Source organism: Dendrobates tinctorius, unplaced genomic scaffold (genome assembly GCF_039654945.1).
Source record: "Dendrobates tinctorius isolate UK_male_01 unplaced genomic scaffold, ASM3965494v1 ptg000162l, whole genome shotgun sequence".
Taxonomy (NCBI): domain Eukaryota; kingdom Metazoa; phylum Chordata; class Amphibia; order Anura; family Dendrobatidae; genus Dendrobates; species Dendrobates tinctorius.
In genome coordinates this window covers 10,114,286-10,186,374 of record NW_027361829.1, presented here as the reverse complement: position 1 = coordinate 10,186,374, position 72,089 = coordinate 10,114,286, and positions in this window count along the sequence as shown.

Genomic DNA, 72,089 nt, shown 5'->3' with positions numbered 1-72,089 from the left:
TTTATTGTTTTATTTTGATTGGGGCGAAAGGGAGGAGATTTGAACTTTTAGGTTTTTTTATTTTTGAACATTTTTTTTTTTTTTACTTTTGGCATGCTTAAATAGCCTCCATAGGAGGCTAGAAGCATGCACAACCCGATCGGCTCTGCTACATATGGGGGATGAGCAGGTCGCCCATGTGTAGCAGATTTACTGCTGTGCTTTGAGCACCGACTACCGGGCGGCGCTCAAAGCCATCTGCCTGGAACAGCCATAGAGGTCTCTATTAGACCTGTGGTTGTCCATGCAACGCGTCGCCGACCCCCGATCACGTGGCGGGGGTTGGCGATAAGTTCATTTCCGGCCCGGCAGCTGGAAGTGCTATTTAAATGCCCGCTGTCAGCTTTGACAGCGGGATTTAACTAGTTAATAGGCGCGGGTGGACGGCGATTTTGCTTGCGCCTATTCATAACAGCTGACATGTCACGGCTTTGAGGTTGGCTCACCACCAGAGCCCACCTCAAGGCAGGGGATCCTTACCGATGACTTACTATTCCATCATCGGTAAGGAAGGGGTTAAACAAGTTATTCAACATTTAGCCTCCCTTGACATACCAGTTGAACCATAATCATGCTGTATCAGAATACTAGAGCAAGGGGAAAACGGAAATTCTTGATGCAATAGCGCAACTGCCCCACAAGAAGATAAACTGTACTACAATGCTAGGAACAGGATTGATTGTCCAATGTCTGATGCCAAACTCCTTCAAGCATCAACTACCTGGTGATTATCTGCACAAAACCCAAGAAGCAAAATGAATGATTCTTTTTTAAGGAGTCTCTGGGCCCATATGTTAATTGGGAATCTCTCTTATTACAGTCTCCAATTTGTGTTGGTGTCATCAGAGCTTAATCTTAAATGCAGTTGGTTGGCTGACTGCTGATGACCCTGAGGATTTAAAGAGTGCTTTCAAGATAGTATCAGGATCAAGTTCAGCGTGAGGATTTGAAGCAACACTGGAGGAAGAGGTTATGTTTCTTGTAGATTCACCTTCCTTCTTTGATGGAGTGTCACTTAGTCTTAGAGGGAATGGTGTTTTTGATGCCCTTTAAAAAAAAATTACACAGTATGTTGATGTGTACCCCCGGGGTAAATGTTTGTCAGCCCATACACTTACTGCATCGGCTTTACAAGTTTAGGAGACCCACTCCTTTAATTTGGGAAAAGAGTTTTAGGAGGCCCTCCTCCTCGTCTCTTCCAAGGGGTATTGGGGTGAATCCAAATTTGCAGCAGGCCTTGCATTCAATGCATAGGCAAACTGTATGGAAGTAAAAAAAAAACAGAATAATAGGAACTTTGGTTTCATGTGGCCATCCATGATGTCTGTTACAAGTGTTATTGGGGTGCGTGTAACTTTGGGGCAGGCCAGGCCTTGCATTTGATGCATAGGCAAACTGTTTGGGAGTTAAAAAAAGAATAATAGGAACTTTGGTTTCCTGTGGCCATCCAGGTCGTCTGTTACAAGTGTTATTGGGGTGCGTGTAACTTTGAGGCGGGTCAGGCCTTGCATTCAATGCATAGGCTAAGAGTACGACAGTACCTAATAAAGAAGAATGTTTCATGTGACCATCCAGTACGTTGGTTCAAAGGGTTATTGGGGTTCGTGTTACTGTGGTTCATTGCAGGCATTGCATTCAATGCATAGGCTAACATTATTGGAGTAGCAAATTAATAAAAATGGGAACTTTGGTTTCATGTGGTCATCCAGGATGTCTGTTTAATGGGTTATTGGGGTGCATCCAAATTTGGGGCAGGCCTTGCATTCAATGCATAGGCAATAACAGTATAGGAGACCCACTGTTTAATAATGGGAACAACAAAGCAAAGCTAGCTGATGGCTCTCTAAGAATAGTGAGGACAAACTGCTGTGCCTTTAAGAAACATTTAAGTCGGCCTGATGGTCCTCCTCCTATAACAGGCCCTACTTCATAAATGAAACAAGATGTGTCTGATGGTCTGTCACACACAAACATGGCCAGCTAAGGATGTAAAATGTTAAAATGACATTTCCCAGTGAATTCATTTGTCTTGGTTGAAAGCAATGCTAAAGTTGAAAAGCTCATCCGCTAAATGTCAACATAGCCCAAGTGGTGGAGGAACATTTTTGTTTTGGGTTATTTATTTTGCCCTACATACAAATCATTACCCTGGAAAGGATGCTCCTTAACCCCGTCACCCCCAAGGGTGGTTTGCACGTTCATGACCGGGACAATTTTTACAATGCTGCCACTGTCCCTTTATGAGGTAATAACTCTGAAATGCTTCCATGGATCCCAGTGATTCTGACACTGTTTTCTTGAGACATATAGTACTTCATGTTAGTGGTAAAATTTCATTCATATAACTTACGTTTATTTGTGAAAAAAAAAAGGAAATTTGGATAAAATTTTGAAAATTTCGCAATTTTCCAAATTTGAATTTTTATGCCCTTAAATCACAGAGATACGGCACACAAAAAACTTAATAAGTAACATTTACCACATGTTTACTTTACATCAGCACAATTTTGGAACCAAAATTTTTTTTTGTTAGGAAGTTATAAGGGTTAAAAGTTGACCAGCGACTTCTCATTTTTACAACACCATTTTATTTTTACGGACCACATCACATTTGAAGCCACTTTGAGGGGTCTATATGATAGAAAATACCCAAAAGTGACACCATTCTAAAAACTGCACCCCTTAAGGTGCTCAAAACCACATTCAAGGACTTTAATAACCCTTCAGGTGCTTCACAGGAATTTTTTGAATATTTAAAAAAAATGAACATTTAACTTTTTTTCACAAAAAAAAAATTCAGGTTCAATTTTTTTTTTAATTTACCAAGGGTAAAAAGAGAATATGGACAGCAAAAGTTATTGTGCAATTTGTCCTGATTACGCTGATACCTGATATGTGGGGGGGAATCACTGTTTCGGCGCATGGCAGAGCTCAGAAGGGAAGGAGCGCCGTTTGACTTTTTCTATGCAAAATTGACTGGAATTCTGATCGGACGCCATGTCACGTTTGGAGAGCCCCTGATGTACCTAAACAGTGGAAACCCGCCACAGGTGACCCCATTTTGGAAACTAGACCCCCATGGAACTTATCTAGATATGTGGTGAGAACTTTGAACCCACAAGGGCTTCACAGAAGTTTATAACGTACTTCGGTACAATTAAAAAAAACCTTTTTTTTTCCACAAAAATGATCTTTTCACCCCCAATTTTTATTTTCCCAAGGGTAACAGGACCCTAAAAGTTATTGTGCAATTTGTCCTGAGTACGCTGATACCCCATATGGGGGTGTAAATGACTATTTGGGCGCATGGCAGAGCTCGGAAGGGAAGCAGCGCCATTTGACTTTTTTGGCTGGAATTGAGATCGGACACCATGTCGCGTTTGGAAAGCCCCTGATGTACCAAAACAGTGGAAACCCCCCACAAATGACACCATTTTGTAAACTAGACCCCCCAAGGAACTTAGCTAGATGTGTGGTGAGCACTTTGAACTCCCCCAGTGCTTCACAGAAGTTTATAATGCCCGTGCATGAAAATAAAAAAATCGTATCTTTTCCATCAATATGATCATTTAGTCCCCATTTTTTTTTATTTTCCCAAGGGTACCAGGAGAAATGGACCCCAAAAGTTGTTGTCCAATTTGTCCTGAGAACACTGATACCCCGTATGTGGGAGAAAACTACTGTATGGGCCCACGTCGGGGCTCGGAAGGAAAGTAGTGACTGTTATGAACGGGTAGCCGAGGAGGAAATAAAAAAACAATACAAGCTAAGTCTCAGAAAACCAGAGGTTGGTAACTATGCAGACTGCAGACCCCTGATCCGAACATGCAACTAACAGCAGTCATGGAGCGCTCCTACGGTGGTCTTAGACGCCTAGTCACAACCGGAGAACTAAATAAGCCTAAAGCAGGAAAAGAGGAAAACTAACTGCCCCAGTGCAGACCCCAAAGGAGAGACAGCCCCCCACATGTATTGACGGTGAAAAAGATGAAAACACAAACAAAGGCAGGAAAATAGGCTGAGCAAACGATGGGGCCAACTAACTTGAAAGGACAGGAAAGGAAAGACACTGTCTGCAGTCTGCCAAAAAACCCTACAAAATGTCCAACACAACTGATAGCAAAATTAACCCTGAAGTCACTAGACTTCTCCCACTATATCAGCACTCTGAAATATTCTGAGACAGAGCAAAAAGAGGCCAATCTAATAAGGGACAAAAAAAGGCAATTTGGCAAATAAGAGTGGAAATTCAGCACAGCCCAGCCGGGCTGGCTGACCACACAAAAAACTGAAAAGACCAACAAGAGCAAGTGTGAACATTAGCAAAAAACGAACTTATCTTGAGAAGACTGGAACAGAGCTGAGTCCTAGACCTGAGAAGCAGACTGAATCACCAACACCTGGATAGGGCGTCGGCAGTCTTATATCCAGTCTGATACTCCAGAGATCCAATCATTATCTTCCTCACCAGGTGGCAGATAACTACCACTTAAACCAACCTCACTACCTCCTGTCACCACCAGAGGGAGAACGGAAGGGGAACTCTCAACTGGTGGAGCAGAAAATGAGCTCATAATAAGTGACGTTTTGGAATGCAGACTTTGATGGAATGGTCTGCGGGTGTCATGTTGCCTTTGGAGAGCCCCTGATGTACCTAAACAGTGGAAACCCCCACAAATGACACCATTTTGGAAACTAGACCCCCTAAGGAACTTATCTAGATGTGTGGTGAGCACTTTGAACCCCCAAGGGCTTCACAGAAGTTTATAATGCCCAGGCGTGAAAATAAAAAAATCGTATTTTTTTCACAAACAAGATCATTTAGTCCCCAATTTTTGTTATTTTCCCAAGGGTTCCAGGAGAAAATGGACCCCAAAAGTTGTTGTCCAATTTGTCCTGAGTACCCTGATACCCCATATGTGGGGGTAAAACACTGTTTAGGCGCATGGCAGAGCTTGGAAGGGAAGGAGCACTATTTGACTTTTTCAACGCAGAATTGGCTGGAATTGAGATCAGACGCCATGTTGCGTTTGGAGAGCACCTGATGTGCCCAAACAGTGGAAACCCCCCAATTCTAACTCCAACCCTAACCCTAATCTCAGCCCTAACCCTAATCTCAGCCCTAACCCTAGCCCTAACCCTAGCCCTAACCCTAGCCCTAGCCCTAACCCTAATGGGAAAATGGAAATAAATACATTTTTTTATTTCATTATTTTTCCCTAACTAAGGGGGTGATAACGGGGGGTTTGATTTACTATTTATGGCGGTTTTTATGTTTGGCAGATGTCACACGCTAAAAGACGTTTTTTATTGTAAAAATAGTTTTTGCATCACCACATATTGAGAGCTATAATTTTTCCGTATTTTGACCCACCGAGTCACGTGAGGTCTTATTTTTTGCGGGACGAGTTGTCGCTTTTATTGGTATCATGTTCGAGCATGTGACATCTTTTGATCACTTTTTATTCTGATTTTTGGGACGTAGAATGAACAAAAACCAGCGTTTCATGAATTTCTTTTGGGGGGTGCGTTTACACCGTTCTGCGTGCGGTAAAATTGATAAAGCGGTTTTATTCTTCGGGTCAGTATGGTTACAGCGATACCTCTTATGTTATTTTGTATGTTTTGGTGCTTTTATGCAATAAAAACAATTTTATATAAAAAATAATTGTTTTCGCATCGCTTTATTCTGCGAGCTATAACTTTTTTATTTTTTCTCTGATGATGCTGTCTCATGGCTTGTTTTTTGCGGGACAAGATGATGTTTTCAGCGGTATCATGGATATTTATATGCGTCTTTTTGATCGCGCGTTATTGCACTTTTTGTTCGGCGGTATGATAAAAAATCATTATTTTTTGCTTCGTTTTTTATTTTTATTTAAGGGGTTCTCTAAAGGGGTTAACTAGTGGGACAGTTTTATAGGGCAGGTCGTTACGGACGCGGCAATACCAAATATGTGTACTTTTATTGTTTTTTTTTTTTTTTCCAAAAAATGAATTTATTAGGGAATGTATATATATATTTTTAATTTATTTAGCGATTTTTTTTTTTTTTTTTTTTTTTTTTTTTTAAATTATTTTTACCCTTTTTTTTTTTTAAACTTTATTAGGTTGTCCCAGGTGGGACATCACTGTCCTGGAACAGATCGTAGGGAAAGAGATCGTAGGGAAAGAGACCCCCGCAGCAGCGCTGCACATTGCGCTGCTATGGGGGGCTCAGGGAAGCACGGAGGGAGCCCCCTCCCTGCCGATGCTTCCCTTTAACCCCCGGTACACCGCGATCATGTTTGATCGCGGTGTGCAAGGGGTTAACACGTCGGGGGCGGTCCGTGACGGCCCCTGACACATAGTGCCGGGTGTTAGCTGTGATAATCAGCTGACACCCGGCAGCGATCAGCGGCGCTCACCACGTGGGTGCCGCTGATCGCGCTAGACGTACTATCCCGTCCATGGGCATAGGGGCCTGGGTCCCATGGACGGGATAGTACGTCTGATGTCAGAAAGGAGTTAACATATTTCCCAGGAAAATCAATTTTGGCTTTGTTTTTGTATATTTTGTTGTGCGCCAGTAATAGTGGCGTAAGACTCTGACAACATTCTTCACAGCAGTGACCTGGGAGTCAGAAAATCTTCCTCATGATGTTCCCGTGTCATTTCAGCACTATTCCCATCAATTTCAGAATTTTTTAGACCCTAAGAAGACCCCGGGTGGGGGTCACGGCAAAAATGCTTGGGTTTCCCATAGACTTACATTGGGCTCGTTGCTCTGGTTGAGCACTCGAGCATTCCAATTTGCTCGACCCGAGCAGCGTGCAGTCAAGCATTTTAGTGCTCGCCCATCGCTAATCAGGTTGCCGCTCTGGCATAGAAACCTGATTCTCTGGTACACATGTGTACTCTGCAACCTTACCTGTAGATGCTTTGAGATTGGATTTGTGAAAGTGCCTCCATTTTCTTCCCTTTATGTTCCATTGGGTCCCCTGTTAATCATGGCCCCAGTTAGAACAAATAATCAAATAGAAACTGAGTACAATTCCATTATCCCTGGCTGAAGTATTCATGTGTGGTTGCTTTCTTTGAACAGTAATTTTTTTTTAAGGGAAACACTTTAGCCCCCTGGGACCCTAAGGCAACAGCATTGGAAAAGCGTGTCAAGGCAAGGTGGCTGGGAGTGTCGGTAGCAATCCTGGTAGAGGACCGCGTCTGTATACAAAATCAAATTTTGAGCTTTTTATCTGTCGTTGCTCTACTGTATGCTACTGAAGTTAAAAGTTTGGCCCTGGTGAAATATGTATGCTGCTAATGTAGGGGTACTGTGCCCCATGCACTGTGGGTAAAATTTGTAAGCTTCTAATATAGGGTTACTGTGCCCCATGCTTTGTGGGAGAAATTTGTAAGCTTCTTCTGGGGAGTACTCTTCCCCATGCTCTGTGGGTGAAATTTTTAACTACACTGGAAGTAGCAAGCCTCAGTCTCTGTGAGGACACTGTTAAAGTTTTAATGTTTTTCATTTACTTCCAATTTTACCTTTAAGTCATTTTCCTCACCACAATTGCTTGCAAGGAAATTGTCAGTCTCTTGTCCCAATTCAGCTTCCATTTGCAGCCCCCTAGCCCTGACAATGACTATTTTACAGCGATGTTAAATCACCGAAAGTGGAAGTGCTGATGATGGTGTACGCAGATGGCAAGCAACAAGCCCATCCACAACTAGTGATGGGCGAACCCCAGGATTTTCAGGTCCGGCGGGTTCATCCTTACACTTAGAAAAAAGTTTGGTTCGGCTGCTGAAACATTACCCCAACCCCTTTCAGATGAATGTGTGCCCAAACATCCAGTGCTTGCCATGCTTTAGTTTGCATGATAGTGTGGCACCCTGCATCATTACCGCCACAAAAGGGTTAAATATGTACTGTTTTGTATATGTTTTGTGAGCAATTGGAGTTATGCGTTCTCTGCTAGAGACCACAACACACACACAATTCACCTCACTCTCTTACTTGTCTGAAGCTTAGAGCTTTGCAGACATGCCCTAACTGGGAGGGGGAGGAGTTGGGAGTTGTTGTTTCAGTAAACAAGAAGTAGGAAGAACCTCTTGGAGGCCATGTTTAGACATGTGCTCGATCCAGGAGAGAGAGCTAAGAAGCATCATGGACCAGCCCCTAGACCATCCATGCTTTCAGAGCAGGGTGGTAAGCTGAGACACTGTGTGGATTTATACAACCAACAGCATTGTGTTTTCCCTGGGAAAGACTGCAACAACCTAGGATCAGTGAAGGATAGTGCAAACTGGTGAGAGTTGCAATATCTCCTCTGAACTGCACCTGAACTACAGTAAATGATAAAGTGACTTTCCTTGCCACCTGCTTTATTACTCCGTGCCTTCTACTTTCATCACAATCTCTGGGGGTCTGCCCTGGATGGAGAGGGTTTAACATCTGCATTGCCATCACCATCTACTCCCCCAGGGATCATCTGCAGTGCTGGCTACACTACAGTCGAACACTCCAACTGGCGTCACTAATCACTAGAGTTGAGCGAAACGGGTTGAAAAATTTCAAAAGTCGCCGACTTTTGGTAAAGTCGGGTTTCATGAAACGAAACCCGACCCTAGGGTGAGGTCGGCCACGAGCTCGGCGACTTTAGCGCCAAAGTCCCGTTTCAAAAGTTTGTTTTCCACCCTTTTTCAGCCAATCAGGATCCACGGACACTGTGGGCAACGTGATGACATAGGCAGGGGTCACCACCATCTTTGAGAAGGGCATGCAAGTGATTGGCTTGCTTTGGGGGCGTCACAGGGGGTATAAAAGGGCGTGCAAGCCGACCGACATGTTACTCATGCTGATCTCAGAATAGGGAGAGCTGCTGCTGCTGATTCTATAGGGAGAGCGTTAGGCAGGGAAGAAGACACCAAAAACTGCTTCTGCTGCTAGCGATTTTGCCTGTACAACACACCAGTCACTGTGTGTGCAGTGCAAGCGGAGGCTATATTTTGCTGGATCAGCTGTGTTGGTTGTTAGGCTGCCTTATAAGGCTTCCTGATAGCTGCATTGCTGTTTTCCCACTGCTCTGCAAACTGCTTTTTTAAAAGCAATCCAATTTTTTTTTCTTTTTGTGCTGGTGAGGTACTGAGCATGTATTTTTTCACACCATACAGCGGTGTATGCTCCTCACACAGTACCGTGTAACAGCTGTTATCACGGCCACAGTGAAGCTATCTGTGTGTGACTCTGTAAGGATAAGTCGAGGACATGTTCCGTTCTTACAGACCTCCACCTTCTAGTTTTGTATGGTTTTCAAACAGTTAAGTATATTTGCTGTTTGATCACATTCAAAACTATAGAGAGACAGCGTGTGTCAGTCCGTATACTTAAAAAACACGGAGCTTGACAATTTTACGGACACCGGACAGCGGTGTACGTGCACGCTCCTCTCTCAGTACCGTGTAACGGCTGTTATCACGGCCACAGTGAAGCTATCTGTGTGTGACTCTGTAAGGATAAGTCGAGGACTTGTTCCGTTCTTACAGACCTACACTCTAGGGAGATTCCTATTCTGCCCAATTCTATATACACCTTGTAGTTTGTCATACACTAGCCAATTTCTGCCTGTGACATAGCGGTGTGATATTCACTGGGCCTCACACAATCCAACAGTGTCCACAAGTGTGTTCAGAAATTCTACATCTCCCCTGTCCTATAGTGACATTTTTCACACCTGCGACATTGAGACTGTGACATAGCGGTGTGATTTTTCACTGGACCTCACACAATCCAACAGTGTCCACAAGTGTGTTAAGAAATTCTACATTTCCCCTGTCCTATAGTGACATTTTTCACACCTGTGACATTGAGCCTGTGACATAGCGGTGTAATATTCACTGAGCCTCACACAATCCAACAGTGTCCACAAGTGTGTTCAGAAATTCTACATCTCCCCTGTCCTATATACACCTTGTACCTTGTTTTACATTACTATATAGTTTGTGGGATTTTGTGTACATTTTTACCAAAAATGAGGAAGGCTGGTGGAAGAGGCCGTGCAATTGGGCGGGGGTTGCCAGCTGGTAATGATGGTGTTGGTGGTGGATCTGATGGTAGTGGCAAAAGCAAAATATGACCGAATGCAGGAGGTGTTGAGCCTGTGTCATCGTCTGGCTCCACAAGGCCTTAAAGGCTTAGTTTTCTAGGAGTTGGCAAACCGCTTTTAAAGCCAGAGCTTCAGGAAAAAGTTTTGGCTTACATTGCTGACTCAGCCTCCAGCTCTATCGCCTCCTCTTCTGAAGTTGTAAAAAATAAAAGCACTGAGACGTCATTGGAGGCTCATGTTCATGAACCACACCTTTCCTTGTGTCCTTCACCCCAACCTAGATTGAAGGATGATGCAGGCCATACAACTGATTACTCCATGGAGCTGTTTTCACATACCATGCCTGGGTTGTCAAGTGAAATGGTGAATTACCCAGGCCAAGATGAATCTGACATGTAGTGGACTGATGCACAGCCACTGATAGATGATTCTGCTGGTACATTCACTCAGAGCACTACATTGTCCTCGCAGTGTAATGAGCTAGATTCTGACCCTGATGAGACTCAGGTGCCCCTTTCCGCATACTATACCACCATACATGGTGACACAGAGGAAGGTGCACATGACATTGAAGAGGAGGTGATGGATGACCCAGTTGTTGACCCAGATTGGCATCCATTGGGGGAAGAGGGTGCTGCTTGCAATAGCTCAGATGAGGAGCATCCACAGCAGACATCGACATCGCAACAGCTGTTATCTGGCAGGCCCAGAGCACTCCAAAGACAGGTTCCAAAAATCAAAAGAGTTGCTGGACAGCTTGTCCATACGGTCAAAATAGCACAGCGTGCTAGGCCGCAAAATGTTTTCCAAAGTAGGAAGAGTGCAGTGTGGCACTTTTTTGAACAAAATCCTCATGATCAGGCCAAGGTTATCTGTAAGAAGTGCGCAAAGACCTTTAGCCGAGGGAAAAATCTGAAAAATTTGAATACCAGTTGCATGCTTAGACATTTAACCAGCATGCACTTGCAAGCGTGGACACAACACCAAACCTCAAGTACCACATGTGCAACTGATCACAAAGAAGGTAGTCAGCAATGCTACATTGTTTCCCCCACTATAAGCCCACCGATTAGCACAGCAGCAAATGTTGAGGTGTCGTTGCAAGGCCAAAGCAGTGAGGGAATCCCACTGTTACAGTGGGGAAAAAAAGAATTTAGTCAGTCAGCAATAGTGCAAGTTCCACCACTTAAAAAGATGAGAGGCGTCTGTAATTTACATCATAGGTAGACCTCAACTATGGGAGACAAACTGAGAAAAAAAAATCCAGAAAATCACATTGTCTGTTTTTTTTTTTTCATTTTATTTGCATATTATGGTGGAAAATAAGTATTTGGTCAGAAACAAAATTTCATCTCAATACTTTGTGATATATCCTTTGTAAGCAATGACAGAGGTCAAACGTTTTCTGTAAGTCTTCACAAGGTTGCCACACACTGTTGTTGGTATGTTGGCCCATTCCTCCATGCAGAGCTCCTCTAGAGCAGTGATGTTTTTGGCTTTTCGCTTGGCAACACGGACTTTCAACTCCCTCCAAAGGTTTTCTATAGGGTTGAGATCTGGAGACTGGCTAGGCCACTCCAGGACCTTGAAATGCTTCTTACGAAGCCACTCCTTCGTTGCCCTGGCGGTGTGCTTTGGATCATTGTCATGTTGAAAGACCCAGCCACGTTTCATCTTCAATGACCTTGCTGATGGAAGGAGGTTTGCACTCAAAATCTCACGATACATGGCCCCATTCATTCTTTCATGTACCCGGATCAGTCGTCCTGGCCCCTTTGCAGAAAAACAGCCCCAAAGCATGATGTTTCCACCACCATGCTTTACAGTAGGTATGGTGTTTGATGGATGCAACTCAGTATTCTTTTTCCTCCAAACACGACAAGTTGTGTTTCTACCAAACAGTTCCAGTTTGGTTTCATCAGACCATAGGACATTCTCCCAAAACTCCTCTGGATCATCCAAATGCTCTCTAGCAAACTTCAGACGGGCCCGGACATGTACAGGCTTAAGCAGTGGGACACGTCTGGCACTGCAGGATCTGAGTCCATGGTGGCGTAGTGTGTTACTTATGGTAGGCCTTGTTACATTGGTCCCAGCTCTCTGCAGTTCATTCACTAGGTCCCCCCGCGTGGTTCTGGGATTTTTGCTCACCGTTCTTGTGATCATTCTGACCCCACGGGGTGGGATTTTGCGTGGAGCACCAGATCGAGGGAGATTATCAGTCGTCTTGTATGTCTTCCATTTTCTAATTATTGCTCCCACAGTTGATTTCTTCACTCCAAGCTGGTTGGCTATTGCAGATTCAGTCTTCCCAGCCTGGTGCAGGGCTACAATTTTGTTTCTGGTGTCCTTTGACAGCTCTTTGGTCTTCACCATAGTGGAGTTTGGAGTCAGACTGTTTGAGGGTGTGCACAGGTGTCTTTTTATACTGATAACAAGTTTAAACAGGTGCTATTACTACAGGTAATGAGTGGAGGAAAGAGGAGACTCTTAAAGAAGAAGTTACAGGTCTGTGAGAGCCAGAAATCTTGATTGCTTGTTTCTGACCAAATACTTATTTTCCACCATAATATGCAAATAAAATGAAAAAAAAACAGACAATGTGATTTTCTGGATTTTTTCTTTCTCAGTTTGTCTCCCATAGTTAAGGTCTACCTATGATGTAAATTACAGACGCCTCTCATCTTTTTAAGTGGTGGAACTTGCACTATTGCTGACTGACTAAATACTTTTTTTCCCCACTGTATATCAACGAAAGACTGAATCTAGGCCATCAGAAAGAACACCAACTCCATCACCATCATCAACCCTCTCTCAGTCCGCCCTGTCCACCACTAGTTCCACCATATGCAGCTCTCAAGTCCAGCTCACCCTCCCAGAGACTATGAGTAGGTCAAGAAAGTACTCAGTCTCTCATCCGCGTACACTGGGTTTGAACACCCACATTGCCAAACTAATCTCGTTAGAGATGATGCCCTATCGGTTGGTGGAAAGCGCAGCTTTCCACGAACTCATGGCCTATGCAGTACCATGCTATGACCTACCCAGTCGCCACTTCTTCTCTCGCAAAGCGATCCCAGCCCTCCACCATCATGTGAAAGACTGCATTGTCCATGCACTCAAGCAGTCAGTGAGTGGAAAGGTGCACCTCACAACTGATGCATGGTCCAGTCGGCATGGCCAGGGCCGTTACGTGTCCATCACTGCGCACTGGGTTAATGTGGTGGATGCAGGGTCCACAGGGGACAGCGGTGGTGGGACAGTGCTGCCTAGCCCACGGTATAGGAAACAGTTGGCTGTAGGCGTTCGACCCTCCTCCTCCTCCAGAAGCGAAAGCTCGTCCACAGAGCGCAGTCGTACGAGCACTCCATCTGCAGCTGCCACTGTTGCACACGAGGTGTCCCCCTATCGAGCAGCTAGTGGAAAGCGTCAGCAGGCTGTGTTGCAGATGATGTGTTTGGGCAACAGACACACCACGGAGGTGCTGGCCGAGTACTTTCAGCGACAAACTGAGTCACGGCTGGGCAGTATACATCTTGAGGCAGGCAAGGTTGTTAGTGATAACGGCCGTAATTTTATGGCAGCCATAGCCCTTTCAAAACTCAGCCACATACCTTGCTTGGCTCACACCTTGAACCTGGTGGTGCAGTGCTTCCTCAACAATTATCCGGAGTTAACAGCCCTACTCCAGAAGGAGCGAAGACTGTGCGCGCACATCCGACGGTCACCTGTACACTCCGTTCGTATGCAGAAGCTGCAGCGATTGCTCCCCCTTCCCAACCACCGCCTCATTATCGACATTGCAACAAGGTGGAACTCCACCCTGCACATGGTTGAGCGGCTATGCGAACAGAGGCAGGCCATAATGCATTTGTGGGAGGATACACGGCCACGCACTTTGAGAGTAGACATGGTGTTGACAGGTGTGCAGTGGTCAAAGCTGAAAGACCTCTGTAAAGTCCTTCAGTGTTTTGAGGAATGCACACGGCGCAGACGACGCCATCCTAAGCATGAGCATCCCACTTATGCGTCTGCTCATGCAAACTTTGACGCACCTTAAGGAGCAGGCGTCTGCAGCCAATGTTGACGAGGAGGAAGAGGAGGAGGGAATCCTTGATGACATTCAGCCATTGTCTGCTCAGGGACCTCTCCTGGACGAGGTGGAGGAAGAAGAGGAGGAGGATGATGATGGGGATGATTACTTAGGGGAGGAGGATGCATCTTGTGGGGCAAGTGAAAATGTTGGCATGGCAAGGTCTGGTACAGGGTTTGTGCGTGACTGGAGGGATGTGGATTTGCCAGAAAGTGCTCCTCCAACCAGCACTCGCAGTGCATCATTGACACCGGGAACATTGGCCCACCTGTCAGATTATGCCTTGCAGATCCTAAAAAGGGACCCCCGCATTGCCAAAATGATGAACGATGATGACTACTGGTTGGCCAGCATCATGGATCCATGCTATAAAGGCAAATTACAAAACATCATGCCACAGGAGAACCTTGACCTAATATTGGCTAATAAACAAGCAACTCTGGTAAACCGGTTGGTTGAGGCATTCCCAGCACACAGCAGCGGTGATGGTTCTCACACGAGCCGTACGGGCCGGGGGCAGCTTGGCAGAGGTGTTCGTGGTGCACACAGCAGAAGTGGAGTTGGAGACAGGGGTTTCATGACAATGTTGTGGACTGATTTTTCTAGTAACGCTCATACAACTGGTAATACTGCATCGATGGAAAGTGACAGGAGACAGCAGTTGTCAACCATGGTTACAAACTACTTTTCCTCCCATATCGATGTTCTCCCGCACAGGTCATTCCCCTTTGACAATTGGGCCGCTAAACTGGACACCTGGCCTGAATTGGCACAATATGCCTTACAGGAGCTCGCTTTCCCAGCTGCAAGTGTGATATCGGAAAGAGTCTTCAGTGCAGCTGGATCAATCCTGACAGAAAAAAGGACCCGTCTGTCAACCCAAAATGTGGATGATCTAACCTTCATTAAAATGAACCATGCATGGGTTTCCAAGGATTTTGTCCCACCTTCCCTTGATGACACATAGGTTGCCAGAAAAATGGCTTGCTTTGGTCCTCCTCCTATTCCGCGAACTTGACCTATTTCGCCTTTTGCAGCAGCTGAATGTCCCACATCAACATATGCCACTTTGTAAACCGCCCTAACTGGGCTGCCCCCCCCATGGCCGGGGTCACCACCTAGCGCACGAAACCGTGCGAGTGCCGTTGCCCTGGACAGGTGGGTAGGTCGATTCTTGGGCGAGGGCACTGGCACAGGGTCCCTCATAGTGCAATCAAGTGTCTCTGACAGTGGTGGTGCACACCCGCCGTCAGACACACCGCCGTACTATGAGGGGCGCAGTGCCAGTACCGACGCCCACGACTGTGCCCCCCTTGCTTGGGCAGGGCCCCAGCATTTGCAATGTTTACCTCTCCCTGCTCCTCGGCTGTGTAGTCTGGGCTGTCAAATCCTTCACTGGGATTGCCACTACAAATTGATTGAACTGAAAGATGATGGTTAAGATGTAGCTATGCCCTGTCCTGCTGGCCGGGCTCTAGCTCCAGATGATCAATGGCTTCCATTTCTTATGGACGTCGACTCACAATGACATGCAGTGGTGGTTTATCATCTGCTTTCACAGTTTTCCTACTCACAAACGTGTGACATTCCGGCGCACATTTTAAAATGTGCCCTCTCATGCCAATCAAATAGAATCGCCTACGGCCTGTGGCTTCTGTCTTTTGCACTCCAAAGTTACGTGACAGATCATGATAGCCAGTGAGCACCATGTTTACATCGCTCCCTGTGATAAAAATTTGATTGAGATGAGTAACAGTGATGGAATCAACGGAAGTGTGATACAGCAAGACTTTATTCACAAAAAAATGTTTTCACTGTCTCAACACACATATTAATTGAGGGTCAGCATCGCCTATGAGAATTGTGACGGAAGTTTTTCCCGTGAATAGTAATTCCTAGATTTCTGCAATCACTAGCCTTTATGTCAGTAATTGTATGCATCTCATTTCCTATTGCCGAGAGGCTGGACTGTATTACTGAGACAGAAATATATATGAAGATTTAAAAATAACACCAAAAGTATATAGTTGTGTACGCCTCAAATGCATTTCCTTTTTTCCACTTTTTAGATTGCTGTGTAATCCATACTGAGAACACAGAGATTTTACATGTTTAAACTATGCTATATATACTTGCTTTCCAGTGATAAAGTACCTTTTCTCAACTTTTTACAATTTGGTAAAATCCATACTGGGCCTGAGAACATCTGAGTCTGCCTCCTGATCTATAGACATATATTTTTAATGTGTAAACTAGGCTACATATATGCGTGTTATCCGATGAAACTGTACCCTTTATCAACTTTCTACAATGTTGTTGAATCCATACTGGGCCTGAGAACGGCTGCCGAGCTGTTAAGCAAGCTACAGCACCTGTGGTTTGGACACGTAATTTTTTCAGGAAAGACGGTTAGGCCTAACTCCAGAATTGCGGTTGACCTGAACTTACTGGGAAATAATCGTTCGCGGGGAATAATCTGAATCCCAGATCCCCATCACTAACGGAGTTCAGCAGGTTATCTGCACCTGTAAGCGACAAAAGCTGGTCCTTTCAGTGTAGCGTGCATGCAGCCCTGGACATGTACGGGAATGCTAGACCTGTTATTGCTCGATCTCATGTGCCAGAGCCTTGCTTATCCCTCTAGTAAGCTTGATGCGTAATGCGGGGGCGGCTGATAATCAACACGGCTGATTATTAGGTGTACACCCTCCTAGATCCTCGCTACCGGGACAACTTACAAAGCCTCATACCACCGTTGAACCGTGAGTGTAAAATGCGGGAGTACCAAGACACACTGGTGCAGTCCATCATGTTCTCCATTCCACCCGACAGCAGTGCTGCTAGTGCTCTACAAAGCAGCTCTGAGCTTCGAGGCAGTGGAGGAAGCTCTGCACAAAGAGGGAGCAGAGGCAGTGCCTCAGCACAAGGCAAGACCAGTATGGCTCAAATGTGGCAAACTTTTGTGTGTCCGCCACAAATGTCTACACCATCACAGATGGCTCCAGTCAGCAGGAGGCAACGTTTACATCAGATGGTGACAGACTACCTGTCTTGCCCTGTCAGTGTATTCCCAGATGGCTCTTCCCCCTTCAAGTTTTGGGTCTCTAAGCTGGATACATGGCCAGAACTTAGCCATCTTCCTTTTTTACAGGTAGAATAGGACTGTTACATGGAGAATTACCTTTCACAACAACACCTTGTTTCTCCAATTCACTGACTGCAACCCTTATGTAAGGGATTGCATCCTCAGGAATACGGTACTGACGCTGGAAAGGTGGCAGTTTTTCACCATCAATTTTAACCTAAGTTTGCATTAACCCACAATCAGTTTTCTTTGAGATCCACAATTCAGGGAACTTTTGCTTCAATTCATTCTTTAAAGCATCATTGTCAGCATTTTCAACATTTTCACCAGTACATGCTCCGAAACTAGCAATGGGTAATTTTTGACTCTCCTCCTCCTCCACAGGGACAATTACAGAACAGATAGTGGCTTCTTTGTTCCGCCACAAGACTTTGTTACATAAATCAACAACAATTCCCATTGCTCCCAAAACATCAGTTCCCAAAATAGTGTGCCGTAACTGTGGGTTTACCCAAAAAGCGCATCGAAGACCCCTTTGCTTCGATCCCCCTGTGTCCTGAAATCTCAGGTTCACTGGAAGACTTTTTACTGCTTGAATACAGGAGCCCCCCAAATCCTACCAATGTGGTAGTCTCAGGCAGTCCAGGGGGTGACTGCAATTTGTGTCTTGTTACTGTAACTGAGGCTCCTGTATCGATGAGGATGTCTTCCCACGGCAACCCCTCTATTCTCCCTCTGACATAAGGTCTTCCGTCCTTGCCCAGGGAAATGGGGGCAAGGAGGGTAAGGGGAACAGGGGGAACACTCCATCAATCAGTGTTACCTGCCGTGGGAAGCCCGAAAAATCCATCATCCCCATCTGGGCACGGCTTCCGTCCAACAGCTGCCACCTCCGCCCCAAAGAGATCCTTAGTCAGGGTCCGGTCCTCATGTTCCCGCAGCTCCTTGATCAGGTGAGCGTAGGGACGAGGAGGAGTGACCCCTCCCTGAATGGCATGGACCTCCGGGCGCGGATGAGTGAAAGCCGTTGGGGAAGGAGCAGGAGCAGAAGGCTCCTGTGAGACTGGGTTAACCATTTGAAGACCGTTGTACTGCTGATACTGCCTAGGGTAATTCACTGCTGGATACAGAGGTCTAACTCCGAAAGGTGGTCTAGAAAACTCCCGGGGCCATTGGGGGTTAAAGGGCTCCCGGGGTTCTCGGGATATATGCCCTGGCACAAAGTTGGGACAAAAACGTTTAAAGTGTCCCATCTGTCCTCAAAAATAACACAAGGAGGACCTCTCATGGGATCCCGTGGGGGCTCTGCTGAACGGGACCTGCCCATTCTCGGCAGCTGCGCATACCCCCCCGGAACTCCTGGCCTCCCTGAATCAGCAGATACACCCCGAGGTGAATGGCATGCAAACACATTAGACTCATCACCCTTCACCTCAGACTGCATTGTCCTAACAAAGCACTCCCTTACTTTCCTCCCAATTAGGCAAAAACATTTTTTTAACAAATTTAAGAAGGACCAGTGACATTTGGCCAGGGATTTTTTCTCGGGGTAGAAGCAGCATCACACCTAACCTATGGTGTGCATGTGCTGGAGCTGTCGGGACAATATATCTTTCCTCAACTGTGTCTGCATATGCTGGAGCTGTTGGGACACTATATCTTGTTATGTACTACTTCACCCATTCTCCTAACTCTTCTCCAGTCTACACCTGTATTTACATCAGCACTGTGTCTCAAAGCTGCAGTGTCCATCTGTGACATAACTGCTCTCAGCTGTTGCTGCTCGCACCCCTCCTCTCTGTGCTTCCGTGCTAGCTCCAGCATCTCGCTCAGCTTTTCTGATCTCTCCTGATACGCTGCCACTCCCTGGGTGATCATGTTAACATATTGTTGTGTAGACTGCCTATCAAGAGCCTGATCAAAAGTTATGACTGTCTTACACAAAACCGCTACATGGCTATTAGCCTTCCCTAGCGAACTCTTTCTATTTAGTTCCCTGTTCTCTGTGGTAAACCATCGCATACAATTTAGCCACGTGGTTTCCACATTAACCCCCTCCAGCTGGGGTGTGCCAGCATATTTCTCTGCCTGCTTCCGTAACCACTCCATATTTACAGTGGTCTACAAGGACGAGTTTTACTCTGTTCTAGTATCAACAAATGCAATTTAAGCAAAGTTAGATACTCACACCTCTCTCAGATGGAAGACCTCGCTGCAGCTTTTTTGGGGTCGACCAGATATCAAAAAGAGGTGTAGCCGTGATTCCAGTCTCACTCGTTAGCTTGCCAGGCGTCTCCCCACGCCCTTTTAAAGCTTCTTGCTACCGGGCACAAAAAAGTTCTCACGTCCTTGTAGATAGCTTCTTCTTAGTTACTCATCTTTTTATAGTCTTTTTCTTTGTCCGTGGTTTTCTTATAAAAAATCGGGCAGGCGGTCTCGGAGCGATCACGGGAGGTTCTCCTTCAGGCTGGCTTCCTTTGATCGGATTCACGTGTGGCCACACGCATTTCTTTTATTTTTTCTTCACTCTTCCAACCTCAAACTCTCATCTGCAACTTCTTCCACAAAGGTTCTTCTGGAGGCCACTCTCCGGAGCTGCTCCTCCTCGCTAGCAATCGCCACTTGTAAGAAAATGTTCTTATCGGGAGAGTTGGAAGAGCCGGACAAAGCTGCAGACAATCCTTCTCGAAGCTGAGGTTGAAGTTTATTCGGAGATACACGGCAAAACAGATACAGAATAGCAGAGGAGTTGGAATATGCGGGCAAAAACAGGAATTCAGACGGGCAGAGATTTGCTAGGAGGTCTAGCGGTGATAAGGCTCTGTGCCCTGGCCATGGTGAGGCACAGTGGCATGATGGCGATGGAATGGCAACAAGCAACAGTAACAGGAGCTTCTTATACATTATCAGAACAAAGAAAGCTGCATTTTGCCGCAGAAGGGCGTCCATAGTATAATTTTGAGGCATACATAAGGTAAACCACATAAATAGGTATTTTACGATATACTGATAAATAATATGACCCTTTCAATTTACTTTTCCTTACACGACATTAAAGACCCATATAAGTCAGGATTATGCATGGCTATTGCCTTCAATCTCATCATCGTCTCCAGTCTAGGTCCATAAATTCTTACATCCTGACATTTTAATGACTTTACTTTTCGCTACCACACTATCACGTATAAGCATATTGACCATATATTTGGTGACCTATTCCCCTATTGATCCAATCTTCCTCTATGCACATCTACTGAAGTTGGTAAGAGACATGATCTCATTTTCCATCCTCCATTTAGTACATTTTATTAGCTCTTTTGTAAAAGTTGAATCTTCTCTAACTTTCGACAAGATGGCTGCTAGAGACAACATGGTCGCTCAGTATATTATGGCTGACCATTCTCTTACATCAGTACAGACATTTTCTACAGGTATATTTTTACACCGGTCTCAGTACAGACATCTTCCACAGGCAAATTGCTTCAGCAATCCAGCGGGAATCTCTCCTCATTTCCTTATGGAATATATTTCATCTAATTGAATTACCAGCACAGCACACCTTAAGGGTAGCTGGAAAATGATAAGACAAACTGTTAGAACCGGCCCAGGTTCAAGCGCTGCACCCGATTCTGGCACTGCCCCCAGTTCTGGTCCCTCACTTGCTCCTGCTCTCCACGCTGCCCCTGTACCTCAGCGAGGACCCTGTCTGGATCCTCGTGCTCTGTCTGTCTATTGGCGTCCTGCTGTTGCTTCTCTCTCCCCCACTTCCTGGCATGCTGCCAGCAGGCCTTCAGGGAGAGTGCTTAGGACACGAGCGCTCTTTCCTGTGGTCTCTTAAAGGGACAGTGCCCATTTTTTGAAAATCACAATTGTCCTATGGCAGCGTATTGATTACTATTTCTGGCCTCTCTTCCTTAGGGAGAGTGCCAGAGCAACGAGTATCTACTCTTGCTACATCCGGTTCAGTCTCTCATCTGTCTGCGCGGCATTAGCAATCCATTTGCACTTGCTCATACTGTTTGTCTCCACAGAGTTTCAGTGAACAGTGTTCAGCTATCTCAGAAGACATCAGTTTCCATCTATTCAAGTGCCATCCCATTCCGCCAATCATCATCTGAACCCGAGGACTACGTCAAGGTTATTGGAGCCAGCTTCCTATCGTCTACCTGGAACCAGACCTTCCTCACCAGTTCCAGCTTCACCACGCATACCTGGTGTCTGCCGGTCAGCTCCATCAGATCTGTTATATCTGTTATCTGTTTGTCCCACTGGGAAAGCTGCCTCGTGGTCCGGGGTCTAACAGGAGGTAGCACCTGTGTCCTCCGGGTATTCCACTCTGGTCCTGTTCGAGGGAGTTTACTACGGATACCTCGGGCTCACTAGTCACGCCCCCTTCAGAGCCCCCCGGACTGTGGTCCCGAGGTTCCACTCTAAAAATAAAAAACAAATGTGAACTTCACCATCTGTGCCTCCGCTTCCATTCGTTACACAAACTATGGAAAATGGTGATGACCATGCATGCAGAATGCGAGGATCCAAATGACAAAGGCTACTAATGTAAGCCCCTGAGAAGACTGACATATCCACTTACCCTGACTGTGGAATATGCCTGCTTAAGACACGCCATCGTGGGACAGAGTAGGATCTGACTTCCTTTTGCACAAGACCGTTAAAACCGAGTCCATCCACTAGGGATGAGTTGTCTCGTAAGTGGTGAAACAACTATTGATTCTCTAGAAAAGATTCAGAGGCTCAACGAGAATAGTGTTATATTTTGCATATCTCCACGGGGATGTTAAGGATGTAAAGAATTAATGAAGATATACAATATAAAATAGTGCTGACATACTGAGCCACATCTGTGTTATATTAAAAATACTCTTAAGGCTTTTGTAGACATTGACCTGTTTGGTCAACTTGTCCTGCTTTTGTTAATAAAGATTAATAATGATTATTGTGCGGCCGCTAATTACAGAATCATAAAAGGCAATGACTATTCAACCCTAAACAAAGGAGGAGAAATTTAAGCATTTAGCATGGGTCGTGAGTAGAGTTGAGCGAAACGGGTCGAAAAAATTCAAAAGTCGCCGACTTTCGCCAAAGTCGGGTTTCATGAAACGAAACCCGACCTTAGCGTGAGGTCGGCCACGAGGTCAGTGACCATTGCGCCAAAGTCGCGTTTCAAAAGATGCTTTTGCGCCTTTTTTCAGCCAATCAGGAAGAACGGACACTGTGGGCAATGTGATGACATAGGCAGCAGTCACCACCGTCTTGGAGAAGGGCATGCAAGTGATTGGCTTGCTTTGTGTGGTGTCACAGGGGGTATAAAAGGGCGGGGACGCCGACCGCCATGTTACTCATGCTGATCTCAGAATAGGGAGAGCTGCTGCAGCTGCTGATTCTGTAGGGAGAGCATTAGGAAGGCAAAAAGAAAAAAAATATGCTTCTGCCAAATTGAAGCTATCTACGTGCGTGACTCTGTAAAGAAAAGTCGAGGAGTTTGTCCATTCTTACAGACCTACACCTTATAGTTTTGTCCGTTTTTCAAACAGTTTAGTATATTTGCTGTTTGATTACATTCAAAACTAGACAGAGACAACATGTGTCAGTCCGTATACAAAAACACGGAGCTTGACAATTTTACATACACCGTACAGCGGTGTACGTTCACGCTCCTCTCTCAGTACCGTGTATCGGCTGTTATCACGGCCAAATTGAAGCTATCTACGTGTGTGACTCTGTAAGGAAAGGTCGAGGAGTTTGTCCATTCTTACACTCTAGGGAGATTCCAATTCTGCCAATTCTATATACACCTTGTAGTTTGTCATACTTTGTAGTTTGTCATAATTTCTGCTGGTCACATTGCGGTGTTATAGACACAGGGCCTGACAGAATCCAACTGTGTCCTGAAGTCTACAGAGATTCCAATTCTCCCCACTACTATATACACCTTGTACCTTGTTTTACAGTACCATATAGTTGGTGTTTTTTTGGGTACATTTTCCCCAAAAATAAGGAAGTGTGGTGAAAGAGTCCGTGGAAGTGGGCAGGGGTTGGCAGCTGGTAATAATGGTGTTGGTGGTGGATCTGCTGGTAGTGGCAAAAGCAAAATAGCACCTAATGCACCTACATTGTCCTTGCAGTGTACTGAGCCAGAATCTGACCCAGATGAAACTCAGGTGCCCCTTCCCGCATACTATACGACCATACATGGTGACACAGAGGAAGGTGCACATGACATTGAAGAGGAGGTGATGGATGACCCAGTTGTTGACCCAGATTGGCATCCATTGGGGGTAGAGGTTGCCGCTGCCAATAGCTCAGAAGAGGAGGAGGAGCATCCGCAGCAGCATCGACATCGCAACAACTGTTATCTGGCAGGCCCGGAGCAGTCCAAAAACGGGTTACAAAAACCAAAAGAGTTGCAGGACAGCTTGGCCAGATGGTCAAAATAGCACAGCATGCAAGGCCTCAAAATGTCTTCCATAGTAGGAAGAGTGCAGTGTGGCACTTTTTTGAACAAAATCCTAATGATCAGGCAAAGGTTATCTGTAAGAAGTGTGCAAAGACCTTTAGCCGAGAGAAAAATCTGAGAAATTTGAATACCAGTTGCATGCTAAGACATTTAACCACCATGCACTTGCAAGCGTGGACGGATTACCAAAACTCACGTACCACATGTGCTACTGCTCCCAAAGAAGGTAGTCAGCAACGCAACATTGTTTCCCCCACTGTAAGTCCACCGGTTAGCACACCACCAGCAGCAAATGTTGATTTGTCGTCGCAAGGGCAAATCAGTCAGGGAATCACACTGTTATTGCCACGAAAGACTGAATCTAGGCCATCAGAAAGAACACCAACTCCATCACCATCATCAACCCTCTCTCAGTCCGCCATGTCCACCGCTAGTTCCACCATATGCAGCTCTCAAGTCCAGCTCACCCTACTAGAGACTATGAGTAGGACAAGAAAGTACTCATCCTCTCATCTGCGTACACTGGGTTTGAACGCCCACATTGCCAAACTAATCTCGTTAGAGATGTTGCCCTATTGGTTGGTTGAAAGTGCAGCTTTCCGCAAAATCATGGCCTACGCAGTACCACGCTATGACCTACCCAGTCGCCACTTCTTTTCTCGCAAAGCCATCCTAGCCCTCCACCTTCATGTGGAAGACCGCATTGTCCATGCACTCAAGCAATCAGTGAGTGGAAAGGTGCACCTCACAACTAATGCATGGTCCAGTAGGCATGGCCAGGGCCATTACGTGTCCATCACTGCGCACTGGGTTAATGTGGTGGATGTAGGGTCCACAGGGGACAGCTGTGATGGCACAGTGCTGCCTAGCCCACGGTATAGGAAACAGTTGGCTGTAGGCGTTCGACCCTCCTCCTCCAGAAGCGAAAGCTTGTCCACAGAGCGCAGTCGCACGAGCACTGCATCCGCAGCTGACAGTGGTGCACACGATGTGTCCCACTATCGATCAACTAGTGGAAAGCGTCAGCAGGCTGTGTTGCAGATGATGTGTTTGGGCGACAGACACACGGCGGTGGTACTGGCCGACTACTTTCAGCGACAAACTGAGTCATGGCTGGGCAGTCAACATCTTGAGGCAGGCAAGGTAGTTAGTGATAACGGCCAGAATTTTGTGGCAGCCATAGCCCTTTCAAAACTCAGACACATACCTTGCTTGGCTCTTACCTTGAACCTGGTGGTGCAGTGCTTCCTCACTAATTATCTGGAGTTAACAGGCCTGCTCAATAAGGTTCGAAGACTGTGCTCGCACATCCGCCGATCGCCAGTACACTCCAGTCGTATGCAGAAGCTGCAGCGAGTGCTCCACCTTCCCAAGCACCGCCTAATTATTGACGTTGCAACAAGGTGGAACTCCACCCTGCACATGGTTGAGCGGCTGTGCGAACAGAGGCAGGCCGTAATGCATTTGTGGGAGGATACACGGGCAGGCACTTTGAGAGCAGACATGGAGTTGACAGGTGTGCAGTGGTCGAAGCTGAAAGACCTCTGTAAAGTCCTTCAATGTTTTGAGGAATGCACATGGCTGGTAAGCGCAGACGACGCCATCAAAAGCATGAGCATCCCACTTATGCGTCTGCTCATGCAAACTTTGACGCCCATCAAGGAGCAGGCGTCTGCAGCCGAGGATGATGAGGAAGAGGAGGAGGGAAGCCTTGATGACAGTCAGCCATTGTCTGTTCAGGGAACTGTCATGGACTAGGTGGAGGAAGAAGAGGAGGAGGAGGATGATGATGGGGATGATTATTTAGTAGAGGAGGATGCTTCTCGTGGGGCAAGGGAAAATGTTAGCGTGGCAAGGTCTGGTACTGGGTTTGTGCGTGACTGGAGGGATGTGGATTTGCCTGAAAGTGCTCCTCCACCAAGCACTCGCAGTGCATTATTGACACCGGGAACATTGACCCACATGTCAGATTATGCCTTGCAGATCCTAAAAAGGGACCCCCGCATTGCCAAAATGATGAACAATGATGACTACTGGTTGGCCAGCATCCTGGATCCACGCTATAAAGGCAAATTCCAAAACATCATGCCACAGGATAACGTTGACCTAATATTGGCTAACAAACAAGCAACTCTGGTAAACCGGTTGGTTGAGGCATTCCCAGCACACAGCAGCGGTGATGGTTCTCACACGAGCCGTATGGGCCGGGGGCAACTTGGAAGAGGTGTTGGTGGTGCACACATCAGAAGTGGCGTTGGAGACAGGGGTTTCATGACCATGTTGTGGACTTTTTCAAGTCCCGCTCACAGGACTGATAATACTGCATCAATTGAAAGTGACAGGAGACAGCACTTGTCAACTATGGTTACAATCTACTTTTCCTCCCATATCGATGTTCTCCCTCACAGGTCATTCCCATTTGACTATTGGGCAGCTAAACTGGACACCTGGCCTGAATTGGCACAATATACCTTACAGGAGCCAGCTTGCCCAGCTGCAAGTGTGCTATCGGAAAGAGTCTTCAGTGCTGCTGGATCAATCCTGACAGAAAAAAAGACCCGTCTGTCGACCCAAAATGTGGATGATCTAACCTTCATTAAAATGAACCATGCATGGGTTTCCAAGGATTTTGTCACACCTTACCCTGATGACACATAGGTTGACAGAAAAATGGCTTTCTTTGGTCCGCCTCTTCCTGGGACTTGACCAATTTCGCCTTTTGCAGCAGGTGAATGTCCAACATCAACATATGCCATTTTGTAAACCTCCATAACTGGGCTGCCTCCTCCCCCCATGGCCGGGGTCACCACCTAGCGCACGCAACCGTGTGAGTGCCGTTGCCCTGGACAGGTGGGTGGGCCGACTCTTGGGCGCGGGCACTGGCACAGGGTCCTTCATAGTGCAATCAAGTGTCTCTGACGGTGGGGGTGCACACCCGCCGTCAGACACACCGCCGTACTATGAGGTGCCCAGTGCCAGTACCGACACCCACCAGTGGGCCCCCCTTGCTTGGGCAGGGCCCCAGCATTTGCAATGTTTACCTCTCCCTGCTCCTCCGCTGTGTAGTCTGGGCTGTCAAATCCTTCACTGGGACTGCCACTACAAATTTGGTGAACTGATAGAAGATCATGGTTAAGATGTAGCTATGCCCTGTCCCGCTGGCCGGGATCTAGCTTCAGATGATCAATGGCTTCCATTTCTTATGGACGTCGACTCACAATGAGATGCAGTGGTGGTTTCTCATCAGCTTTCACAGTTTTCCTACCCACAGACGTGTGACATTAAAGCGCACATTTTTAAATGTGCCCTCTCATGCCTACCCAAATGAATTGCCTACGGCCTGTGGCTTCTGTCTTTTGCACTTCAAAGTTACGTGACAGAGAATGATAGGCAGTGAGCACCATGTTTACATCTCTCCCTGTGATCAAAATTATATGGATATGAGTAATGGCGATGGGACCAACGGTACTGCGATACAGCAACACTTTCTTCACAAAGAAAGGTTTTCGCTGTCTCCACACACTAATTAATTGAGGGTCTGCATCGCCTCTGAGAATTATGACGGAAGTTTATCCCGTGAATAGAAATTCCTAGATTTCTGCAATCACTAGAATTTATGTCAGTAATTGTATGCATCTCATTTCCTATTGCGGAGAGTCTGGACTGTCTTACTGAGACACAAATATATATGAAGATTTAAAAATACCACCAAAAGTGTATACTGGTGTACGCTTCAAAAACAATTCCTTTTTTCTACTTTTTAGATTGTTGTCTAATCCATACTGAGAACATGGAGATTTTAAATATTTAAACTATGCTATATATACCTGCTATCCAGTGATAATGTACCCTTTCTCAACTTTGTACAAGCTGGTCAAATCCATACTGGGCCTGAGACCGTCTTAGCCTGCCTCCTGATGTATAGACATAGGTTTTTAATGTGTAAACTATGCTATACATACCTGTAATCCGGTGATACGTTACCCTTTCTCACCTTTGTCCAATCACGTCTAATCCATACTGGGCCTGAGATCGTCTGAGCCTGCCTTCTGTTATATAGACCTACGTTTTTAATGTGTAAACTATGCTATACATACCTGTTATCCAGTGATACGGTACCCTTTCTCACCTTTGTCCAATCACGTCTAATCCATACTGGGCCTGAGATCGTCTGAGCCTGCCTTCTGTTATATAGACCTACGTTTTTAATGTGTAAACTATGCTATACATACCTGTTATCCAGTGATACGGTACCCTTTCTCACCTTTGTCCAATCACGTCTAATCCATACTGGGCCTGAGACCATCTGAGCCTGCCTCCTGATATATAGACATAGGTTTTTAATGTGTAAACTATGCTACATATATACGTGTTACCCGGTGAAACTGTACCCTTTATCAACTTTCTAGAATCTTGGCGAATCCATACTGGGCCTGAGAACGGCTGCCGAGCTGTTAAGCAAGCTACAGCAACTGTGGTTTGGACACGTAATTTTTTGCATTTTTTCAGGAATGCCGGTTAGGCCTAATTCAGGAATTGCGGTTGACCTGCACTTACTGGGAAATCATCGTTCGCGGGGAATAATTGGAATCACAGATCCCCATCACTAACGGTGTTCTGCTGGTTATCTGCACCTGTAAGCGATAAAAGCTGGTCCTTTCAGTGTAGCGCGCATGCAGCCCCGGACATGTAACGCCATGATAGACCATGATAGTGCCAGAGCCTCGCGTATCCCTCTAGTAAGCTTGACGCGTACCCCGGGGGCATGCCGGAGTCTCGTTCGTTAATGGAATAAAGCTGACAAATTGCTAGCACAACTATAAACGGACATACCACACCACACACACAATCGACAAAGCTTTCAATATGTGCATCTTTTCTTGAGGTGGCATGGTTGTGGTTTCCCGGGTGGAGTCCAATTAAGCCGCAGGCTCCACTCCTGGTGTTGCCCTTTTGGACATTCCATTAAGGTTCAGCTTTGCAATCTTGCTGCCCCGGGGAAAGCAAGCACTTTGCCTTCATGGACGCTGTTTGGAGGTTTGTGGGAATAACGCTGCCCGATCGCCAGTTGGCATAATTTATTGGTGGGAAGTCCGACGGTATATGATCGTGTTCGATTTCAGAATTTTTTTTTTTGGTTGTTATTTTACATTTTTATTCCAGCTTTTCTTGACTTTATAAGGGAATGACAAGCCTATATCTGTGTCTCCTCCACCTTATCCTTTTACTCCTCCACCTCTTTTCTAAATGTAGTTGCCCTTTTCCATATGTAATTTTAGTCTTCTGCGCATTTTCTCTGCTTTGGGACACCTTTTAAGGTGTTTTGTAATTTTTTTCTATGTGCTTGTATGTGTTTGTGTTTGCCTGCCATTGTTTTCAATGGGGTTCGACAAACATTCAACGAACTTGCCTCCTGTGTGACGAACCAAAACACTAGCGTGGTGGCTCAACACTACTCCTGATATATAGACGTACATTGTTAATGTTTAAACTATGCTATATATACCTGCTATCTGATGATACTGTACACTTTGTCTACTTTTTATATTCTTGTCTAATCCTTACTGAGCCTGTGAGCGTCTCTGTGTGACTGATGAAATATATATGGAGATTGACAATTATCCTTTGACTGAATAGAGCTGTACATTTCTAATACAGTGCCATATATATGATGTTATTTTGTGTCTATTTTGTGCAAAATTTTGAAGTTTGGTGGAAGAGGCCACAGACGTGGGCGAGGGGGGGCCAGCTGGTGATGATGGTGGTGGCGCATCTGCTGGTAGTGGCAAAAGCACAATAGCAGCTAAGGCAGGAGGTGTTGAGCCTGCGTCATGGTCTGGCTCCGGAACGCCTGGAATGATACCTTTTCTGGGATAGGTTAACCGCTTTTAAAGGCGGAGCATGAGGAACTGGTTTTGGCTTACATTGCCGAAACAGACTCCAGCAAATATGCCCGCCTCTTCTGAAGTTTCAAAAAATGCAAGCACTGAGTGGTCAAGTGCTGGCTCCTGGTCAGGAAGAACCCCTTTCCTTGTGTCCTGCATCCCCACCCAAACTGAATGAGGCAGCAGGCCACACTTCACATTAGTCCATGTAGCTCTTTCTATCATACCATGCCTGGGTTATCAAGTCAAATCGTGAATTCCCCAGTCCAAGATGAATCTGACATGAAGTGTGGGTTGCCAGCCAGGGCAGTGGGGTTAATCGGTACCGGGCCGGTGTCTCACAGGGATGTGTCACGGTGGTGGTGACCCGTTCCGTGGCCCAGGGCGTCCATGCAAAGGGGTGAATTACGTTTATAGGTGAATGATACGTGACGCCACCTCTGGTTTCTGATTAGATTGACCAGCGCTGCAGTGTCGCTTCTGTGGGACAGATGTTGTGGTTCAGCTAAGTTGTAGAAGACCTGCACAGGTAGGGCCGTAGTCGCAGGGCAGATGAAAGAGTTGGGAGATGGTGTGCAGTGCAGGATGTAGCTGAGCCGTGCGCCAGGTGCAGGAGAAAGATGACAGACACATTCGTGCAGTTCCTTTACCTGTACTTGGTAGGTGCTGTCCAGGACCCAGAGTACAGATGGAGAAGGAGTTGGTCAGCCTGGAAGCCAATTTGGATTTCTCTCTCTGCAGATAGGTAGTGTGGCCTCTGTTCTAGCGCTTATCTGAGGTACTCGCAGTGCTGAGTTCAATGAAGTTCCCCCTGTTGACTCTCTTTTGGAACTTTCTCATATGGCTGGCAGCCATAGCCTTTTCCTTCTGGCTCACACACGTCGATGCTGGGGCCTCCGAGCCTCAGTTGGGTACAGAGCATTTACAGCTGCTACTTCCTCTGGATTCTGCTGCAGGAACATCAGTGTCCCTACAAACTCGGAGACCGGAATCCGGACCATGCGCTGCAGCTAGGAGTGAGCCTTAACTCTGCTCATCCTCCAGCTCCCCTTCTCACGTCCACACACTTCCCCTTCCCTGCACAGAATGGCCTAACTTACCTCCTCCCGACCACAGAGAGCAGCTCCTCAGCAGTCATATTCAGAGGTCTCCCTGTTGGCGTGGAATGGGAAATGTGTTGTGTGTTGGTTTAACTGCTAGAGAGATCCTTCGTTGCTCCCAAGCATGATATCACACTCCCTAGGAGGAAGGTAATGCCACTGTGGCGACCATACTCCTGGGGACGCCACAAGTGCACTGATGCCCAGCCACTGCTAGATGATTCTGCTGGTACATTGACCCAGACCACTGCATTCCCCTCGCACTCTACACAGCCAGAATCTGACCCAGAGGAAACTCAGGTTCCCCTTCCTGCATACTATACCACCTTACACGGTGACAAAGAGGAAGGTGCAGATGAAAGTGCAGGTTCCTTGAGCTGGTGGGTGGCATACTCATTGGCAACGGCACTGGCACAGGGCCCCTCATAGTACGCAAAAGTGTCTCTGCCCACCCCCACCCGCCGTCAGACACACCGCCACACACCGCCGTACTATTAGAGGGGCCCTGTGCCACTTCCGTCGCCAACGAGTGGGCCCCCCTGCTTGCTTAGGATCACAGCACTTGCAAAGTTGAAATACTTACCTTTCCCTGCTCCACCACTATGACGTTTTCCACGTTTCCTGACAGTGATAGTCTGATCAGAGAGCGCAATGACATCACGTCTGTACAGCCTAAACAGCCTAAACAGCCAAGTGCAGTGAAATGGACGATGGGGACGACGAGGAGTCCAGACTAGTACAGGGATTCCATATCGAGGAGACTTATTTAATTGTTTTCAATGTTGGGACAGAAATTTTTGGGGAGCACTATACTCTGGAGAATGATATATGGGGCCCACCATACACTGGAGCATTCCAAAGGTGCACATCAGACACTGGAGCAGCATTTACAGGGCACATTATACACTAGAGCATTATAAATGGGGCCCATTATGTATGGAGCATTATTTGGGCCCATAAAACAGTGGAGCTTCATCCATGGGGTCCAACATATACTGTAGCATTATGTGGAGCTCATCATATACTGTTTAAAACATTATATGGGACCAATGATTCTGTATGGAGAAATATATGGGCCTCATTACTCTGTATAGCGCACTATGCGGTGGCCATAATACTGTATGGACTAATATACTGTCCGTTTTTGGAGCTATTAAAAATGGATATCAGTCATGAGATGTAAAAAGTGAAGTATTTTTCATTGTACTATGCCGTTATTTCTCTGCCGTATCGGAGCATCATGAGTTGTGGTATGTGTTAAAGGGGCGCTCTTTGGCCCAGGGCACATGAAAACCTGGAGCCAGCCATACCCCCCACAAATTTAGCCAAATAACCCCCATTTTTCATTGCATAACTAGTATTATGAAGTAAATTAAGATTGACAAGCTTCAGTAATAAAAATTGATGCTTTTGCCATTCAAATGGGCACTGTAGGTGTGTTTAATGTCCTCCACTCCCTGCCGACTTTGCTTCCCCATTGACTTGCATTGGGTTTCGTGTTTCAGTCGGCCTTCGACTTTTCACGATAATTGGCCGATTTCGTTCGACCCGAAAAAAGGCAAAGTCGCTCATCTCTAGTCATAAGGATAAGCAAATGTCTATATAAGTATGTGCCACTTCTTTAATAAACTAGAATTCTGTTTCTCACTGACACTGACAGTCACGTGTGGTTTTCTCTGTGTACACATACATTAATTTGCTATAAGGTTTGGCAGCAGACAATTAAGACGATTGTACATCCCTCAAGTGTGACCCTAACAACCTTAATAGCTTAATAGCTGCTTTTTTAAATACATGATGCCAGAAAGTAATGGTAGCATTAAATCACTTATTACTAGTGTTGAGCTTTCCGATACCGCAAGTATCGGGTATCGGCCGATATTAGCTGTATCGGAATTCCGATACTGACTTCCGATACTTTTCTCATATTGGATACCGGAATCGGAAGTTCCCATAATGCTATCAGCCCACTCGCTTTGATTCAGCCAATGGGAATCCTCAGAAGTGTGGGCACATCCTGTTAGGCATGTAGGCATGTTAACTATTGGCATGGCTGTGATTGGCTGCTGAAATGATGTCATGATGCACTATAAAAGCCACCACCGCCATTTCTGGTCACTCTGCTGTGAATTCAGTTAGGGACAGGCTGCTGTTGAAGACTGTGAGGGACAGTTAGAAATAGCGATTCTCAAAACAATATTGTGCTTTACCCAGGCTACATAAAACACCACTGTAGCTTTCTTTTCCCTAGCAGCAGTGTTCGCAGCTGTCTGCAAGGGCTGTGTGAGTGCAGCTCACGCTGTGGAGTGGGTCCTGCAGCCACGTCTGGTTGTAGGCCGCCCAGCGTGCCTCACTGCTGCCTCATACATATTTTTATTTTTGAGCTGCTTATTTTTAAAAAATTCTATCTAGTGTGCTTCCATCCGTATCAATATACGTTGGTTGCAAACACTAGTAGTAGACAGCGGAGCCTTTCTGCAGCCTTTCAGTGCTAGTGCCCACTTAGCTGCACTGTTCACAGCTGTCTGAGAGGTCTCTGACTGTGTGTGAGTGCAGCTCACGCTGAGTAGTGTGTCCTGCAGCTACGTCTGGTTGTAGGCTGCTCAGCATGTCACTGCCTCACACATTTTTCTTTTATTGCAGCTCATTTTTTCTCCTATTAGTGTGCATCCATCCGTATCCATATACGGTGGTTGCAAACACTCTAGGAGTACACGGCGGAGCCTTTCTGCAGCCTGTCAGTGCTAGTGCCCACTTAGCTGCACTGTTCACGGCTGTCTGAGAGGTCTCTGACTGTGTGTGAGTGCAGCTCATGCTGAGTAGTGTGTCCTGCAGCTACCTCTGGTTGTAGGCTGCTCAGCGTGCATCACTGCCTCACACATATTTTTCTTTAATTGCAGCTCATTTTTTCTTCTCCTATTAGTGTGCATTCCTCCATATCCATCTACTTTGGTTGGTTGCAAACACTATATAGGAGTAGATAGAGGAGCCTTTTTTCTGGCTTGTGCCCTTCAGCTGCAGCCAGATTAGTATTACCCAATTTTTTTGGAGCCTCATCTTTTGCATTGTAGTTTACCTGCCTGCATTGTAATAGCTCCAGAAAGTTGGTGATACTCTGACTTTCAAATCTTTGGTCACATCCTTTTAGTTTTTTCCCCCCAAAAAAACAACAAAGTTCACCAAACACTACATTTGAAAGTTGTGTAGGCCACATTAGCTCCCATTAAAGTGTAGTCGACACACACACTTCATAAAATTAGTGTTTCTTATACCTGTAACCAGCTGTTCAGGAATAAGCACACTAAGGCCCCCCTTTGTACTTTTCTGCCTATCTTTCTCAGTCTAGCAAGATGAAGAAGGCAGGGAGTAAGGCATGTGGGCGTGGAGTTTCAGCAGGGAGAGGACGTGGGGATTCTTCAGGGAGAGGACGTGGGGATTCTGTGCCCGCTGTTGGCACCAGTGAGTCAGCATCCCCCAGTTTTAGCAGGCTACAGTCCTTTATGCGCAGCTTTGTAGGACCTCACCGTACCCCACTGCTGCGGGAGGAACAAATTGAAGCCGTTGTCGGATGGATGGCAGCTAACGCATCGACTTCAATTACTTCCACTTCCTCTCAGGGCCAGAGCACCGAAGAGCAACCATCTGTCTCTTCACCACCTGCCAAAGAGCCCAGGCAGTCAGAGAGCCCTGGACAGCAGCCATCACAGTCTCTACTTCTGTTCTCGGAATCTGTTGGTTTGGAAAGAGGGGGCCAGCCAAGCGGCATTCCAGAATGTGAAGAAGAGGGAGTATGCAGTGATGCGCAACTTCTTTGTCCCTCTGAATCTGAAGAGGCGGGTGGGCCAGTGCCTATGGTCAGCACACCTCAGTACGCATCAGATGATGACGAGACTCAGTTACCACTTTCTGGTGCGTATGGTGCTGGCGAGACAACCCAGGAGAAGCAGGTGTTTGAAGAGGGGAGTGTAGATGATGAGGTCCTTGACCCATCATGGCGTGAGGAACAGGAAGGTGGTGGGAGCAGCTTTGAGGAAGAGATTCCCCGAACGGCCAAAACCGGAGGGAGAGGGAGGGGACAGACTTGGTTGCCTGTAGCCTCCACTTCGGCACCTGTTAGGAGCATTCCACTTTCAAAAGGCAAAACGGGCGCTCCCAAGACTTGCAGTGTGTGGTCCTTTTTTGACACAGTTGCAGATGACATTTGCTTTGTCAAATGTGTCATCAGAGAGTCAAAAGAGGGAAAAATGTCAGCAACTTCAATACCACTAATATGTGGAAACATGTGCGGACCAAGCACGAGCTGGAGTTACACAGACACACTGAAGACGAAGGCCAACGTACAGCACCACCTACCACCTCTTCAGCTCGTGTTGGGGCCTCTTCCTCCAGCTCACACACAGCTGGTTCGGCTTCCTCACAGGATCGCCAAGGAAGAACCTCTGGCACTGTTGTCCGGAGACCCTGTGACATTCCACCCACAGCACCACGTTCCAAGTCATCCTCACACTCCCAGGCCACTTGGCAGCCATCGGTAGCACAGGCATGGGAGAAAAGGCGGCCATACTCAGCAAACCATCCCCGAGCACAGACTCTGAATGCTGCATTGCCAAACTACTGGCCCTTGAAATGCTGTCATTCAGGCAGATGGAGACGGACACCTTCCAGGACTTCATGGCATTGGCAGTCCCACAATACACCGTGGCCAGCCGCTTTTATTTCAGCAGGCGAGCCGTCCCTGCCCTGCAGAATAATGTGGAGGCAAACATAAAACATGCGCTACTAAACGCCATCAGTAGCAAGGCCCACCTGACCACTGATGCGTGGACCAGTAACCATGGACAGGGACGATACCTTTCCCTCACTGCCCATTGGGTCAATGTTGTGGAGCCGGGTACAGATCTGGAGAGTGGCGCTCTACGTGTTCTGCCAACTCCACGGATTACAGGAATCCAGTCTGTACATATTGACTCCTCCTCCTACTCAAGTTTCTCTGAAACAGCGCAGCAGGAGCCTGTTACAACCGATATGAGCACAGCCGTGGCCAAACGTCAACAGGCCGTACTGAAATTAATTTCTTTGGGGAAATGAAGCCACACAGCGCAAGAGCTCTGGAATGCCATCAAGCAGGAGAGCGACGTGTGGTTTGTGCCAGTGAATCTCCAGCCGGGCTTGGTACTGTGTGACAATGGCCGAAATCTGGTGGCAGCTCTTGGCCTAGGCAACCTCACTCACATCCCATATCTGGCACATGTGTTCAACTTGGTCGTGCAGAGCTTTCTGAGGGACTATCCAGATCTTGATGCACTGCACAAGGTCCACATAGAGTGCGCTTACTTGTGTCGTTCCAGCACGGCAAGATCGCGCCTTGCTGCTCTGCAGCGCCGATTACGCCTTCCGGAACATCGCATCATATGTGACCTACCCACCAGGTGGAATGCAACGTTACATATGTTGGAGCGGTTGTGTGAGCAGCAGGCAGCAGTCATGGAGTACCAGCTGCATCAGGTGCAAACAAGTCGCAATGTGCGCCGGTCACACTTCAGCACCACTGAGTGGGCCTCTATGAAGGACATCTGCTTCATTTTGCGTGCCTTCGATGATTCCACGCGGAGGGCGAGTGCAGATGATGCACTAGTCAGCATGACTGTCCCCCTTATCTGCATGCTTCAAAAAACACTGCAAGCACTAAGGGATGAGGTTTTGGAAGAGGTGGAGGATGAGGAGTCCCAAATGCCATCTGCTTCTGGACAGTCTGCGCTACGTGCTTCCTCACAAAGGCCTAGGCAGGGGACACTTTGTGAGGAGGATGAGGAGGAGTCGATGGAGGAGGAAGACATCTCTCCACAGGAGGGAGGTACACAAAGCTCTAGTCAGTATGTACAGCGAGGGTGGGGTGATGCAGAGCAAGCAGAGATCACGCCTCAAGCAGGGGACAGCGGTTCTTTGGCAGTTGGGAGTCTGCAGCACATGGTTGACTTCATGCTGCAGTGCCTGAGAACCGACCGCCGCATCGCCCACATTCTCTACATGGCTGATTATTGGGTGTACACCCTCCTAGATCCTCGCTACCGGGACAACTTGCAAACCCTCATACCAACGTTGAACCGGGAGCGTAAACTGCGGGAGTACCAAGACACACTGGTGCAGTCCATCATGTTTTCCATTCCACCCGAAAGCAGTGGTGCTAGTGCTTTACAAAGCACCTCTGTGCGTCGAGCCAGTGGAGGAAACTCGGCACAAAGAGGGAGCAGAGGCAGCGCCTCAGCACAAGGCAAGACCACTATGGCCCAAATGTGGCAAAGTTTTGTGTGTCCGCCACAATTGTCTACACCATCACTGACGGCTCCAGTCAGCAGGAGGCAACGTTTCCGTCAGATGGTGACAGACTACATGTCTTGCCCTGTGAGTGTACTCCCAGATGGCTCTTCCCCCTTCAAGTTTTGGGTCTCTAAGCTGGATACATGGCCAGACCTTAGCCAGTATGCCTTGGAGGTGCTGGCTTGCCCTGCTGCCAGTGTATTATCGGAACGCGTCTTTAGTGCCGCAGGTGGTGTACTAACAGACCGTCGCACGCGACTTTCTTCCGATAACATCGACCGGCTTACTTTTCTGAAAATGAACAAGGCCTGGATCTCCCAAGAATTTGCCAGTCCTCTTCCCGACTAAATAATTGGTTGGCAACTGTATCCAGGTCTCCTGTTGTGTTCATGTTTCTACCACCTGAACTATAATCCCTGGGCTTCAACACAGCCAGTTGTCGCTCAGATGTGTCATCTGCACAGAGAAAAACACTAGCTCCTGTGTTAGTGGGGTTCAGTAATGCCAGCTGCTCCCCTGCTGTGTGGACGGCAAAGTCTCCTGCTCCATCCACATTCAAACTACTACTGATTTTTAACCCTGCTCCACTTAGGCCTCTGGCTCCACTGTCTCTATTATTTCCCCTAGACTCCAACCCCGCCAGTGACAGCTCTTAAGTGGCGTCTGCATAATCCACACTTGTTCCAGTGTTACTTGGCCTCAGTCACATCAGTTGATCCCCTGGTGTGTGTCCGGCAAGGTCTCCTGCTCTGTCCACATTCCCATTACTAGGGGATCAACTGACGGGACTGAGCCCAAGTAACACAGGAAGAAGTGTGGATTGTGCTGATGCCACTTCAGAGCTGTCACTGGCGGGGTTGGAGGCCAGGGGAAATACTAGAGACAGTGGAGCCGGAGGCCATGGTGGAGCACGGTTACAATCAGTTGTAGTCTACTACCTCTATAAAACGTGCTGCAAGTTGGCCTCAGCCAGCTCCATGCCTCATCCTGGGCTCCAACAAAGTCAGTTGGTGTTCAGAAGTGCCATCTTCGCAGAGAAACACACACTAGCTACTGTGTTAGTGGGGTTCAGTATTGCCAGCTGTTCCCCTACTGTGTAGACAGCAAAGTCTAGTGCTGCCTCCACATGTCAACACCATCAGGCCTCAGCCTGCTCCATGCCTCATCCTGGGCTCCAACAACGCCAGTTGGTGTTCAGAAGTGCCGTCTTCACAGAGAAAAACACACTAGCTCCTGTGTTAGTGGGGTTCAGTAATGCCAGCTGTTCCCCTGCTGTGTAGACGGCAAAGTCTCCTGCTGCCTCCACATGCCAACACCATCAGGCCTCAGCCTGCTCCATGCTTCATCCTGGGCTACAGCACAGTCAGTTGTAGCCTGGAAGTGCCATCCACACGGATATAAGCACTCGCTCCTGTGTTAGTGGGGTTCAGTAACGCCAGCTGTTCCCCTGCTGTGTGGACGGCAAAGTCTCCTGCTGCCTCCAAACTCACACTACAACGCTTTTTCTCCTCGCTCCAAGTAGGCCTCAGCCTGCTCGGAGCATTGATCCTGGGCTACAACACAGCCAGTTGTAGCCTGGAAGTGCCGTCCGCACAGATATAAACACTCGCTCCTGTGTTAGTGGGGTTCAGTAACGCCAGCTGTTCCCCTGCTGTGTGGACGGCAAAGTCTCCAGCTCCATCCACATTCAAACTACTACTGATTTTTAACCCTGCTCCACTTAGGCCTCTGGCTCCACTGTCTCTAGTATTTCCCCTGGCCTCCAACCCCGCCAGTGACAGCTCTGAAGTGGCGTCTGCACAATCCACACTTGTTCCTGTGTTACTTGGCCTCAGTCACGTCAGTTGATCCCCTGATGTGTGTCCGTCAAGGTCTCCTGCTCTGTCCACATTCCCATTACTAGTAGTGTGAATGAGGACAGCGCAGGGGACCTTGCCGGACACACATCAGGGGATCAACTGATGGGACTGAGGCCAAGTAACACAGGAACAAGTGTAGATTGTGCCGACGCCACTTCACAGCTGTCACTGGCGGAGTTGGAGACCAGGGGAAATACTAGAGACAGTGGAGCCAGAGGCCTAAGTGGAGCACGGTTACAATCAGTAGTAGTCTAGAACCTCTATAAAACGTGCTGGAAGTTGGCCTCAGCCAACTCCATGCCTCATCCTGGGCTCCAACAACGCCAGTTGTGTTCAGAAGTGCCGTCTTCACAGAGAAAAACACACTAGCTCCTGTGTCAGTGGGGTTCAGTAATGACAGCTGTTCCCCTGCTGTGTAGATGGCAAAGTCTCCTGCTGCCTCCACATGCCAACCCTGTCAGGCCTCAGCATGTTCCATGCCTCATCCTGGGTTCCAACAACACCAGTTGGTGTTCAGAAGTGCCGTCTTCACAGAGAAAAACACACTAGCTCCTGTGTTAGTGGGGTTCAGTAATGCCAGCTGTTCCCCTGCTGTGCAGATGGCAAAATCTCCTGCTGCCTCCAGCATCACACTACATGTTATTTTCCACTTGCTCCAAGTATGCCTCAGCCTGCTCGGAGCATTGATCTTGGGCTTCAACACAGCCAGTTGTAGCTTGGAAGTGCCATCCGCACAGATAGAAACACTCGCTCCTGTGTTAGTGGGGTTCAGTAACGCCAGCTGTTCCCCTGCTGTGCGGATGGCAAAGTCTACAGCTGCCTCCAACATCACACTACTACTGACTTTTAACCGTGGTCCACTTAGGCCTCTGGCTGTACTGTCTCTAGTATTTCCCCTGGCCTCCAACCCCGCCAGTCGCTGCTCTGATGTGCCGTCTGCACAATCCACACTTGTTCTTGTGTTACTGGGGCTCAGTCACGTCAGTTAATCCCCTGATGTGTGTCCGGCAATGTCTCCTGCTCTGTCCCCATTCCCATTAATAGTTGTGGGAATGTGGACAGAGCAGGGCACCTTACCGGACACACATCAGGGGATCAACTGACGTGACTGAGCCCCAGTAACTCAGGAACAAGTGTGGATTGTGCAGACAACTCTGCAGAGCAGCAACTGGCGTGGTTGGAGGCCAGGGGAAATCCTAGAGACAGTAGAGCCAAAGGCCAAAGTGGAGCACGGTTACAATCAGTAGTTGTGTACAACCAATATAAAACTCGCTCCAAGTTGGCCTCAGCCTGCTGCATGATTGACCCCTGGGCATCAACATCGCATGTTGCTACTCAGAAGTGTGTTTGCCACGGGTACTCCCTCCTGCCCAGCCGGGTTCCAGCACCGTCAGCTGTTTCTCGGCAGAGCCTTTGGCCTAGGTGCCTCCTTCTTGGTATCCGAGTTCCAGCAACGTCTGCTGGTCCTTGGTAGTGCTTTATAGCACAGGTAACTCCTGCTTAGAAACCGTGTTCCAGCAGCGTCATCTGGTCCACGGTTGTGCCATTGGCTCTTGTTCCTTTTGCTGCCCCTCCGGGTTCCAGCACCGTCAGCTGGTTCTTGGCAGTGTCTTTGGCACGGGTACTCCCTCCTGCCCAGCCTGGTTACAGCACGCCTGCTGTTTCCGGGTAGTGTCAACGTCACTTTGCCACTGATACGTTGTCCTGTCGTGTTGTGGTCGGGTTAGCCGAGTCTATGGTGCCTGCAGTTTCAGTGCTTCCTATGTGGGCTGTGGGTTCTGGGAACAAAGGCTGGTTCCATAGTGCCGATAGGACAAGCACCCCCTGTAGGACTGTGGGTTTCGGTAACTGCGGCCGGCTCGCGGCCTTGCAACTTTGTTTTTCCTGGGTACCTTCTGCTACCCATCCGGGTTCCAGCACCGTCAGCTGGTTCTCGGCAGTGCCTTTGGCTGAGGTGCCTCCTTGTCGGTATCTGAGTTCAAGCAACGTCTGCTGGTCCTTGGTAGTGCATTTTAGCACAGGTACCTCCTGCTTAGAAACCGTGTTCCAGCACCGTCAGCTGGTCCACGGTTGTGCCATTGGCTCTTGTTCCTTTTGCTGCCCCTCCGGGTTCCAGCACCGTTAGCTGGTTCTCGGCAGTGTCTTTGGCACGGGCACTCCCTCCTGCCCAGCCTGGTTAAAGCTCGCCTGCTGTTTCCGGGTAGTGTCAACGTCACTTTGCCACTGATACGTTGTCCTGTCGTGTTGTGGTCGGGTTAGCCGAGTCTATGGTGCCAGCAGTTTCAGTGCTTCCTATGTGGGCTGCGGGTTCTGGTAACAAAGGCTGGCTCCATAGTGCCAATAGGACAAGCACCCCCTGTAGGACTGTGGGTTTCGGTAACTGTGGCCGGCTCGCGGCCTTGCAACTTTGTTTTTCATGGGTACCTTCTGCTACCCATCCGGGTTCCAGCACCGTCAGCTGGTTCTCGGCAGTGCCTTTGGCTGAGGTGCCTCCTTGTCGGTATCCCAGTTCAAGCAACGTCTGCTGGTCCTTGGTAGTGCTTTTTAGCACAGGTACCTCCTGCTTAGAAACCTTGTTCCAGCACCGTCAGCTGGTCCACGGTTGTTCCATTGGCTCTTGTTCATTCTGCTGCCCCTCCGGGTTCCAGCACCGTCAGCTGGTTCTCGGCAGTGTCTTTGGCACGGGTACTCCCTCCTGCCCAGCCTGGTTCCAGCACGCCTGCTCTTTCCGGGTAGTGTCAACGTCACTTTGCCACTGATACGTTGTCCTGTCGTGTTGCGGTCGGGTTAGCCGAGTCTATGGTGCCTGCAGTTTCGGTGCTTCCTATGTGGGCTGCAGGTTCTGGTAATAAAGGCTGGTTCCTTAGTGCCAATAGGACAAGCACCCCCTGTAGGACTGTGGGTAACGGTAACTGCAGCCGGCTCACGGCCTTGCAACTTTGTTTTTTTCCTGGGTACCTTCTGCTACCCATCCGGGTTCCAGCACCATCAGCTGGTTCTCGGCAGAGCCTTTGGCCTAGGTGCCTCCTTCTTGGTATCCGAGTTCCAGCAACGTCTGCTGGTCATTGGTAGTGCTTTGTAGCACAGGTACCTCCTGCTTAGAAACCGTGTTACAGCACCGTCAGCTGGTCCACGGTTCTCCCATTGGCTCTTGTTCCTTCTGCTGCCCCACCAGGTTCCAGCACCGTCAGCTGGTCCTCGCTAGTGTCATTTGCTCTTGCAGCTTCTGCTACCCATCCGGGTTCCAGCACCGTCAGCTGGTTCTCGGCAGTGCCTTTGGCCTAGGTGCCTCCTTCTTGGTATCCGAGTTCCAGCAACGTCTGCTGGTCCTTGGTAGTGCTTTGGAGCACAGGTACCTCCTGCTTAGTAACCGTGTTCCAGCAACGTCAGCTGGTCCACGGTTGTGCCATTGGCTTTTGTTCATTCTGCTGCCCCTCCGGGTTCCAGTATCGTCAGCTGGTTCTTGGCAGTTCCTCAGCCTTCTTGTACCTTCTGCTACTTTTCCAAGTTCAAGCTTGTGGAAATGGGTTTTGATTCTCACTCTGGATCTCCCTGACAATGACCCTGAAGACGACGACCCTGAAGACCACACAGAAGAATACCTAAAAGATGACCCTGAAGAAGATGACCAAGAGGACAAAGAACAGGAAGACAACCACCAAGATGCAGAACAACAAGAGACAGATGACCAAGAAGCATAAAAATCAAAAGCAGAAAAACATGAAGCATAAGACTAAAAATCAGAGCAAATGATATTATCTAATTTATAAGCAGAAGAAGACTAAGCAGTGTATGGGGGTGAGTCCGTTCCTCCTCGTGGTGCCCCTGGAAAAGGCCTGCTGCTGCAGGTCAAACTGAACGCGGACAAATCCTGTTGTAAATCTTTTGTCACAGGCTGAACGGAAGGTGTAATCTTCAAACTTTTATAGATAACAACTACAGGAATGCCTGACACAAATAAGAATATGATGAAGAAGAATAGGAAGAAGATGAAGAAGTAGAATATGAAGAAGAATAAAAGAAGAGTAAAAGAAGAAGAATTAACCCCTTCACCCCCAAGGGTGGTTTGCACGTTCATGACCGGGCCAATTTTTACAATTCTGACCACTGTACCTTTATGAGGTCATAACTCTCGAACGCTTCCATGGATCCCGGTGATTCTGACATTGTTTTCTCGTGACATATTGTACTTCATGTTAGTGGTAAAATTTCATTCAAATAACTTGCGTTTATTTGTGAGAAAAACGGAAATTTGGCAAAAATTTTGAAAATTTCGCAATTTTCCAACTTTGAATTTTTATGCCCTTAAATCACAGAGATAAGGCACACAAAAAACTTGATAACTAACATTTCCCACATGTTTACTTTACATCAGCACAATTTTGGAACCAAAATTTTTTTTTGTTAGGAAGTTATAAGGGTTAAAAGTTGACCAGCGATTTCTCATTTTTACAACACCATTTTATTTTTAGGACCACATCACATTTGAAGCCACTTTGAGGGGTCTATATGATAGAAAATACACAAAAGTGACACCATTCTAAAAACTGCACCCCTTAAGGTGCTCAAAACCACATTCAAGAAGTTTATTAACCCTTTAGGTGCGTCACAGGAATTTTTTTGAATATTTAAAAAAAAATGAACATCTAACTTTTTTTCATAAAAAAAATACTTCAGGTTCAATTTTTTTTATTTTACCAAGGGTAACAGGAGAAATTGAACTGCAAAAGTTATTGTGCAATTTGTCCTGAGTACGCAGATACCTGATATGTGGGGGGGAACGACTGTTTCGGCGCATGGCAGAGCTCAGAATGGAAGGAGCGCCGTTTGACTTTTTCAATGCAAAATTGGCTGGAATTCAGATTGGACGCCATGTCACGTTTGGAGAGTCCCTGATGTACCTAAACAGTGGAAACCCCCTACAAGTGACCCCATTTTGGAAACTAGACCCCCCAAGGAACTTATCTAGATATGTGGTGAGAACTTTGAACCCACAAGGGCTTTACAGAAGTTTATAACGTACAGCGGTACAATTAAAAAATCATATTTTTTCCACAAAAATGATCTTTTCACCCCAATTTTTATTTTCCCAAGGGTAACAGGACCCTAAAAGTTATTGTGCAATTTGTCCTGAGTACGCTGATACCCCACATGTGGGGGTAAACCACTATTTGGGCGCATGGCAGAGCTCGGAAGGGAAGCAGCGCCATTTGACGTTTTTGGCTGGAATTGAGATCGGACACCATGTCGCGTTTGGAAAACCCCTGATGTACCAAAACAGTGGAAACCCCCCACAAATGACACCATTTTGGAAACTAGACCCCCTAAGGAACTTATCTAGATGTGTGGTGAGAACTTTGAACCCCCATGGGCTTCACAGAAGTTTATAACATAAAGCCATACTATTAAAAAATCATATTTTTTAAACAAAAATGATCTTTTCACCCTCAATTCTTATTTTTCCAAGGGTAACAGGACCCTAAAAGTTATTGTGCAATTTGTCCTGAGTACGCTGATACCCCACATGTGGGGGTAAACCACTATTTGGGCGCATGGCAGAGCTCGGAAGGGAAGCAGTGCCATTTGACGTTTTTGGCTGGAATTGAGATCGGACACCATGTCTCGTTTGGAAAACCCCTGATGTACCAAAACAGTGGAAACCCCCCACAAATGACACCATTTTGGAAACTAGACACCCTAAGGAACTTATCTAGATGTGTGGTGAGAACTTTGAACCCCCATGGGCTTCACAGAAGTTTATAACATAAAGCCATACAATTAAAAAATAATATTTTTTCCACAAAAATGATCTTTTCACCCTCAATTCTTATTTTTCCAAGGGTAACAGGACCCTAAAAGTTATTGTGCAATTTGTCCTGAGTACGCTGATACCCCACATGTGGGGGTAAACCACTATTTGGGGGCATGGCAGAGCTCGGAAGGGAAGCAGCGCCATTTGACGTTTTTGGCTGGAATTGAGATCGGACACCATGTCGCGTTTGGAAAACTCCTGATGTACCAAAACAGTGGAACCCCCCACAAATGACACCATTTTGGAAACTAGACCCCCTAAGGAACTTATCTAGATGTGTGGTGAGCACTTTGACCCCCCCAGTGCTTCACAGAAGTTTACAACGCCCGGGCGTGAAAATAAAAAATTCATATTTTTTCCACAAACATGATCTTTTAGTCACCATTTTTTTATTTTCCCAAGGGTACCAGGAGAAATTGGACCCCAAAAGTTGTTGTCCAATTTGTCCTGAGTATGCTGATACCCCATATGTGGGAGAAAACTACTGTATGGGCACACGTCGGGGCTCGGAAGGGAAGTAGTGACATTTTGGAATGCAGACTTTGATGGAATGGTCTGCGGGTGTGATATTGCCTTTGGAGAGCCCCTAATGTACCTAAACAGTGGAAACCCCCCACAAATGACACCATTTTGTAAACTAGACCCCCCAAGGAACTTATCTAGATGTGTGGTGAGCACTTTGACCCCCCCAGTGCTTCACAGAAGTTTACAACGCCCGGGCGTGAAAATAAAAAATTCGTATTTTTTCCACAAACATGATCTTTTAGTCACCATTTTTTTATTTTCCCAAGGGTACCAGGAGAAATTGGACCCCAAAAGTTGTTTTCCAATTTGTCCTGAGTACGCTGCTACCCCATATGTGGGAGAAAACTACTGTATGGGCACACGTCAGGGCTCGGAAGGGAAGTAGTGACGTTTTGGAATGCAGACTTTGATGGAATGGTCTGCGGGTGTCATGTTGCCTTTGGAGAGCCCCTAATGTACCTAAACAGTGGAAACCCCCCACAAATGACACCATTTTGTAAACTAGACCCCCCAAGGAACTTATCTAGATGTGTGGTGAGCACTTTGACCCCCCCAGTGCTTCACAGAAGTTTACAACGCCCGGGCGTGAAAATAAAAAATTCGTATTTTTTCCACAAACATGATCTTTTAGTCACCATTTTTTTTATTTTCCCAAGGGTACCAGGAGAAATTGGACCCCAAAAGTTGTTTTCCAATTTGTCCTGAGTACGCTGCTACCCCATATGTGGGAGAAAACTACTGTATGGGCACACGTCAGGGCTCGGAAGGGAAGTAGTGACGTTTTGGAATGCAGACTTTGATGGAATGGTCTGCGGGTGTCATGTTGCCTTTGGAGAGCCCCTAATGTACCTAAACAGTGGAAACCCCCCACAAATGACACCATTTTGTAAACTAGACCCCCCAAGGAACTTATCTAGATGTGTGGTGAGCACTTTGACCCCCCCAGTGCTTCACAGAAGTTTACAACGCCCGGGCGTGAAAATAAAAAATTCGTATTTTTTCCACAAACATGATCTTTTAGTCACCATTTTTTTTATTTTCCCAAGGGTACCAGGAGAAATTGGACCCCAAAAGTTGTTTTCCAATTTGTCCTGAGTACGCTGCTACCCCATATGTGGGAGAAAACTACTGTATGGGCACACGTCAGGGCTCGGAAGGGAAGTAGTGACGTTTTGGAATGCAGACTTTGATGGAATGGTCTGCGGGTGTCATGTTGCCTTTGGAGAGCCCCTAATGTACCTAAACAGTGGAAACCCCCCACAAATGACACCATTTTGTAAACTAGACCCCCAAAGGAACTTATCTAGATGTGTGGTGAGCACTTTGACCCCCCCAGTGCTTCACAGAAGTTTACAACGCCCGGGCGTGAAAATAAAAAATTCGTATTTTTTCCACAAACATGATCTTTTAGTCACCATTTTTTTTATTTTCCCAAGGGTACCAGGAGAAATTGGACCCCAAAAGTTGTTGTCCAATTTGTCCTGAGTACGCTGACACCCCATATGTGGGAGAAAACTACTGTATGGACACACGTCGGGGCTCGGAAGGGAAGCAGTGACGTTTTGGAACGCAGACTTTGATGGAATGGTCTGCGGTTGTCATGTGCGTTTGGAGAGCCCCTGATGTACCTAAACTATTGAAACTCCCCACAAGTGACCCCATTTTGGACAGTAGACCCCCCACGGAACTTATCTAGATGTGTGGTGAGCACTTTGAACCCCCAAGTGCTTCACAGAAGTTTATAACACTCGGACGTGAAAATAAAAAAATCATTTTTTTTCCACAAAAATGATATTTTTGCCCCCAATTTTTTATTTTCCTAAGGGTAACAGGAGAAATTGGACCCCAAAAATTGTTTTGCAATTTGTCCTGAGTAGGCTGATACCCTACATGAGGGGGTAAAACACTGTTTGGGCGCATAGCAGAGCTTGGAAGGGAAGGAGCACCATTTGACTTTTTCAACTCAGAATTGGCTGGAATTGAGATCAGACGCCATGTTGCATTTGGAGAGCCCCTGATGTGCCCAAACAGTGGAAACCCCCAATTCTAACTCCAACCCGAACCCCAACACGCCCCTAACCCTAGCCCTAACCCTAGCCCTAACCCTAGCCCTAACCCTAGCCCTAGCCCTAACCCTAACCCTAGCCCTAACCCTAACCCTAGCCCTAACCCTAACCTAACCCTACCCCAACACACCCCTAGCCCTAACCCTAGCCCTAACCCTAATGGAAAAATGGAAATAAATACATTTTTTTTATTTTATTATTTTTCCCTAACTAAAGGGGTGATAACGGGGGGTTTGATTTACTATTTATGGCGGTTTTTATGTTTGGCGGCTGTCGCACGCTAAAAGACGCTTTTTATTGTAAAAATAGTTTTTGCATCACCACATATTGAGAGCTATAATTTTTCCGTATTTTGACCCACCGAGTCATGTGAGGTCTTATTTTTTGCGGGACGAGTTGACGTTTTTATTGGTACCATTTTCGGGCACGTGAAATTTTTTGATCGCTTTTTATTCCGATTTTTGGGACGCAGAATGAACAAAAACCAGCGTTTCATGAATTTCTTTTGGGGGGGGTGCGTTTACACCGTTCCGCGTGCGGTAAAATTGATAAAGCGCTTTTATTCTTCGGGTCAGTACGGTTACAGCGATACCTCATTTAGGTCTTTTTTTATGTTTTTGTCGGTTTTATGCAATGAAAACTATTTTATATAAAAAATAATTATTTTTGCATCGCTTTATTCTGCGAGTTATAACTTTTTTATTTTTTTGCTGATGATGCTGTGTGGCGGCTTGTTTTTTGCGGGACAAGATGACGTTTTCAGCGGTACCATGGATATTTATATGCGTCTTTTTGATCTCGCGTTATTGCACTTTTTGTTTGGCGGTATGATAATAAATCATTATTTTTTGCTTCGTTTTTTATTTTTATTTTTTAAGGGGTTCGCTAAAGGGGTTAACTAATGGGACAGTTTTATAGGGCAGGTCGTTACGGACGCGGCGATACCTAATATGTGTACATTTATTGTTTTTTTTTTTATTATTTTAAAAAAATGAATTTATTGGGGAATATTTTTTTTTTTTTTTACTAATTTATTTGGCGATTTTTTTTAATTTATTTTTACACTTTTTTTTTAATTTTTTTTTACTTTATTACATAGTCCCAGGTGGGACATCACTGTCCTGTGACAGATCGCTGATCTGTCACATCACAGATCACTGTGACAGATCAGCAATCTGTCACAGGCAGTGCACAAGGCTTCCTCATGCCTGCGCTTTGCAGGCACTGAGGAAGCCAGCTTCCCCAGGCCCCCGAAGGCCCCCGTCGCCATCTTGGATTCGGGGGCCTGGGGGATAGGAGTCCCCCGCAGCAGCGCTGCACATTGCGCTGCCGTGGGGGGCTCAGGGAAGCACGGAGGGAGCCCCCTCCCTGCCGATGCTTCCCTTTAACTCCCGGTACACCGCGATCGCGTTTGATCGCGGTGTGCAAGGGGTTAATGTGTCGGGGGCGGTCCGTGACCGCCCCTGACACATTGTGCCGGGTGTCAGCTGTGATAATCAGCTGACACCCGGCCGCGATCAGCGGCGCTCACCACGTGGGCGCCGCTGATCGCGGTAGACGTACTATCCCGTCCCCGGTCATACGGGCCCGGGTACCGTGGACGGGATAGTACATCTCATGTCAGGAAGGGGTTAATGAAGAAGAAGAAGAAGAAGAAGAAGAAGATGATACTGCTGCTGCTGAAGATGATGAAGGAGAAAGTGTGGGAGAAGTAAAAAAGAAGGTGAAGAGCATGGAAGTAGTGAAACATACATATCTGACAAAAAATTAAAGACTTTAACATAGTCAATATCTTTGTAACTACGAACGTCTTTAAAAAAAAAAAAATCTTGCTATTCCATTTGATTGGGCTAAAGCTCAATGGCTTTAATGTCTCCTACACCTCCCACAATACATTCTACATTATTATTAGTTGTTTTTCTCCATGTAGAATTAACCGACAAGGAAAGAAAGGGTTTTTTTTATTCCGATATTTCTGTTCCGTTGACTTGAATGGGACTTCCGGGATCGGAATCGGCGATCCCCTATACTTTTTTTAGATCTGCCAATCCATTCCGATACGATATTTTTCAGTATCGGGTGGTATCGCTCAACACTACTTATTACAGATTTTGCAACTAAATCCAAATTCTAAATTTGTTTGTTAGTAAATGAAAGTGTGACCCCTGTGTTTTGAAATCCATCATTTTTTTTAAAAAAAAAGAGAAATCCCCCTACTTCTGAAACAAGTAAAAAAAAATAGAAAAATTGTTTGCATATTAAAGTGTGTGCATTGTTTAAAATATTATTTTGAGATCACTTTATTGCTTATAGTCTAATATTAGACAAATACACAGTGGCCAGATGCATAAGCAATTAGGACATGACTCTACCTAGATTTTCTGTTACCATATTTAAAAAAAATACAAACCCGAGCCCCAACCCATCATGCAAACCCAAATATCCCTCTCCTTTCTTGGCCTATCCTTTCCCTCTCTCCTTGATTTCTCCTTCCCTTTTATCTCACCTTCTCTCCCTCATCTTTTCTCTTTTTATTGTATATTTAACTTTTTAACAGTAAGCAGTTAGCTAAGTATATATAGGTATGGATACATAGGAATATTACATTTTATGTAGACAGTATGCATAGATGGTCAATCATGTCATATTAAGTTTGACTCTTAACTCTCACACTATAACATAGATGCATTCTCCATGTTCTAAATTATTTTCTTTTATTTGTTAATACAACTATCCTTACATCAATATACCTGGCCGTTCTCCATGTAATCCATTCCCTTTCTCGGACATCTCAGTAAGGGGTTTGGCATTGTGGAATAGAACACTGACCCATCAGAGGGAACACCGACTCGGGTGCTTTGTCAAGAGGAAATTTATTTGTCAGATTTCTGGCTATATTTGACATGTCTCTTTTTCACACTACACTAAACTCAACATGCAGAAGCTAACGAGAAACACGTTTCAGGAGTGTTCCTCATTTTACTATTCTGGAAATCTAACCTGATTCTCTATTATTTTTACAATATGATGGCTGCTACTGTTTATTCATGATTGCATTATCTGCTTCCACTTGACAGCCATGCTGCCATGGTATTTATTATGTATTTATATGCCACTTATATTGCATGCTGTGTTGGGCTTTAGGTGATCTTATTGGTTACACGTACCATATCATATGGTTTGGAGTTCACATGTTTTATTAGCTTCTACTTGTTTTTTTATGGAGGTTTTTTTTTAATGATATCTGCTTGCAGCACTATATTTTCTGGTCCCATCCTATTTTATAAATTCACCAGGTCAGTTTTTTTCTTTTAACTGTAACATCAAATTTTTTTTAGAACCCGTGTTAAAATTGTAATATCTAAATTCCATACATCCTACGACCATGCTGCCATTGTTGTTGCATCTTTGTTACGGATCATGAAGCTACATGTAGCAACGTCGCAGCCTAGCATTTTAGGATTCATCAAAGGAAATCTGTCAGCAGGGTTTTTCTATGTAATCTGAGGACAGCATGAGTTGGATGTTTAAACACAGATTTCAGCAATGTATCACATGTCCAGCTGTGTGCTATTGTTTACTTACAATGAAAGTTTTATCACCTGGTGATTATCATTTCCTGTACTATAGCAGCTACAGCAGCACATGTTTGCTATTCGACTCTGCCCCCTCCTGCAATAAACACTTCCCTGTCTATACACTATGTATATCCAGAGCCTGTTGTTGGCAGGGCTAGCTTTTTCACCTCTGCTGCATTGCTAAATCTAAAATCTCTTTCTCAGCACGCTGCACCCAGTAAACTGAGGGATACAATGTTCGATTCTCTGTATCTTTGCCTATCATGCTGCTCTTTTAAGAGGTAGCAAAAATCTGCTGACAGATTCCCTTTAATTTTTTTTTAATTTTTTGAACGTAATTATTTATATAACGAATACGGTAGTTATGATCGAATAGTGAAATATTTAGATTCGGGAAAATCAGTTCAAATAATTTCTAATATTTCTAATATTCAGGTATTCGTACCCAATAATAAATACAATGCAAGTCAATGGGAAAACTGAATATTTTTCAGCTGGACCCAGCAAACAGGTCTTGGGGAGCCTGAGTAAAAAAGTTGAAATGAATGGGAAAGTGCTAAAACTAAATGTGAACAGCAAGGAAAAGATGCCTGCATGCCTTTCTGACTCACATATGGTATCTGGGAATAATGTTGTCAGACTATTGCGCCAGTTTTACGGATTTATAAGAAAACCTACCAAACCAAAACTAATTTTTTTTTTACAGGGAAAAATGCTTTGAATCCCAACAGAGTGAAGTAAATAAAGCATACATTTTTAGTATATAAAGGTATTTATAAAAATGATATTTAAATGTTAAATTATTTTTGTGTGTATTTGTGTATTTATTTTCTTATTATTATTTTTAAAATACAAAAATGTAATTTAATACAGAATACCTCATACAAACAGAAGAATCACCTATGAGATCCTGTTTCTCATTATCTTAAGCAATGTCTGTTGTAGCTTAGTGGGAGGAATTTTTTATTTATTCAGATAGAAATCCATTTTGCTACAATTTGATCTACTACAATAACTGTTGACTATATTCTCATCGTATGGAAAGGTGACATAGAGGCCATATCATATTTTATTAATTATTTTAGTACAAATGGATTTAACCCCAGATTTACATCCTCCCTTGCTGACACAATATATTTTTTAGACATAAAAATTTAGGGAAATCATGTTTTGGGCACAGATCCCACCTGAATGTATCATAAACTGGTCAATAAAAGTACTTTTATTTGTGAGAAATCAACTTACAGTGAATGTTATGGCTTTTTAATTTGTCAAAGCAAGCACATTAGAGTATCAAAGATTGAGACACTTCTAATCAATTGTAACTTCAAGTCATTGTTTGAAGTCAGTAAATATTTTAAAATTCTGCTTCTTTCTACTACTGTTACGAGGCAAGTGAGAAGAGCCAGGCAAAGCGCCAGAATTGGCAAATCTAATAGATGCACCCTTTCTGGGTGCCTGCGGGCTGCAGTTTTTTAGGCTAGTGGGCAATATCAATGCCCCCTATCAATGGCCCCTTACCAGCCTGAGAATAATAGCCCCCAGGTGTCTGCTTTAGCAAGACTGGTTGTCAAATATGAGGGGACCCCATGTCATTTTTTTTAAATTATTTAAACAATAAAAAACAGTATGAGGAACCCTCTATTCATGATAACCAACCTTGCTAATGCTGACAGCTAAGGGTTGCAGCTCCCAGCTGTCAGTTTTGCCTGGCTGGTTATCATAAATACAAGGAAATCCACACCACATTTTTTTTAAATTATTTATTTACAGCGTAGGTGCCAGCTGATGAATACTTTCACCAGCTACCACCTGCTTTTATTGTTATTAGCGGCAGCAGGTGTAAGCTAATGGGAGTATAGTCCCACCAGCCGACACCAATGACCAGATGTAAACTTTATACTTTCGATCACAGCTGCAGGCTCATGCTGTCATTTGAAAGCATGGGAAGCTCAGTTGTCTGGCCAGCAGTAATGATTTTACTGCCGATCAGAAGCTGTGTTTGCCATGCTGTCATGCACATGACAGCACGGCAAAAACTGGATAATTGGCCCACCATTAAAGAAAATGGGGTCCGGATTCAGGTCTGGGTACTGATATAACTACCGTATATACTTGAGTATAAGCCAGTATTTTCAGCCCATTTTTTAAGGCTGAAAGTGCCCCTCTCAGCTGATACTCGAGTCATATACCAGGGGGTCGGCAGGGGAGGAGGAGTGCGGGTGTCAGACCTTACTCAGCCCCTCCTGGCAAGGTCTCTGCAGACCCTGCTTCTCCCATGGTCTCCGGCACTGCAACTCTTCCTGTGTTCAGCGGTCATGTGGTACCGCTCATTAAAGTCATGAATATGTGCATATTCATGACTTTAATGAGCGGTACCATGTGACCGCTAAACACTGGAAGAGCTGCGGTGCTGGAGACCATGGGAGAAGCAGGGACTACAGAGACCATGCCAGGAGGGGATGAGTATGACAGGGAGGAAGGAGCCATGCTATATTCACCTGTCCCCATTCCACAGCTGCACGCTGCTCTGTCCTCCATGTCCTCTGGCTGTGACGTTCAAGTCAGAGGGCGCGATGACGTACTTAGTGTGCGCCCTCTGCCTGAACAGTCACTGTCAGAGTACCCAGAAGACAGAGTGATGTGCGGCAGTGGAACAGGGACAGGTGAATATCACATGTGCCGGGGCCCTGAGCCAGCGGTGACACTGGCACCTGTCCCCCATAGTGCAACAGTGTCCTCGCCTCCTCAGGACACCAGCATCTGGGCCCCAGTGATGAGAGGTGAGTGTCATTTTTTTTATTTGCAGCAGCAGCATATGGGGCCTATTCTATGGGGCATCTTTTGGGGCCATAACCTTTATGGGGCATGTTATGGGGCCAAAACCTTTATGGTGCATGTTATGGGGCCATAACCTTTATGGAGCAGCATGTGGGGCATATTTTTCTATTGAGCATCTTATGGGGCCATTATTAACCTTTGCGCAGCATTATATGGGGCTTATTTTGTTTGGAGCATCTTATGGGGCCATCATGAACTGTATGACCATTATATGGGGCTCCTGATTCAATATGGATATTCATAGAATCATAGAATCATAGAATCATAGAATCGTAGAGTTGGAAGGGACCTCCTGGGCCATCTGGTCCAACCCCCTGCTCAAAGCAGGATTCGCTAAATCATCCCAGTCAGATGTCTGTCCAGCCTCTGTTTGAAGACTTCCATTGAAGGAGAACTCACCACTTCTCGTGGCAGCCTGTTCCACTCATTGATCACTCTAACTGTCAAAAAGTTTTTTCTAATATCTAATCTGTGTCTCTTCCCATTCAGTTTCATCCCATTGCTTCTAGTCTTTCCTTGTGCAAATGAGAATAAAGTTGATCCTTCTACAATGTGACAGCCCTTTAGATATTTGTAGACAGCTATTAAGTCTCCTCTCAGTCTTCTCTTTTGCAAACTAAACATTCCCAAATCCTGCAACCTTTCCTCATAAGACAGGGTTTGCAGACCGGTCACCATTCTGGTCGCTCTTTTCTGAACTTGCTCCAGTTTGTTGATGTCTTTTTTAAAATGTGGTGCCCAAAACTGGACACAATATTCCAGATGAGGTCTGACCAAAGAGGAGTAGAGGGAAATAATGACTTCACGTGATCTAGACTGTATGCTTCTGTTAATACATCCTAGAATTGCATTTGCCTTTTTTGCTGCTGCATCACACTGTTGACTCATATTCAGTCTGTGATCTATTAGTATACCCAAGTCTTTTTCACATGTGCTGTCACTTAGCCCTATTCCTCCCATTCTGTATATGCTTTTTTCATTTTTATTGCCCAGATGTAGTACTTTGCATTTCTCCCTGTTAAAAACCATTCTGTTAGTTGCTGCCCACTTCTCCAGTTTATTTAAATCTTTTTGAATCCTCTCTCTCTCTTCTCTAGTATTAGCTATCCCTCCTAGCTTTGTGTCATCAGCAAATTTAATCAGTTTACCCTCAATTCCTTCATCTAAATCATTGATAAAGATGTTGAACAATACAGGGCCCAGGACAGAGCCCTGTGGTACCCCACTTGAGACATTCTTCCAACTGGATGTGCAGCCATTTACGACCACTCTTTGGGTCCGATCACTAAGCCAGTTATGAATCCACCTAACAGTTGCCTTGTCCATTCCATACTTAGTCATTTTTTCAATAAGAATTGTATGAGAGACTTTGTCAAATGCTTTGCTGAAGTCAAGATATACTATATCTACAGCATTTCCTTGATCCACCCAATCAGTGATACCGTCATAGAAGGAAATTAAGTTAGTCTGACATGACTTATTAGTTAGAAACCCATGCTGACTCTGTTTAATCACTTCATTCTTATCCAGGTATTGACATACATGTTGTTTAATAATTTGTTCAAAGATCTTTCCTGATATAGAAGTCAGACTCACCGGCCTATAGTTGCCTGGGTCCACCTTCTTCCCTTTTTGAAGATAAGAACAACATTTGCTCTTCTCCAGTCTTCTGGCACTTCTCCTGTTCTCCAAGAATTTTCAAAGATTATGGAGAGGGGTTCAAAAATTTCTTCTGCTATCTCCTTCAGTACTCTGGGGTGTAATTCATCTGGACCTGGAGACTTGAATTCATTTAGGTTAGCTAAGTGTTTCCTCACTATCTTTCTGTTTATAGATATCCTGGATTCTTCTATTCCCTTAATAGGACAGTGAATAACAGTTGATGTTGCATTTCCTTTCTGAGAGAAAACAGATGCAAAATAGGAATTTAAAAGTTCAGCCTTCTCAACATCCTGTCTTACCATTTCATCATTTTCATCCTGTAAAAATCCTATAGCATCTTTGACTTTTCTTTTACTTTTGACATATCCCCAAAATCCTTTATTATTGCGTTTGACATCTCTTGCAAGCCTCAGTTCATTTTCAGCTTTAGCTAATCTGATTTGTGCCCTGCAGGTTCTGCAGACAGCATTCAAAAACTTTTAACCTACTGATGTCTCAATTAATTTTACTTTTATTGGTGTCTATTTTTATTTTTGAAATTTACCAGTAGTTGCTGCATTTTCCAACCTAGGCTTATACTCGAGTCAATAAGTTTTCTCAGTTTTTTGTGGCAAAATCAGGGGTCTCGGCTTATACTCGGGTTGGCTTATTTTCGAGTATATACGGTAATACAGACAACACAAATTAAAATAAAAATAGATATTGTTCTTACAGAAATGGAATAAAGGTTAAATTATCACATTCAACAAGCAGGTGCCAATATGTGTCCAGTGTTTTGATCCAACTGCACTCTAATAGTGCTAATAGGCGCTTCATATCACCGTCCATTGAACCACAGTATAATCTATGCCACAGACACTCAAATCGACTGCAATTATGGCTGACCATAAAGTAGCTGGGATGTTTTTTTCTCAATACAAGTAATTTGGAAAGGGATATGAGGAACCTGGTGTTGGAGTTGTTGCAATTCATCCTGGAACTTATTTCTTTAAAATTTTAAAGACAGATTTTTGCCTCAAAAACAAGGTTCTGCAATGGGAGCGGCATGCAAGCCACCTTACATCAACCTTTTCCTAGGATTCTGGGAGAGACGCATTATCCATGATGGCACATAGGCTGCCTCCCAGGTAATTGGATGGTGTCTTTTTTTTAGTCACATTTGGCAAATATGTTTGTATGCACTTGGGCTTTCACTCCTTTCTCACAATATATGCATGATCTGCTTTTCATAGATATGACATTCACATGCACTTGCACTTTATTTTAGTCTTTATAAAGCACGACTGTGTGTGCTCCCTCCTTCTTAAAGGGGGAGCACGATTTATCCAAAAATGATCCCAGACAAGGGCTGGAAGACACTTGTTATTAAAGGCACCTCCACCTGAATGGATCTGCCTGAGCATTGTGCATAGTTAGTCACCTGCACGCTTGCTTGTTGTCAGGTCACCAGCATCTGTCAGTCAGTCTACCTCTCCAGTACCTGTCTGTCTGTACTTGCTTTGTTTCCCTGTATTTCAGCCATACCTGCCTGACCTGCCAGTGCTTGTTTGCATACCAGCTGAACCAGCATGCACCAGCCAGTGCTTATCAGTATATCAGCGAGATCAGCCCGCACCTTCCAGTGCTTATCTGTATAAAGAACACATGGAACATGCACAAAAATGATCAGGTCAGTAAGAAACTGTTCACACCACCCGAAGACTGAGACACAGAAAAAACACACAGTATGACAAACGTGCATGAATAATATGTTGTAAAATATATGTAACAGTAAGCAGCACGTGCTAGTAAGAGATGATAACAACAACAGGGTATTTAGTTGATACGTTTTTTGCAAAAAATGTATACCAAGCCACTCCACCACGTCACAGCAACCCTTCCCGGAGCAATCCTATCTAATGTATTTAAAACTTGATCATGTGAACAATACCTACATGATCAGGATTCAGAAAGGTGCTGCATGGTATGGGCACGCTGAGCAAAATGGCTTTTTATGTGCATGTCCCACAAGAGAGAGGTCGGGATCTCCCAAATCTTGCATATGCAGGAAATAAATGGATTAAAAACACATGGAACATGTACAAAAATGAACAGGTCAGTAAGAAACTGTTCACACCACCCGAAGACTGAGACACAGAAAAAACACACAGTATGACAAACATGCATGAATAATCTGTTGTAAAATATATGTAACAGTAAACGCTAGTAAGAGATGATAACAACAACAGGGTATTTAGTTGATACGTTTTTTGCAAAAAATGTAAACCAAGCCACTCCACCACGTCATGGTAACCCTTCTCGGAGCAGTCCTATCTAATGTATTTAAAACCTGATCATGTGAACAATACCTACATGAGCAGGATTCAGAAAGGCAATGCACAGTATGGGCACGCTGGGCAAAAAGGCTATTTATGTGCATGTCCCACAAGAGAGAGGTGGGGATCTCCCAAAGCTTGCATAGGCAAGAAATAAATGGATTAAGAACACATGGAACATGCACAAAAATGAACAGGTCAGTAAGAAACTGTTCACACCACCCGAAGACTGAAACACAGAAAAAACACACAGTATGACAAACGTGCATGAATACTCTGTTGTGAAATATATGTAACAGTAAGCAGCAAGTGCTAGTAAGAGTTGATAACAAAACAGGGTATTTAGTTGATATATTTTTTGCAAAAAATGTATACCAAGCCCCTCCGCCATGTCACGGTAACCCTTCTCGGAGCAGCCTGCACAAGACAGTGCTTATCTCTATACCAGTTGCAGCAGCCTGTATCTGTACAACAGTCGTACCGCCAACATCTGTGGTTCCTGCGTTCCTGCTGTGCATTCCTGTATCAGCTGTAGTCTCCTACCGGGCTGATACAGGGTCTCTAGTGAAGAGTTAGATTTTCAACTAGTCACACGCTTCCAGGTTCTCCTCGGACCACGGTAAAATAGTTCCACCATTCTTGTTACAGTTATCATTTATATTTCAGCATTTTGTTCATAAATTCTGTTCCAAAAATCATAAGTCTTTGCAATTAGTAAAGGGAAGTCTTCAATTGCTCCCAAGCCAGAAGTGAAGACCATGCAGGAAGTTCCAGTCTTAGATGGGGGTGAGTCTTTGCAACTTCTGTAATTTTTGAAAACTGTGGCCTGTTGCCTTGTCTATACCATATGAAATCTAGAGACATTAAGAATTATGTTACATCTAAATAAAGAATTTAATGTACAATGATAATAGTGATGATTAGTGATGAGTGAGCATGCTCGCCACTATTCGGTACTCGTCTGATCATCTCACTGCTCGAGATGCTCAGAGCTCGCCAAGTATTAAAGGGGTTGCACTGCTGGAGCTCGGGTCCCCGCACTGCATGCTTGGAATTCTTTAGAGAGTCAATAACCATGCAGGGATCATCTGCCACACAATGTAATGCCAAAGCCATGTTGGTTGTGGCATTACAGTGACTGGCTGGCCGCACAGCATCATCAGGTCTATAACAGACCTGGCACCGTCGTGCTTGTCACATGCTGTGTGTGTGTGCGGCTGACTGCATGTGTGTGCGCATGTCTGTGTGTGCGGCTGTGTGCGGTAATGCTACTGCCGGTATTGTTGGTCACAGCGCTACGGGACCATGCTGGCAGATGTCAGTGTGATTCTGCAGCTGACTGTGACCCGCAGCGATGACCTGCGGTAAAAAGGCAGGCTTGTCCCAATGAGACTACTGCTCCAATCGGGCTATGTCTAGTGTCACTCATAACAGTGACAGCAGGTGCTGCTGATGGGAGAGTAGTATCATTTGCTGATGCTTGTGCTCACAGTTAAAAAAAAGTAAAATTACATACATTTTCACATAAAAATAAAAAAAATGACACTCACCACACACCACATCCCTGATGACCTCGTCTCCTAGAAATAATGTAAAATAATAAAACATATACTCCCTGTCCACCGTAGTCCAAGGTAATCTAGATTGTCCCATGGCGATCTCATGTGTAGAACAGTTACATTGGGACATGTGACCCCTCGACCCGGCTGCCAGCGATACACTGACAGGAGATAATTGCTCCTGCTGTGTATCAGCTGATCGACTCCAGTCCTGTCACTTACAGCACCACTGCATGGGAAAGTTCTCATACAGCAGTACTGCTGTAAGTGAGAGCTCATGAAATCTGGTGAACTCTCACAGCAGTGCAGTGCTACACTGTGGGAGATATTACCTCCTGTTAGTGTATCACCGGAGGCCAGGTAGAGCCGATGTGACTGTTCTACACGTCAGATTGTCGTGGGACACTCGATGAATGGGCTACGTCTGACAGGGAGTATTATATGTTGATCTCTTATTTTATTTTTGCTGCTGGAGATGAGGAAATCGGTGTAGAAAATATGGTTTAATTTAGATTATTTAAGTAGTCTGTGCCATTATTTCAAATAAAGACTTATTCAGGCTGTGTCTTATAGATGCTTTTCCATTACTAAGCCGTGGGCTTGATGTTACCAAACAATACAAAGGTGACATCAAGCCCACAAATATTACCCCACTTGCCACCGCTATAGGGCAAGTGGGAAGAGCGACGCTACGTGCCAGAATTGGCACATCTATAAGATGCGCCATTTCTGGAGAACCTGAGAGCTGGTGTTTTTAGCCTGGAAGGCCAATATCCATGGCCCCTTCCCAGACTATTAATATCAGCTCGCAGCTGTCTGCCTGGCCTTTGCTAGTTTGATTTTATATGGCGACCCCATGTCAATTTTTTTCTGGGGTTCCCCTATAAAATAGCCAGTAAAGGCTAAGCAAACATCTGTGAGCTGATATTAATAGCCTGGGAACCTTTATGGCTATTGGCTCCTTCCCAGAATATTAACATCAGCCCTCAGCCATCGGCTTTCCCTCTGGTGGTTATGAAAGTTACGCAGGAGCCCACGCAGTTGTTTTTTTTTACATTTTTTGAAAAAGAAACAGCTTTTTGACACAGATTTGTGTGTGATTGTCTTTATTTAACTTTTTATATACTGTTTTATTAATGAGGGTATCTGGCTGACACCTGTTCATTACTAAACCTCAGGCTTGGTATTACATATATACTGTATATACTCGTATATATAATAGTCACTTATATTTGTTTAGTGTGTGTAAACATTATATTTGAACGTGGTCTTCAGTGGAGAATGAAAAAGAAAAGGTTGAACTAGGAAATGACATCACAATTTTTTTTTTAAATAATATATCTTTATTTAGCTTATAAATCCGCATACAAATCCGCATAAATCCGCATAAAAATCCACATGAAAATTCCCATCAAATCCGTGTGGAATTTCCACTGCATTTTCTGCCAAGAGAGGCAGAAACCGCACAGAAATTTCCACAAGCAAATCCACAACGTGCGCACATAGCCTTAGCGAATTTACTGACACCAGTTTGCTGCTAAGGGTATGTTCACACTGGACATTTTTACTGTTTTTTTCTGCAGCAAAACCTGATTTCTTGACAGGAAAGAAGCTGTGGCAAAAGGCAAAAACGCAAGTTTAGGTGCGTTTTTCATTGCGGGTTTGTTGCATGCGTGTGCATGAGATTCCTGAAATCTTATAGGCTTTGCTAGTACTTTAAGGCTAGGGTCACACTGAGTTAAAGCTGCCCGTTCAACTCATAGCATTGACAGGCTGCGTTAATGCTATAGAGTAACGCAATCACGTTATGCTATACCGCTAGAGCAGATGACTCATCTGCACTAGCGGTGACGGAGCCTCAGACGCTGCAGCCCGAGTCCGAGGCTCCGTCACTGAATGACAGCACATCGCGAGCGCATGCCGCTTTATGGCATGTGCCGCGATGCGCCCCATAATGGGGGTTAATGGCAGTATTAACGGACTGCGTTACACCGTGTTATGCTGCGCTGTAGTGCATCTAACGGACGGCCATAACGCAGTGTGACCCCGGCCTAAGGCTATGTGCACACGTTGCGGATTTGTGGATTTTCTGTGTGGAATTGCACGAAATCTGCAACTGATTTCTCAAGCAAGGTTATTCAATGGGAATCCAGAATTGGGGCTCTTGCTCACATGCGATGAAATAGGATGAATTCAATCAGATAAAAAATCGGATTGAATTCGTACCAATGTTAATCTATGATGGTGTCTTCATCTGCTTTTTTTTTCCAGCTTGGATCAAGCCAATAACGGGCTGGAAAAAAATTGGAATCGCAAAACGTATCGCATCCCCCAATAGAAGTGCTGTGTAATGTCCTTTCAAAAGCCGACAATTCATATGCGTCTATACAGTAAAATCACACTGACAGGTTAAAAAAGAAAAGATAGAATACATGTATACACATAGAATAGGTGTGCGTATATATATATACAATGGGGCAAAAAAGTATTTAGTCAGTCAGCAATAGTGCAAGTTCCACCACTTAAAAAGATGAGAAGCGTCTGTAATTTACATCATAGGTAGACCTCAACTATGGGAGACAAACTGAGAAAAAAAATCCAGAAAATCACATTGTCTGTTTTTTTTTCATTTTATTTGCATATTATGGTGGAAAATAAGTATTTGGTCAGAAACAAAATTTCATCTCAATACTTTGTGATATATCCTTTGTTGGCAATAACAGAGGTCAAACGTTTTCTGTAAGTCTTCACAAGGTTGCCACACACTGTTGTTGGTATGTTGGCCCATTCCTCCATGCAGATCTCCTCTAGAGCAGTGATGTTTTTGGCTTTTCGCTTGGCAACACGGACTTTCAACTCCCTCCAAAGGTTTTCTATAGGGTTGAGATCTGGAGACTGGCTAGGCCACTCCAGGACCTTGAAATGCTTCTTACGAAGCCACTCCTTCGTTGCCCTGGCGGTGTGCTTTGGATCATTGTCATGTTGAAAGACCCAGCCACGTTTCATATTCAATGCCCTTGCTGATGGAAGGAGGTTTGCACTCAAAATCTCACGATACATGGCCCCATTCATTCTTTCATGTACCCGGATCAGTCGTCCTGGCCCCTTTGCAGAGAAACAGCCCCGAAGCATGATGTTTCCACCACCATGCTTTACAGTAGGTATGGTGTTTGATGGATGCAACTCAGTATTCTTTTTCCTCCAAACACGACAAGTTGTGTTTCTACCAAACAGTTCCAGTTTGGTTTCATCAGACCATAGGACATTCTCCCAAAACTCCTCTGGATCATCCAAATGCTCTCTAGCAAACTTCAGATGGGCCCGGACATGTACTGGCTTAAGCAGTGGGACACGTCTGGCACTGCAGGATCTGAGTCCATGGTGGCGTAGTGTGTTACTTATGGTAGGCCTTGTTACATTGGTCCCAGCTCTCTGCAGTTCATTCACTAGGTCCCCCCGCGTGGTTCTGGGATTTTTGCTCACCGTTCTTGTGATCATTCTGACCCCACGGGTTGGGATTTTGCGTGGAGCACCAGATCGAGGGAGATTATCAGTGGTCTTGTATGTCTTCCATTTTCTAATTATTGCTCCCACAGTTGATTTCTTCACTCCAAGCTGGTTGGCTATTGCAGATTCAGTCTTCCCAGCCTGGTGCAGGGCTACAATTTTGTTTCTGGTGTCCTTTGACAGCTCTTTGGTCTTCACCATAGTGGAGTTTGGAGTCAGACTGTTTGAGGGTGTGCACAGGTGTCTTTTTATACTGATAACAAGTTTAAACAGGTGCTATTACTACAGGTAATGAGTGGAGGAAAGAGGAGACTCTTAAAAAAGAAGTTACAGGTCTGTGAGAGCCAGAAATCTTGATTGCTTGTTTCTGACCAAATACTTATTTTCCACCATAATATGCAAATAAAATGAAAAAAAACAGACAATGTGATTTTCTGGATTTTTTTTCCCTCAGTTTGTCTCCCATAGTTGAGGTCTACCTATGATGTAAATTACAGACGCCTCTCATCTTTTTAAGTGGTGGAACTTGCACTATTGCTGACTGACTAAATACTTTTTTGCCCCACTGTGTGTATACATATATATATATATATATATATATATATATATATGTCAGTGACACACAAACACATATATATATGCATATATATATATATAAATATATACTGTGTGTGTATATATATATATATATATATATATATATATATATATATATATATATACTAGATGTTTCCAGCCAGCTAATGCTCGGCACGCTCATTGCTATCTAATTATGTGTGTGGTAATGTGGTGGGGGGCGCGGGATTATTATTATTTATTATTATAGCGCCATTTATTCCATGGCGCTTTACATGTGAGGAGGGGTATACATAGTACATACAAGTACAAGTCACGACTGGTACAGGATGAGAGAGGACCCTGCCCGCGAGGGCTCACTGTCATGATCCCAGTGCAGGTTTTTGAGCTGCACGTCAGGGGTTAATGTCTGGAGCTCAGTGCAGGTTTTGACCTGCACACCTGGGGTTAATGATTGTGGCCTCTTTTTGGTTCTGGGAGAGCTTCTTAAACCCCTGGGAAGCTCCAATCCCTGCCAGTTATACTTTTGCCTTTGGCCAAGTTCTGTTTCCCGTTGTGAGTTTGCCTGCTGATTCTGTACTGTGCTACCCTCTCTGTGTATGACTCATTGCCTGTGATCTGACTACTCTCTGCTCACCCCTCTTGTACCTTGCAGCTATCTCTGTCTATGACTCATTGGCTACGTCCTGACTATCCTCCCTGTCTATGCCCCTTGGTAACTTTGTCTCGCAGTTACCCTACTAGGAGTTCTCTTGCAGCTCCTAGCTCTCTCGTGCTTAGGCCACGCCCCCAGCAGTCACGTGCTTCAGGTCCTACTGTTCTGAAGTACGCATCTACTCGGCTGCTGCCCGCTTCACAGGTATCTTTGAGCACAGTGTTCGCTTTACTCAGGACTGGCTCAGTGAGCAAGTTCAGTGCGTGTTCCTGACATTATAACTGGCCCTGAATTTTTTTTCTCTCCTTACTTCTGCAGCATGGACCCAATGTGTGCTTTATCTGAGCAGGTGAAATGCAGAAGCATAGTTTGGAACAGCAAGCACTGGCCCAGTCCCAACGGCGGGTTGAGGACTCAGTTCAGGGGGTACTTTCCGCAGGCTTCCAGCAGGTGGGGAATAGAGATGTCATTTTAGTCCCACCCGAATCCCTGGTTAAATTGCCAGATACATTTTCTGGTAACAAAGATGAATTCAGAGCATTTAAGGAGGGCTGTAAGCTCTTTTTCTCTTTGAGACCCCGCAACTCTGAGGATGAGAAACAGAGGGTGGGGGTGGTTATGTCTCTGCTTAGGGGGTCCCCACAAGCCTGGGCATTTTCGCTTTCCTCTTCTGCCCCTGAGAGAATGTCTGTGGATGCGTTTTTTGAAGCCTTAGGGCTTATTTATGATGAGCCTGACAGAATGCGTTTGGCTGAGGACAAGGTGATGCGTGTCTGTCAGAGGGAGCACTCAGCCGAGTGGTTCTGTACTGAATTCAGAACGTTGGGCAGCCGAGATTTCTTGGAGTGATGCTGCCCTTCGGGGGCTGTTCCGTAGAGGCCTGTGTGAACGTCTGAAGGATGCCTTGACACTCCATCCTCCACCTGACTCTGTGGAGGATGCCATGACCGAAGCGGTTCGAATGGATCGCAGACTGCGGGCTAGAGGCATTATGCAACTGGAAACACCATTATTTTTCAGTGGAGATGAGACCCGGATGCTTCCTGTGGCTATGGAGGTGAGTGCTGTCACCTGTGAGGAAAAGGAAAGAAGACGCCGCCGGGAGAAGCAGTTGTGCTTCTATTGTGGGGAATCTGGACACTGGAAGAAGGACTGCCCCTCTTGTCCGTCATCCTCCAAGATGGCGGGAAACGACTAGGTCGTGGTAGTAGTCGAGGAGGCTACCCAGACCTTCAGGAAAATTGTAATTTTCCTCACGTGCAAACATGGTGCTGCAGGTGGAACTGGAAGTTGGTAATGGTCCAGTTCAGACTGCTGCTTTTGCCGACTGTGGTTCTGCTGTGAACCTGATTGATACCAAAATTATGACTCTTAATAGGGTAGGGACAGTCAGGCTTCAGGATCCAGTTAAACTTGTGACAATTGACTCGTCCCCTCTTACCCAGTACGGTATCTGTTGCAGGTCTGAACTTTTTTCTCTAAAAGTGGGTTCCACTCATGTGGAAAAACTAAGCTGTTTTGTGCTAGATAACTTGCCTGCAGGACTGGTACTGGGGATGCCTTGGCTTCAAAGCCATAATCCTACCATTGATTGGGTTACAGGGGAGATCACTCAATGTTGATGCAAGGATAAATGTGGTAACCTGGGACATCTTGTTAACGCTGTTAAATCCGTATCTGTGTCGTCTGTCGGCCTGGAAGGTATTCCGGAGTACCTGAAGGATTTCGAAGACGTTTTTTCCGAAAGTGAGGCTGAGGCGCTGCCACCACATAGACCCTACGAATTTGCCACTGATTTACTACCCGGAGCCAAGTTACCTAAGGCTCGATTGTTCAATTTGTCTGGGCCTGAGCACCAAGCCATGAAGGAGTACATAGCTGAGAGTCTCCACAAAGGGCATATCAGGCCTTCTGTGTCACCTGTGGCAGCAGGATTCTTCTTTGTGAAGAAGAAAGATGGTGGTTTGCGGCCGTGCCTCAACTTTCGGGAACTGAACAAGATAATGGTTAGGAACACTTACCCGCTTCCCCTCATCCCAGACTTATGTAACCAGTTTGCTGGGGCCCAATGGTTCTCCAAGTTAGATCTCCGGGGGGCCTACAATCTGATAAGGGTTCGGGAAGGGGACGAGTGGAAAACTGCATTCCTCACATCAGAAGGACTCTTTGAAAACCTGGTAATGCCGTTTGGGTTGACTAATGCACCCGCTATTTTCCAGAATTTCATCAATATTGTGTTTTCTGACCTGATAGGCCGTTTTGTTATTATTTATTTGGATGACATCTTGGTGTATTCCCCAGACAGCCAATCTCACTTGCAACATCTACAGACCATTCTCCAGAGACTCAGGGAGAACCAATTGTTCGCTAAATTGGAAAAATGTTCGCTTTTTGTACAGGAACTGTCTTTTTTGGGGTTGATTGTGACCTGTGAGGGGTTTCGTATGGATCCTAAGAAGGTGCTGGCGATCGCTGACTGGGTTCAGCCTCGAGATCTCAAGGGGCTCCAGCGCTTCTTAGGATTTGCGAACTATTATTGAAGATTCATTAAAGGTTTCTCACAAGTGGTTAAACCACTCACGGATCTTACTCAGAAGGGCGCTGATGTAAAAAATTGGTCTGTACTCACTAAGGAGTCCTCAGCTATTAAGAAATGTTTCTTGTCTGCCCCGGTGTTGGTACAACCAGACCCGTCCAAACCATTCATTGTGGAGGTGGATGCTTCTGAAGTGGGGGTGGGGGCTGTGCTGTCCCAGGGTCCGGCCACCCTTATCAGTCTCAAACCCTGTGCCTTCTTCTCCAAGAAGTTCTCTTCAACCAAGAAAAACTATGATGTAGGCAATAGAGAACTTCTTGCGGTCAAGCTGACATTTGAGGAATGGAGGCACTTTTTGGAAGGGGCGGCTCACCCTATCACGGTTGTCACAGATCACAAAAATTTGGCATACTTTGAATCTGCTAAGAGGCTTACTGCCTAGACAAGCCCGTTGGTCACTTTTTTTTTCACAATTTCAGTTCTCCATTACTTTTCGACCTGGGTCCAAAAATGTTAAAGCGGATGCCCTGTCCTGAAGTTTTGACCCAGTGTCTCCCCCTGAGCCGCCGTCCTCCATTCTTCCCCCAGGGGTGGTGCTGGCGGGAGTCTCAACTGAGTTGGAACAAGAAATTCTAAGGGCTCAGGCCCTAGCTCCGGCAACCAGGCCAGGGGATAAACTGTTTGTTCCAGATTCATTGCGGCCAAGACTTCTGCAGGAGTTTCATGAGTCTAGGCTGAGTGCTCATCCAGGTATCACGGCCACTAGAGAGGCAGTAGCCAGGGGTTTTGGTGGCCTTCACTAAGGTCCGATGTCAAGAAATTTGTTTCTGCTTGTGGTGTGTGTGCCTGTTCCAAAAGCTCGCAGAACCGGCCCGCTGGGGAACTCATACCTTTACCGGTTCCTGATGGGCCATGGACTCCTCTTTCCATGGATTTTATTACCGGCCTTCCACCTTCCAGGGCAATACCGTGATCTGGGTGGTGGTGGATAGGTTTTCTAAACAGGCCCATTTCATTCCCTTGGCAGCATTACCCTCAGCAGAAACATTGTCAAGGTTGTTTGTGCAGCATGTGGTCCGATTATTTGGGGTACCCCTGAATGTTGTGTCTGACAGAGGTGTGCAGTTTGTGGCCAAATTTTGGAGGGCGTTCTGTATGAAATTGGGCATCTGACTCTCCTTCTTGTCGGCATATCACCCGGAGAGTAATGGTCAGACAGAACCCACCAATCAATCCCTGGAACAAATTCTCAGGTGTTTGACCTCCGCCAGACAGGAGGATTGGTGTGATGCATTACCGTTGGCGGAAGTCACTTTTAACAAATGGGTGAGTCAGTCCACCAACATGTCCCCATTACTGATTAACTATGGGTTTAATCCACATTTTGGGCAGTTTTCATGGGTGGATTCCAGTTGTCCAGGGGTAGAGGGGTCCGTTCAACGGTTAAAAAACCTCTGGGCTGAAGTCCAGCGTAATATCTCTTGGGCCCAGGGGAGTTACAAATATTTTGCTGACAAAAAGAGAGCCTCAGGAGACATGTGTCAGGTGGGAGGGAAGGTTTGGCTTTCCACATGTAACATCAACTTAAAGGTACCATCAGCTAAGTTGGGACCAAAGTTCATTGGTCCGTACGAGATTATGGAGATAGTCAACCCAGTGGCATATAGGTTGTGTCTCCCCGCCTCCTTAAAAATATCCAATGTGTTCCATAAATCTCTGTTGAAATCCGTAGGGTCTGTCAAGGAGGACTCCGAGCAAGTTGTTCCTCCAGTGCTGGTGGAGGGTCAATTGGAGTATGAGGTCAGACATATTGTGGACTCTTGGCGGGTGCGCCGCTCTTTGCAGTACCTGGTCCACTGGAAGGGATATGGACCAGAGGAGAGCTCATGGGTCCCTGCTCACTCTGTACATGCAGATCACCTGGTTTGGACTTTCCATGCCAAGTACCCGGGGAAGCATGGGGGTCCAGAGGCCCCCGTTGAGAGGGGGCTACTGTCATGATCCCAGTGCAGGTTTTTGAGCTGCACGTCAGGGGTTAATGTCTGGAGCTCAGTGCAGGTTTTGACCTGCACACCTGGGGTTAATGATTGTGGCCTCTTTTTGGCTCTGGGAGAGCTTCTTAAACCCCTGGGAAGCTCCAATCCCTGCCAATTATACTTTTGCCTTTAACCGAGTGTGCTGACCTCTGTGTGACTGTGCCTGTTCGTTGTTACAGCTTGTTTATATGGTTCTGACCCGGTTCTGTTTCCCATTGTGAGTTTGCCTGCTGATTCTGTACTGCGCTACCCTCTCTGTGTATGACTCATTGCCTGTGATCTGACTACTCTATGCTCGCCCCTCTTGTACCTTGCAGCTATCTCTGTGTATGACTCATTGGCTACGTCCTGACTATCCTCCCTGTCTATGCCCCTTGGTAACTTTGTCTCGCAGTTACCCTGGTAGGAGTTCTCTTGCAGCTCCTAGCTCACTGGAGTTTAGGCCACGCCCCTAGCAGTCACGTGCTTCAGGTCCTGCTGTTCTGAAGTACGCATCTACTCGGCTGCTGCCCGGTCAACAGGTATCTTTAAGCACAGTTCGCTTTACTCAGGACACACGCACTGGCTCAATGAGCAAGTTCAGTGCGGTGTTCCTGACACTCACAATCTACAACGGGATGGGTGAGGATACAGTAGGCGAGGATAGAGCTGGTCGGGCTGCGGTTTGGTGGATCGGTGGTTACTGCAAGTTGTAGGCTTGTCGGAAGAGGTAGGTCTTCAAGTTCTTTTTGAAGGTTTCCATAGTAGGCGAGAGTCTGATATGTTGTGGTAGAGAGTTCAAGAGTAGAGGGGATGCGCAGGAGAAATCTTGTATGCGATTGTGGGAAGAGGAGATAAGAGGGGAGTACAAAAGGAGATCTTGTGAGGATGAGAGGTTTCGTGCAGGTAAGTACCGGGAGACTAGGTCACAGATGTACGGAGGACTCAGGTTGTGGATGGGTTTGTATGTCATGGTTAGGGTTTTGAACTGGAGTCTTTGGGTAATGGGGATCCAGTGCAGGGATTGACAGAGGGGAGAGGCCGGGGAATAGCGGGGGGACAGGTGGATTAGTCGGGCAGCAGAGTAAAGAATAGATTGGAGGGGTGCGAAAGTGTTAGAGGGAAGGCCACAGAGCAGGAGGTTGCAGTAGTCAAGGCGGGAGATGAGGGCATGGACTAGGGTTTTTGCAGATTCTTGGTTGAAGAATTTACGGATCCGTGAAATATTTTTGAGTTGAAGTCGGCAGGAAGTGGAAAGGGCTTGGATATGTGGTTTGAAAGAGAGATCAGTGTCAAGGATAACCCCAAGGCAGTGAGCTTGTGGGACTGGAGAGAGTGGGCAGCCGTTTACTTTAATGGATAGGTCCATTGGGAGGGGGTCACGTGAGATGGGCGAAAGATGATGAATTCTGTTTTGTCCATATTAAGTTTTAGAAATCTAGCAGAGAAGGATGATATAGCAGACAGACATTGAGGGATTCTGTTTATTAGGGATCCAGAGATGTAGATCTGTGTGTCATGAGCATAGAGATGATACTGAAAGCCATGAGATTCTGTGAGCTGTCCGAGGCCAAAGGTGTAAATGGAGAAGAGCAGTTGCCCAATGACTGAACCTTGCGGGACTCCGACGGATAGGGGGCGTGGTGAGGAGGTGGTGTGCGAATGGGAGACGCTGAATGTCCGGTCTGCTAGGTATGACGCAATCCAAGATAGGGCCAAGTCTGTGATACCACGAGATGAGAGGGTCTGTAGTAATAGGGAATGGTCCAGTGTTTCAAAGGCAGAGGACAGGTCCAGGAGGAGGAGGACCGAGTAGTGTCGCTTGGCCTTGGTGGCTAGTAGGTCATTGGTGACCTTAGGGCAGTTTCAGTGGAGTGGTGTGGCCGGAAGCCGGATTGCAAGTGTTCAAGGAGGGAGCAGGAAGAGAGGTGGGAGGATAGTTCAAGATGGACGTGTTGTTCCAGTAGTTTTGAGGCATAGGGGAGAACTGATAGAGGGCGATAGCTAGATACAGAGGATGGGATTATGAGCGGTAATGTGGTGGGGGGCGGGATTATGTGTGGTAATATGATGGGGCGGGATTATGTGTGGTAATGTGGGGGGGCGGGATTATGTGTGGTGATGTGGTGGAGGGGAGGGATTATGTGTGGCAATGTGGTGGGGGTGAGATTATGAGTGGTAATGTGGTGGGGGGTGGGATTATGAGCGGTAATGTGGTGGGGGGGCGGGATTGTGTGTGGCAATGTGGTGGGGGGGATTATGTGTGGTAATGTGGTGGGGGCCGGATTATGTGTGGTAATGTGATGGGGGTGGGATTATGTGTGGCAATGTGGTGGGGGGGATTATGTGCGGTAATGTGGTGGGGGCCGGATTATGTGTGGTAATGTGATGGGGGTGGGATTATGTGTGGTAATGTGGTGGGGGGCGGGATTATGTGCGGTAATGTGGTGGGGGCGGGATTATGAGTGGTAATGTGGTGGGGACGGGATTATGTGTGGTAATGTGGTGGGGGGCGGGATTATGTGTGGTAATGTGGTGGGGGGTGGGATTATGTGTGGTAATGTGGTGGGGGGCGGGATTATGTGCGGTAATGTGGTGGGGGCGGGATTATGAGTGGTAATGTGGTGGGGACGGGATTATGTGTGGTAATGTGGTGGGGGGCAGGATTATGTGTGGTAATGTGGTGGGGGGCGGGATTATGAGCGGTGATGTGGAGGGGGGCGGGATTATGTGTGGTTATGTGGTGGGGGGCGAGATTATGTGCGGTGATGTGGTGGGGGGGCGGGATTATGTGTGGTAATGTGGTGGGGGCAGGATTATGTGCGGTAATGTGGTGGGGGTGGGATTATGAGCGGTGATGTGGTGGGGGCGGGATTATGTGCGGTGATGTGGTGGGGGGGCGGGATTGTGTGTGGTAATGTGGTGGGGGGATTATGTGCGGTAATGTGGTGGGGGGCCGGATTATGTGTGGTAATGTGATGGGGGTGGGATTATGTGTCATAATGTGGTGGGGGGCGGGATTATGCGCAGTAATGTGGTGGGGGGCGGGATTGTGTGTGGTAATGTGGTGGGGGGATTATGTGCGGTAATGTGGTGGGAGCCAGATTATGTGTGGTAATGTGATGGGGGTGGGATTATGTGTGGTAATGTGGTGGGGGGCGGGATTATGTGCGGTAATGTGGTGGGGGCGGGATTATGTGTGGTAATGTGGTGGGGGGCGGGATTATGTGTGGTAATGTGGTGGGGGGCTGGTTATGTGTGGTGATGTGGTGGGGGGCGGGATTATGTGTGGTAATGTGGTGGGGGCGGGATTATGTGCGGTAATGTGGTGGAGGCGGGATTATGTGCGATAATGTGGTGGGGCGGGATTATGTGCGATGATGTTGTGGGGGTGGGATTATGTTTGGTGATGTGGTGGGGGCGGGATTATGTGTGGTAATGTGGTGGGGGGGATTATGTGTGGTGATGTGGTGGGGGGCGGGATTATGTGTGGTAATGTG